Source organism: Oryza brachyantha, chromosome 6, assembly GCF_000231095.2.
Source record: "Oryza brachyantha chromosome 6, ObraRS2, whole genome shotgun sequence".
Taxonomy (NCBI): domain Eukaryota; kingdom Viridiplantae; phylum Streptophyta; class Magnoliopsida; order Poales; family Poaceae; genus Oryza; species Oryza brachyantha.
This window is the reverse complement of record NC_023168.2, coordinates 15,661,572-15,733,660: the sequence shown is the minus strand read 5'-3', so window position 1 is coordinate 15,733,660 and position 72,089 is coordinate 15,661,572. Positions and strand designations below refer to the sequence as shown.

General features: G+C 38.7%; 2 protein-coding genes and 2 long non-coding RNA genes across 8 annotated transcripts; 2 read left to right on the top strand and 2 right to left on the bottom strand.

Moving 5' to 3' along the window:
- Window positions 1–5,023: 5,023 nt before the first annotated feature.
- LOC102704710 (histone deacetylase 1) lies at window positions 5,024–11,284 on the top strand. The gene is made up of 7 exons (XM_006656126.3): window positions 5,024–5,639; window positions 5,731–6,171; window positions 6,644–6,874; window positions 8,129–8,220; window positions 8,320–8,383; window positions 10,293–10,373; window positions 10,760–11,284. The coding sequence occupies exons 1-7, from the start codon at window positions 5,100–5,102 to the stop codon at window positions 10,865–10,867; spliced, it is 1,557 nt and encodes a 518-aa protein (XP_006656189.1). The 5' UTR covers window positions 5,024–5,099; the 3' UTR covers window positions 10,868–11,284.
- Window positions 11,285–19,708: 8,424 nt separating this feature from the next.
- Window positions 19,709–20,968, bottom strand: LOC107304442. The gene is made up of 3 exons (XR_001550534.2): window positions 20,658–20,968; window positions 20,006–20,521; window positions 19,709–19,918 (listed from the first exon to the last, which is right to left on the bottom strand). It is a non-coding gene; the product is annotated as an uncharacterized LOC107304442 (long non-coding RNA).
- Window positions 20,969–28,335: 7,367 nt separating this feature from the next.
- Window positions 28,336–43,199, top strand: LOC102704985. 3 transcript variants are annotated; one of them, XM_006656127.3, is made up of 8 exons: window positions 28,336–28,769; window positions 29,427–29,513; window positions 29,914–29,973; window positions 30,064–30,165; window positions 30,623–30,968; window positions 31,985–32,053; window positions 32,545–32,742; window positions 42,916–43,199. In XM_006656127.3, the coding sequence occupies exons 1-7, from the start codon at window positions 28,536–28,538 to the stop codon at window positions 32,592–32,594; spliced, it is 948 nt and encodes a 315-aa protein (XP_006656190.1). In that variant the 5' UTR covers window positions 28,336–28,535; the 3' UTR covers window positions 32,595–32,742; window positions 42,916–43,199. The 3 variants fall into 3 exon arrangements, with proteins under 3 accessions (XP_006656190.1, XP_015694240.1, XP_015694242.1); XM_015838754.2 differs by lacking the exon at window positions 42,916–43,199 and adding an exon at window positions 33,141–33,225; XM_015838756.2 differs by lacking the exons at window positions 31,985–32,053; window positions 42,916–43,199 and adding an exon at window positions 33,141–33,225 and having other exon boundaries at window positions 28,339–28,769.
- An 8,596-nt stretch (window positions 43,200–51,795) lies between these two features.
- Window positions 51,796–53,597, bottom strand: LOC102702950. 3 transcript variants are annotated; one of them, XR_001550527.2, is made up of 5 exons: window positions 53,518–53,597; window positions 53,065–53,159; window positions 52,759–52,977; window positions 52,589–52,669; window positions 51,796–52,367 (listed from the first exon to the last, which is right to left on the bottom strand). It is a non-coding gene; the product is annotated as an uncharacterized LOC102702950 (long non-coding RNA). The 3 variants fall into 3 exon arrangements; XR_001550526.2 differs by having other exon boundaries at window positions 53,065–53,320; window positions 53,518–53,584; XR_005812079.1 differs by having other exon boundaries at window positions 52,759–52,904; window positions 53,065–53,320; window positions 53,518–53,584.
- Between the last annotated feature and the right edge of the window lie 18,492 nt (window positions 53,598–72,089).

Here is a 72,089-nt window from a genome sequence, read left to right as displayed (position 1 = left end):
AAAGAGAGTTGCTATATTCATCTTATCAACAAGATCAGCGACAGGTAAGGCTTTATGGTCCCTTATCCAGTTATTAAACGAATGTTATATTACTAGTGATGTAATCCCATTTAATTGTTGGATTAAAGCCGCACCCATACCATAGTAGCTTATGATGGGTTTGTAACCATGTCACCAGTAGCGATTTTTGCCATATGCTCATAGAATATTTCATGTCTGTAAGCCCTTGCTGTAGGATATAGCCGGCCAAACCCTTTAAACATTTTCACAAAATTCTTTATAAGGTGATAAAAACATTCTCTTTGCTCTGCATTAGGAAAAACACTCTTCACTACATTCTCTAAGCTCTTGCAAGGATATGAACAATTGGCAAGGAATGGATGAGCACTTATTGCCTTCTTTAACTGTTCCATGAACCAAGTCCAGTTGTTTGTGTTTTTAGAAGCTATAAAACCATATGCCACTAGATACATCCAATTGTGACCATCTATAGCTACAGCTACGACTAAGTGACCATTCCACCATCCGTTTAGTGCTATAGCATCTTCAAATGAGGCCTACAACCTTATAAGAAACCATCTATGAATAGTTTAAGAGCACAAAAAATTGATGGAAATATATTTGACCAATCCACTTCTAGTACCTTAATCTCCACAACACTCCTGGGGCACCTCTTTAGCACCTTGGCCTTCCATCTGAACAATACCTTAAAGCTTTCTTTCTATTTACCATAAACTTTGTCAAGAGCTTTTTCTCTAGCATGCCAAACGGGTATCATATGAAATGGTCACCTTGTGTTCTTTCTGTAACTTGTCCTATAATTCCTTAGCTTTTCCCTTTTTGTTTGTGGCTATTGATTTTCCAAGGGCAATCATCACTTGACTTGCAATAACTCCTATTTCTATGTGTATCTGACTTTGTGATCCCTAATTCAAACTCATTGTTGATGGCATATTGGCACATTGCCAACTTGAGCTTCTCCATTGTTGGGTAGATTATACCAATATCCATTGGTGACTTGTTCTTATTATATGAAATCACCATCTCACTTGGTATGGCATCATTAGTAGGAATGGCGGCACCATCAATATCGACACCATACTCATTAGCAACACCCTCCTGTGGAGGTATAATTAAATGTTGTCTCGCTCCTCTCAAGCCTAAAAGGTCATACATTCGATCTTCACTCATAAGTGTAATTTGAACTTCCTCATCATATGTCTCCACTATCTATAAGCTATCCCAATCAACTCTCGCAATATTTTCTGAAGGTTCTAGTTCAAACCTAAAAGCATTAATGAATATATCTTAATCAACTCTACACCTATTTTCTCACTCACTAAAAACAAATAATTACTACATATCACCTTTGCACTTCAAATACAGGAAGACTGCACTCCATTGCCAGATGACGAGCAGTGGGCAGCAAAGACCTCACTAGGGCAATTGCGCTCATAGGCGGGGGATCTATGTGGATGTCCTCGACCTTTGCGTGGAGCTCATCTACATGAACGTCCTCAGCATTGTGTGCAGCTAGGGCAGAGGACGACAGGTTGATGACCTCTAGACCTTGCTGCATGGCCTGGTCGACGGCGTGTGAAGCGAGGGTGGCAGCGGCCACACCCAGGCCAGCTATGGGCGATCCTGTACTGTTGGCTGCCGAGGCTAGGGCAGGATCTGGCACGACCTTCATGGGTTCTTTGACTTGAACGATCACGGGGAAGGCGAAACGTCAGACATGAGAAGAAACGTCGGATGGGAGGGTTTCCAATGCAACGTATAGAGACTATTCACGTACAAAATACATGTATACACATTAAAAGAGAGAAAATACATGTAGGGGCAGGAAATCAAGTGTCTAATGTTTCGAGGCCCATTTTAACAAAGTTAACGTTAGGAAGCCCATAGTTGCGAAGTGCTGCTTTTGGAGACCCAAATCTCCAATTTTCTCGCAGGTAACATGTGCTCGTACTAAATTAAGCCAAAGAGATATACTATTAGCATTGCCAAGACTAGGAATGAAGAAATATCAAATTTTGAAATTGCTAAAAGAATCACAATTTTTGGTAATAGATAAAGTATAAATTTGGCAAGTAATAAATATGTACTTAGAGCAGCATATCTAATAGTTCCTCTAAACGCAACCTAGTTGGATGAAACTTGAGATTCATTTTTCTTGATTTATGAATCTTGCTAGTCCAAAGTCACCCATGCGAGCTATCATATCATTGTCTAGAAGAACATTGCTGGGTTTAAGATCATAATGAACTATCGGCACTTGCTTGTAACCATGAAGATAATCCACTATAGATACTACATCAATTGCAATGCTTGTGGCAAAGATTTAGGATTGTCTGATAACTTTGCTCATCTATGTGAGTATACAACCATTTGTCAAGGCTGCCATTTGGTAGATACTCAAAAATGGGATCTTTAAAATCTTGTACCCTAGGATCAATTGATGAGCAGCCAGTTAATATCTTCACAAGATTGTGATGCCAATGATATGGTCTCACATTCTGTAAGAAAACTATGAGATGATCCTCTTCTTGGACCTTTATTATCTTGATTGCAACAACACTATATTGATCAAAACATATATATTTCCCTCCTATACTCAACCTGATCTTCCTTCACCAATAAGATTTGAAGTTGAGAACCCATTTGTTCCCGTAGATAGCTGTGTATAAGGAACTCTTAGTAGTTGATTCCCAACACCTCTTTTATATGATTTTCCATTGTTGGGTCTATGTTTCTTACATAAGATGGAGATTAAACTTATGCCAATACAAGAGACAAACATGTTATGGACACCAACATGACTACTGCTAGCTTTGGGAATTTATGCTTTCTTGCTTGTTGGTTTGTACATGATGGCAAACTTAATACTAGAATGACCCCACATAGGCCCATGTTTTCGACAATTGAGAATGCAGTTGCATTACGAAATATACCATCATTAGGAACTTCACTTATCAATTTGTTGAAGGAGAGGTTCAGATTGTGAGACCAATAAAACTGCCAAGACTCACTAGAATGATCCATGAAACATTAATAGTTGCTCGAAAGATCCAGCTCTTGAACCGTGAAGGAAATTTTGTGAAACATAAGTGAATTACAAGCTCTGGCATCTTCCAATTGAGACGAGAATTTCACCGGTAGCTTGTTTTCTAAGAAATCAAGACCTTGCAAATTTTCCAAGAGACCAAGCTCAGAAGGCATCGGCCCTTCTAACATGTTGCTTTGTAGACCTATGGATCTTAGTCCATTGGATGAGAAAATTTCTTTTTCCTATATTTCCACTAAGCTTGTTGTGAGCAATAGCTAATATACCTAAAGGGCATTTTCCAAGGGTTGAAGGTATTTTCCCAGTAAGTGCATTACCGGATAGATAGGGTTTACTCAAACGTGTGAGATTTTCCAAGAGTTGGTGGGATCTCTCCTAATAGTCTATTTTGAGCGAGTGATATCACATTCAGTTCTGGAAGTGTTCCAAAAGAAGCGAATATGGAACTATCGAGGAGATTAGGACCCATGTAAAGTGCCACCAAATTGGAAAGCCTCCAAATTCCATTGGCTATATTTCCTCCTCCTCTCTTAATATTTCCCTCACATATGGCGTTTGATAACTCATCCAATCCAATCCTTTATGTTTCACCAAATGCTCAATTTGATCATTGAAGTTTTATTTTGTCCACATAGGATATATCCTTAGTTTGCATACACTATAAAAGAGAAAAATGATGAACAAATAGCATTGTACATGTACTTCCCATTGTTTCAAGCTGTGCACGTAAGGATGAAGCTCCAGTTGCTATGGAGGCTTGGAGATGCCTTTTCAATGATGATCTTCCTTTTGCTCTATTGGCTCACAAGTGAGAACTCCGCTTCTAGCTTTAGAGTCCGATAAGTTGTAGTTTTCATTTTTTAATGTACATATACCTTCTCTTTTTATTGAAATATTAAACGTGAGGCCTTCTTGTAGTGGTTTAATAGAAAAGTTTTGAAAAAGTAGCAAATACTCATTGGATGTGTGCCTTTGACCGATGACATGGATAATCTGCGGTACAACTTACTGACATGTGAACCCAATAGTATCTCAACTCCTTTAGTGGGAGTTCCTTGTAAGAGGTCTTATTAAACATGTTCACTATCCTAGTAAGGTATTTTTTTTGCTTTCTTATATATGTGAACGAGAGATATAAGGATTATTTATTAAGAGATGCTAATTAGGCTTAGTCGTGTGGCTTTCCAAGTGGAGTTTAAGGTAAAAAAATAGAACTAATATGGATGAATCGAAACATCAAGGATCAAATTGAGTTTTAAGTAAAATTTTATTCTGACAAATTAACTTTAAGAAATCCTTTGGATCCTATGTACAGTAAAATTGACTCTATTCAATGTTCGATGGAAGAAATTTCTCAAAGAAATTATGGAGGGATACCGCAGCATTTCCATGAAAAACACAAGGACTTAAAACATCCATTCCAACCTCTTCTTTTCAGAGGCTAACAAAGGATGAACAAATGAATAAAATCCTTTATAACTTATTGAATCCAAACAGGGCTTGAGTAGGAGAACTGAAATTTTGTTGGAGCCAGGGGTATACATCAGCTGCCATAATATAGGCGGTCAATATATATATACGAGGGGACCAGTGAAAAATACCATAAACTTAATTAATATAAGCCATCTATTTTGATCTAATGATAAAAAGTAGCCCAACTTCACATCACTATATTGCTCTACATGATCCCGATTCGCTGGAGTTTGAGCTTTAAACTTGATTAAAATTTTGGAGTGTAAATTTGAATTTTCCATTATTTTAAAGGGGAAAAGAAATCTCGAACGTCCTTGAAATCCCAGGTTTGGTCGGGAGCCTTCTACAGCCGACGCATCGCCATCGCAACGCATCGGACGGCCCGCCTGGAACATCTCCACGATCTAACGGCTCGCGCGGCCTACTCCCTCCCGAGAGATTCCCCCATCCCCATCTCCTCCTCCTCTCCATTCTCCCCACCATCTCGAACGCCGCCGCCCCCGGAGAGCCGAACCACAAACCCAAGCCTCCCGGAGGAGAAGGCGGCGGCGCCGCGGCGATGGACGCCTCGGCCGGCGGCGGGGGGAACTCCCTGCCGACGACCGGCGCGGACGGGGCGAAGCGCCGGGTGTGCTACTTCTACGACGCGGAGGTGGGGAACTACTACTACGGGCAGGGCCACCCGATGAAGCCCCACCGCATCCGGATGACCCACGCGCTGCTCGCCCACTACGGCCTCCTCGACCAGATGCAGGTGCTCAAGCCCCACCCGGCCCGCGACCGCGACCTCTGCCGCTTCCACGCCGACGACTACGTCTCCTTCCTCCGCTCCGTCACCCCGGAGACCCAGCAGGACCAGATCCGCGCGCTCAAGCGTTTCAACGTCGGCGAGGACTGCCCCGTCTTCGACGGCCTCTACAGCTTCTGCCAGACCTACGCCGGCGGCTCCGTCGGGGGCGCCGTCAAGCTCAACCACGGCCACGACATCGCTATCAACTGGGCCGGCGGTCTCCACCACGCGAAGAAGTGCGAGGCCTCCGGCTTCTGCTACGTCAACGACATCGTCCTCGCCATCCTTGAGCTCCTCAAGTACCACCAGGTGCGTGCGCGCGAGCTAGAGACTGGATTGATTTAGTATTTCTTCTTTGCAAAATTAGGGTTTATACTGTGCTAAATATTTTGTATTACAGCGTGTTCTTTATGTGGATATCGATATCCACCATGGGGATGGTGTGGAAGAGGCATTTTACACGACGGACAGGGTGATGACGGTCTCATTCCATAAGTTTGGGGATTATTTCCCGGGGACGGGGGACATTCGCGATATTGGGCACTCCAAGGGGAAGTATTACTCCCTAAATGTCCCATTGGATGATGGTATTGATGATGAGAGCTACCAGTCCTTGTTCAAGCCCATCATGGGGAAGGTGATGGAGGTTTTTCGCCCTGGCGCGGTTGTTCTCCAGTGTGGCGCAGACTCTTTGTCTGGTGACAGGTTGGGTTGCTTCAACCTATCAATCAGGGGGCATGCGGAATGTGTGAGATTCATGAGGTCCTTCAACGTCCCGCTGTTACTGCTTGGTGGTGGTGGGTATACCATAAGAAATGTTGCACGATGTTGGTGCTATGAGGTATGTATCAGGGGCATTTCCTAGAGAAGCATATTTCTGTTATTTTTATTTGAAGAACGTTCACAAAATTGTTAACTTCAAAGATGTACAAAATGTCATAGTTCTTTTAGCATCTTTTTAGTGCCAGCAGTATGCCTAACATCTGTAGGTATCACCATGACAACTGTTTTGACTATGTGACACATCTACAAATACTCGTGTAAAATTTACCCCCCCCCCCCTTTCTTTTCTCATTTAGGATGCTCTAGCTCTTGTTTTTAAGCACAAGTAAGGCTTTCTATGAAGGTCTATGGAGCATTTGATGATTATTGTACTTTAATCACTGAAATTCAACAGTGCATAAGCAATGGTTGTGTTAGTGTTTTATTAAATACTTAAGAGATTCTAATGCTTTTAGATACATGTTTCTTTATTTTTATCATCTCAAAATTTATTTATCCATGGTCTTATTTTTGTCCTTATGTTTGTGCAGACAGGAGTTGCACTTGGTCATGAGCTCACTGACAAGATGCCTCCAAATGATTATTATGAGTATTTTGGTCCAGATTATACACTTCATGTTGCACCAAGTAACATGGAGAACAAAAACACACGCCAGCAATTGGATGATATAAGATCAAGACTCCTTGATAATCTTTCAAAACTTCGACATGCTCCTAGCATCCAATTTCAAGAGCGACCCCCTGAGGCTGAGCTACCTGAGGTGAGCATTGTGTTCTAACTTATAAGCAAAAAACTAGAAGCATAATGGTTCTTTTTGTTCTGTAAAATTCATCATAATGCAAGGATAAAGGAGTGTTAGGTGTTGTTCTGTTAGTTGCTGTAAATAATAGTATTTGACAATTTATATGAACAGTAAAGTTGACTCCAGATTCACAGTTTTTCCTTGCTGGAAATGGTATGGAACACATGTCCAAATTTATGTGATTAGTACAATTATATTAATAGAGAGGCTAGTAGATTATCTAAATATTCAATTGTATGTGGTATTAAGAAAAACTGAAAGGATGATGGACTGTGATACCTTTCGTTTGGGACAATCAGGAGTGAGACTTTAAAATCAGGTAATATGAGAAGTGGCACTTGAAAGTTATCGCTGACACCAGTATGCCGCAAGGATAATTTTTGTTTGAGATTTGCACCATGTCCTGCTCCATTTGCTTGAACCTGAGGAATGTAACCATGGCATTTCACATGGACAGTAGTAGTTGGAGAGTTGTCTACTGTCTCTTCAAGCTGGTGAATATACACTCTCTCTATTCAGGCATAACCTGGCATCTCTGATAGAAGAGAATTGCAATTATTGCAGATGTCCTTGCTTGTTTCATTCCAGTTTGTTTTGTGCATAGTATTTGGTACCATATAAGGTTAAAAGGTAAGCCAGGAGATGATAAATTGACAGTCACTGGTTATTTCATAAGGAAAGATGCCTCTCGTGGCATCTGAGAATGATTCGAGCCGTATGAAGGGAAACTCCCATGTACAGTTTGTTTTGGGGGGGAAGGAGCCTGATAGGGTCCCCCCACTGACTTGGCCTGGGCCTAAGTGAAAGTGAAAAAGTGAAGTGGTGGGCCTACCCATCCCAACCTGGGATATGCTGTCACATGATTGAATTTTGAAAATATCTTTTTTGAGCTTTACAGTCACAAGCTATATATTATGTCATGGATTATGTTACAGATTATTTTCATGCTTGAAGTAATCTGTTGTGTGTGCTGTATATCGGCACTTCACATTCTATCAATATTCAAATCAAATTTGAATTTTTTTAAAACTGAATGCGTGCAATTTAAGTTGCAAATTCCTTCACAAGGACCAGTTGACGATGCGTCTCAGTTTATAGACTTTAAAATTGATAGTCTTGGGAGATATCCATATCAACTATGAATGTAGTTTCGGAAGTGAGAAACAAGATTCATTACATTTTCCCTTATTTACATATATGTTTCTCGTGCAGCAAGATGAAGACCAAGATGATCCTGATGAAAGACACCATGCTGATTCTGATGTGGAAATGGATGATGTCAAACCTTTGGATGACTCAGGAAGGTATTTCTTTCTGTTCAGTTCTGTAACCATTCAGGTGATTACAGCATTTACTTAAGGTGATTATATGGCATGGTCTGATGTATATCATTTGTCTTTTAGGAGGACCAGTATTCAGAATGTGAGAGTTAAGAGAGAGTCTGCTGAAACAGATGCCATAGATCAGGTATTTTTCTATTATAACCCATTGGTTTAGGTTACATGCTGGTAGCGACGGCTATTTTGGTAAAATTTGTGCTCAAAAGTGTGTAAACAGCTAAACTTCTTTCATGAATGATATATTTTGCTGTTCCTTCCTGAATGGCTGTTACATCTTCATAGAGCATATTGATGTTATATAGTTTTGGGTTGTGAAAGACATCCATTGAGAGTATATTTATTGTAATGTTGAATATTTCAAATTTGCAATCTGGCTGTAGTGACATACTCAAATTTCAAACTGAACATTAAGGATTGGACTAGCTGAATCACTAAAGTGAAGGACAACTATTATGATGAACCTTTGCTACCATATCATTTTTTTGGATAATTTATCACTACTATATTTGTATGTCTGTATCATGTTTTCTTTTACAGTTTTTGGGAGGTAATATTAGTTTTTCAACCATAGTCCATAATTCTAATTAAACTTGTAAGATTAATAAAATTATGTAGGGTTGAGTAATCTCTTGTATGATTCTTGAGATTATGTGATTTATTTGGTTAATTCAGATTTCTCAAATATTATGATGCACATTTGGAGCCTACTGGACTTGTTTCTAATGGTGATTCTTTTTTATAAGTGGAGTGCTCATGCCATCCAAATTTTATTGGGCTTATTTTGATTTGCATAGTCTTCAAAAGTATACTTTCATAATTTGACTAAAGCCAATGTCATATGGAAGCACTTCAAATTGTGAATCCACTGTTACATTTTTTGCACAGTAAACCTATAAATACAATGACTAATTGTTTGTTAGAGCTTACAATTTTTGACTTTTCAAGTAAATGGATGAATTAGGAAGGAGGGAATATAATTTTTCTTCAAATGCAAATCTATTTTATCAATTCACTGTGGTTATGCATATCAAAAGTTTTCCTTGGAATTATGAAACTTCGGTGCTCCCCTGTTTTATCGTTAATCTCTTACTGTTGGGGTAAAAGAACGGGCTCATTGCATTTTATAGAAAATCCCTTGTTCGCCACTAAAAAGTGCTAATTTCTCATATGGTATCAAATGAAAATTTTGATCCCTCTCGTCGATGTGTTCTCTTCCAGTAGCCACACAAACACTGATTGAGTGAATGGGATCATGACATCTTGGCACCAACTGCCTCCCACCTCCACAGAGCAGGGCTTCGTCTCGGTCTTGGTGCCAATATTAATATATCATAAATATATGACAAAATAGGAAAAGTATTACCACGTAGGCTAAGTTTTTCAAAGATCAGGAAGAAAAGAAAAGAGATCACATAATTTTGGGAATCTCATTGAGCCAGTAATATCTGGACAAGCTGTGAGTAAGTGGCCACCTTGGCTCACACACTGGACAGAGAAGAGGGGACATGATTACAATCCAAAGATTCAACCATTCAAATCCCACAATGTTCGCTTCCATGAGCTTGAAGTCCTGTGAAGTCCGTCATGTCAGGCCTAGCCAAAGGGGACCCAGAGTTGGCCAGAACACAGCCCTGCTGCCAACTGCTCTGCACAACTTCATTGCCCTTACCATGGTTGAGTTCTTTGCAACATCATTTGGAGGAAGGAAAACCAGTTTTGAGTCACATCCAGGGTCAGTGGGAGGACAGAGATTGGTAGAGACAAGAAAATTAGAACAGATGATGCCGGCATGTGGGCTCATGGGCATTTTTGCCATTTGCCTACACTACTGACGAGGCTCAAGCCGCTAATGGCAATTTTTAACAGTGGTGCCTGTGGTGGCTTATAAGGAAAGCACATATTTTTGATGGCTAATAAGGAAACTTGTTAACTTTGGGTGGCAAATAAGGTTTTTTTCTCATTTAGAGGGTGTTATTTTTTATAGACACTGTTATTCTCTGTTGGTAATGTTTCATGTTGTTATTTGTATGATGCAGGATGGTAATAGAGTCACTGCAGAGCACACGAAGGGCACAGAACCTGTGGCTGATGGAGTTGGTTCCTCGAAACAAACTGTTGTAAGTGTTCTTTTATGTGAACTTGTAATCTTGCAAAAGGTAGACTTGCACATCTATACCTTCTGTATCGTTGGAACCCACTAGCTATAAAGCTTGACATACAAACATGCCATGTCATAATCCACTAGCAATCATAAAACTCGTGCACGGATGCTACATCTACAGTTTATTAGATTCTAATGATCAATATGCAAGCGTGCCAAATGATCATCCTCTATATCACTTCCACAATATTTCAACATACATTCATCCATCATTTCAACAATACATAGAATCATCCAAATATATTCTGCAGCAAAGCGCAAGGCATCATCTAGTAATGACGATTTTAGACCTCTGTGCCAACAATGGCTTCCTTTTTCATGTTTGCTGTTTGTGAACTGCAGCCTAACGATGCAAGTGCGATGGCCATAGATGAACCAGGCACCCTAAAAGTTGAGGGAGATAACTCAAACAAATTGCAGGATCAACCTTCGGTGCACCAGAAGCCATAGAACTCTACCTTACACTTAGTAACTGATGCCATCTGTCGGCCATTGATTCTATTGGAGAAACCCCAACTCTGAAGCAGAGAGTTCAGAAAAATACCAAAAGTTATATACCAAAATTCGAATGGTATGTACACCTTTCGAACTGTTGGTGTTTTGTGCGCTATATTTATGACAGGCTGACTGTTATGGTATTTCTGATTAGCTTTAGTTTAACCCTGGCTGTTGTCGAGAAATTGTTATAGTCGCAATATATTCTGGATCCACCGAACAATGTGTGACGGCTGCCATACCATTGGTTGTGACTTCAGTAATGTATGTATATGCATGTATAGGGATAGGCAGCAGACATTGCTTTGGTGGGAGCTATAGCTTTGTCTCTCTTCACATCCCTAATACATGGGGCGCTCTCGTAGTTGTTTAGATATTGCTGAAGTCTTCAAATGCTCATTTAGAGAGATTCTAGCGTATTCTACTACCTGTTATTTTGCCCTTGGGGCATTTTTTTCCCTGGTTTTGCGAATCTCTGTTATATATATATTTTTTTGGATAGTCAATCTTAGGGTTTTCTGAAAACGGTACGTAAAATTCTGGCCGTATTGGCTGCCATTTCCCCTTTCTCCCGACCATTTTAGCTGGTAACGGAAATTCGTGGAAATGAAAATGGAAACTGCCATTTCCCCTTTCTCCTGACCATTTTAGCTGGTAACGGAAATTCGTGGAAATGAAAATGGAAACGATAATGTATTTTGTCTGACCGTTTTATTAAAATTTAGTATCGGACCAGAAATTTCTGAAAATTATCAAAAATTTTCAAAGGCCTACAAAATCCTCTAGCATATCCAAGTCTCACAAGCACATCCACGCAAGTGGTATTAGTAGGTTATTAATTTATATGATGTGAGTATGAAGTGATATTGTTATGCACCTATTTTTATATTTAATATGTAATGCTATATATATATATAATTTTTTTATGTATTTCCGTCTACCGACCGATATCGATATATTTTTTGTTCCAGTGGTTCTGTTTCCGGAATTTCGATAATACCGGTTTTGTTTTCGTCTATCCCTTTCTGTTTTCATTTCTAAAAAAAAAATATAAAATTAGAAATGAGAGATCGTTTTTCAACGTTTTTATCCATAGGCAATCTAGCTCCTCGTTACGGCGGTGGCTTCATGATTGTTTGCTGTACCGTGTACTGCCGTGATGCTCTCAGTTGTGGTGCACGCGGTTTTGTATTGACGCCTTGTTTGGATGTGCCTCGCCCACCCACTGGGAATGGGCAGGAAAACAATTATCATATCTAGCACCACCACCACCCAGCATCCATAGAAGCCACCAGCCGTCAACAGCCAGCAGCAGAGTAGAGGCCAAGAGTAGCGGGTGAGGACAGCCAGCAGAAGCGGCGGCGTTAGGGCTGACAACTGCAGCGGTGGCGGTGCGACCGAGGCCGAGCACCCGCAGCGGCAGAGGCGGCCTCAAAGCAGGGGCTGCGGCGGTGGCGATGCGGCCGCGGGCGCGCCCCTGCCACGCCGGAGAGGAGAGGGGAGATGAGGGAATGAGGAGAGGGGGGGAAGAAGTACTGGGATTCAGCTGCACTGCAAGGCAGAGGGCGGAGGCGGCGACGAAGAAACCCCCCCTGCATGCGAGAAAGAAGCTGATGTGTTCTGTGCCAAAGTGGGGTCGCGATTTGGCGTGAAGAGAGAGGATCCATCTGTAATTTGGATGACCATTTATTTTTGTTGATGGAAAAGATGATATGCTGGAGCTATTTAGTTTACTTGTATCATCTATTTGTATTATGGATGATACAATAGATGATATGTTGGTTTGCTCTTAAAGCGTAATTCGGTTTGGGTATTTCGCGGGAAAATGAAGGTTCTATGAAACTCCTATAAAATCTATTTATTTTGTAAGGCCATAAGTTAATTGGAAAACCTATTATATTCACCTTCCGTAACTAATGGCGGACCTCAATAGTCTCCCCCAACCACAATATCACACAAGGAACAATCCTCAACTAGTCACCGATCAGGTTTTTAGTTGTGCCTGTTTTGATGTTATTCTCATTGAATGTGGTGCGAAATAAGTCTAGTGGATTTGGGAATGGCAAGCTCTAGGTGTTCGTCACCGACGTGCTGCCCTAGTTACTTTTGCTATCTTGGCCGCCATGGTTATTAATTGACATATTTTAACCTAGAGAAATAAGATACTAATCATAACATTTAAAATTATTGATCTTACAGATATGCTAAACATGAATATTTACCTAAAAGCATCTAATATAAACATATTTGCGGATATGCTAAACATGAATATACTAGTCACTGTAAAAGCATATAATATAAACATATTTAGCATAAAAGTAAGGGAGACTTTATACCCTGAGAAAGTGTCTGCTCTCTAACTCAATGAAGTGTTATTGTTGACGGTGTCTCTTACACTGCCATTGCCATCTCCCCCTTTGCTTCCATCGTTGTTGCCGCCGTCGGTGGACATACTGGAGCCTTCGCCGAGCGCCGTGAAGTTGGAGTTGTATCGAGGCCACCGTACCGGGTTGGGGCCGCTGGAGTCCGAGCAGTCACGTGCATAGACGCTTCTCAAAAACTTGATCATCCGACTACCTGTGCAGGTACACCGACGGACGAAATTCGGAGGCCTGCTCGTTCCAGATACTTGTGACCGCAAATGTGTGTGGAAGCGAGGAAGAACAAAAGCATACGTAGCACAAGTACATACTATGTTTCTAAATCTAGAGGGAGAGTGGTTTGTGCTAGGAGGAGTTAGTGGATCATTAGCTCTTCGGCCATTAAATCCTTAATGATCGAATTCACACATGATTAAGTCTTCTAGCCGTTATGCGGAATCAACTCCTCTCCTCTTCATTCAAACCGAGTGTACACATGCACACGACTCGGGTCAGCTCCGACCCTGGGACACCATCCTCCGAACCCTTAGGTCCCCGAGGCCTCGGGATGTCCTTGGGACTCTGGGTCCCTGAGATATCGTCCTCGGGACTCTAGGTCACATTGACCTCAAGTTCCCAGGTCCTGGGATGGCCTCAGGTCCCCAGGTCCCTGGGCCCTTGGGACTTTGGTGAGTTCCTAGTTGTTGGTACCGGCCCCTCCTTCCCATCCTATTCGCCCTAAAGCGAGCCTTGAAGGTATGTTTCGATCAAGATGTCTTGGTATTCGAGTGTCATGCCTCCGCGGCATGTTCGACCAAGATGCCTTGGCATTCGAGCGTCATGCTCCGGTATTCGAGTGCCATGCTTCCGTGGCATGTTCGACCAAGATGCCATGGGTGTTTGAGTCAGACACTTAAGAGCCGTTAGCACCACCTCAGCGGTCCGGACCAAGTCAAAGTATAGAAGCTTGCTCTTCACGACTCCGAGGAATATTCTTGTCAAGATGCTTGGGGACCAGCACTCAAGTGCACTCGAGTACTGAAGACAGCTGGCATGGTGGTCCTCAAGAAACCACGCATTTTACCCTGGTACCCTTAGACTCTATTAGTAACTGTCCATGGGTATTTGGGTCATTGTACAAGGGGTATTTCGGGGCTATAAAAGCCCGTACCCCTACCCTGTAAAGGGGAGAGGTGAATGAGATATACAAGACCGAGGCATTTCGAACATTCTCTACTTGAACTTCATGAGTGCATGTGCGACTAACTTCTTCATAGTTGCATATACATTTTCATGTTCGTGACGCAAAGTCACAACACTAGTCGTCTCAAGCCCCTGGGTCCCCGAGCCCTCGGGACTTCCATAGTAGGTTGTTGGTGTGCATGTGAGGCTCTATGTACCATTCTCATCCACTCAACAATTTCTTCCATAGTAGTGTTATCATTAATTTTGAGCCAATAGAATTTATCTAGAATAAAATGATTTTTAACCAATTTATTCTAATACATGAGATGGATGAGAAGGCAATGTCACGCACCCTTGTTGCTGGTGCGCGCTTGGGCTTGGATTTAGTAGTGAGGGCTCTCTGGATCTGGCGATGGTGACCCACTCTGCTTGCTATCAATGTCTCTTCTATGGTAGGTGGATGCTTGAGGAAGGGGTTTAGGAGGCAAAAGTGAGTATAGGGGGTAAGTAGTTTGGGAGGAGGCAGGAGGGAGAGAAGAAAGCCAAGGAAAAAGATGGTTGAGAGAATGAGGGGAAAATAATGGTGGGGGTGATGGGAACAAGAAGAATGGATTAAATGTCTCGTCCGGGTGACATGCCATGCAATAATGTTTCTGATAAGAAAAACACGTCAATTAGGATGAGGAATACGACTTACACTCCATTAAGTATTCCGTCCCAGACTGAAATCCATGTACTAGTATTTCCAATACGAAATCTAGAGGGAGTATATTATTAATCAACAGTTCCACACTTTTATATTTACAAATTTATCTTATTACAGAAACCGGTCAATAAATATAACTACACATTGATATATATAACAGCATAATTCTTAGCGGGTGATTTTAAATAGTTACCCTTACAACGAATCAACTACAGAAGGGTGTATTATCGATCGCCTGCTGCTTGTGCTCCCTTCTCCGCTAACTAAGCCACAAGCATTCTTCATTTGTCGCCGCCATCGGTGCCCTCCAGCACCTGTCATGCATGACTCGTTCTAGCCGCCGGAGTGAGGTCGTCCGCGGGTGTTAGTATGGCCCGGGGCGCATGTACCTATGCAAGCGGGGTTATTTCTAGATAGAGAACCATGGCTTGCTGTACGATGATACGGTAGTCGGACCACCGGTGACAAAAGGTTGATTTAGGGCGGCAATGTTCAAAAACGAAAATGTAAGCCATATAGACTAGGAGAGAAGCCAGACCAAGTAGTACAGTCAAAAAAAAAAAAGGAAGAAGAGAGAATGGAATCAATCAACTACGTACTGATATGTCCAGGTGATGGTTGTCCAACCGAGCTGGCAACCCGTGGCCTTCCAGCTGGGTAATGGGCGAACAGGGTGGTGACTGCCGGTACTGCGTTTGGTTCTTGTACGAGATGGATTGGGTTGGCTCTATCCTAGATTCTAGATCGTAGGATGGGTTGGTTATATTTTTCTGTTTGGTTGGATGGATGGATTGGACCCTGTTTTTTGTTTGGTGGGAGGGATAAGATGGGATGGGTTGGACCTGTTTATTGTTTGGTTGAAGAAATGAGATGGGATAAAGATTATCTCTCATATCCAAAATAAAATATTAAATACAAAGATTAATATATAAATAATCTAAAGTAATTAGATGTATATTTATACGAGCAATACATTTTAAATAAATTTAATAAATAAAATGGACATCCTCTCTATGCGTCATGGTCATTCTGGGATGGATCCGTCCCACCATTTTGGTGGGATGGATTAGACCTGGATCTAAGAGGAATATTCCTCTCCTAGGTCCAACCCATTCCACCCATTCACCAACCAAACAGCCAACCCATCCCATTACTGGAACCAAACACATCTTAGAATGACATCAAAAACACCAGACAAATGTTATTCGCTCAAGAAACAATGAAAAGTACAAATTAATGATGGAACTAGGGTTCAAAAGATTAAGATAGTAAATACGGTTTTTGTTCATACAAATACACAGCCAAAATCTTTTACATTATGAGACGGGCATATTAGGAGATAGTAAATATGGTAAAATATGCAGCGGAATTGTGGGCTATGCATGTGCCAAGTTTAGAATATGCGCACAAACATAGCTTCAAATAATTAAAATGGGTTTGATTGTAAATTTCTGATTTGGTTGGCAACTCAAGATGACAAAGGACCAGATCGCAAATGATTGATAGTTTACTTGATGAAACGCCTCAACCATCTGGGCATTTTTGTTCTCCCTGCAGTAGTTATCGGCGATGGGCCGGTAGGTTAATTTTGGCCATTCGGTTATTGTTAGGTGATGAATAAAATCCATTTTATAATTTACACATCTAAAATATAGTTTACATGCTCCAAGAAGGCATAGATACCACAATTCCTAATGATAAGTATATCATAAAACTTTCTGCCATTGTTTAAATTCATCCAATAAAAAATAATATATATATTAATTATCATTTATAAGAGTTTAGGAAAAACTAAAAAAATATTATATCATAAAACAGAAGCAGTACTACTACGTCCAAAAAAACAGACTCCTGAGTTTTGTTTATAGACCGTTTGACCATCCGTCTTATTTGAAAAATTTATTAAAAAGTTAAAAAAATAGTAACATGGAAAGTACTATTCATATTTTATCATATAATAACAATAAAAATATTAATCATAAAATAATTTCAAATAGAACGAAGAATAAAAATTCAATCCAACAACACAGGAATTGGTTTATTTGGGACGGAGGGTGTATATGATAAGCGATGCTGATGCAGAGGCAGAGCAGCAGCAGCAGCCCCAGTGCGCGAGTGACGCGGCGGGCGGACGGGGAGGAACCGCGCCGCAGCGCCGAGAGTGGTCGGCGGCATCAGTTGACGGGAGATTGGCCGCGCCGCGCGCAGTGCAGGGAGACTAGCTAGCTACTCCATATATTTGATGCATTGGATGCGTGCGCACAGCAAGTGGATTCATTTGACTGTAGACTGTCTACACCGGGTCTTGCACGGGTCGCCAGTGCCGGCCGGCCTACACGATCTCTATCGTTCAATCATGGACTAGTCGGGCACGGCATTGGCCTTCACTTGGGCTAGTTAATTGACACGCAGACTAAAACACTGTGGGGTTCTCTGCTGGTAGCTACTTTAGTTAAAAATATTTGTCGTTTACGGACGAGATTCCATTAAACTTTTAAAATTTTAACCATTAATTATTTCTTAAATGCTTATTTTAAATTCAACGTAAATGACACGCATAGATTCTATTTGAAAATTACTATCATTATATCATAGATTTATTAGGTTTTATAAATTTATTTTAATACAAAATTGATTGTCGAAATTCTACAAGTTTGACCAAATTTGTTCTAAACGACAAATAATTTTATAAGTGTATATATATAAAGTTGCTGTGTAATTTTTAAAATTAATACCTATTTGAATATAACTACTTGACTTATTTACTAAACCTAAAAGAACAGACATGCTCCTGGAACCAGATCGGCCAAATTAACGTAGATCAGACCGAACCGAGATAGTATGTAATTTGTGCCGATATAATCCCAGAGGACATGACGATTTATAAGCTTAATAAACAGGCTGACGAATTACTCAAGGTAACGTAGGCCAAAACTACAGCAAAAGAAATATGCTAGCATTCAACCTAATCTATGAGCGTAGGATCAGAAAGCATGATTGACTAAACCAAGACAAAACTGAGCTGACTAAACTCACATCAACAAACTTAATCAAACACAAGAATAAACCGAGATCGAGGACGAACCGGTACTTCAAACTACAACATAGATCGAAATAATAGCAAACCTCATGTAAACCGTCGAATAAACTAGATAGAATATCAGATTAAACCGAGAAAGTCCTATCTAACCGATCCGACGGGTTGACAATTACAAACTCGCATTGCGAAGTTTAACTAACCTCGCGTCAAGAGCTCACTCTTTTCTAAACAGGTGGCGATGCATCAAAATTTATATTGATCTGATGATTGTAGATGATTTTACAAGCTACAGGGTTGTATATTTATACCCCTAAAACCAACTACAAACGGTTACAGATTCATATTTATTACCTAATTTACTGCACACAGGTTCTATCTTAACTAATCACTTTCCAACTTTTTCACATCTCAATGAGACTCCTTTGTAACCGACTCATTTTCATATCGGCTTATCCGATTCAGCATTTATCCGATTAGTCCGATTGCTCCGTTCTAGTCCGATTCGGTTAAATCTTCCCGATTTTGTCTCTAACGGCTATAAATCCAAATTTTGCCATTAACAATATGGCCCCTCATTTGTACTGGCTCTATGTAATACCCAACGTACATAAGTACTACTCGCTCCGTTTCATAACGTAAGATGTTTGACTTTTTTGCTTACAGTATTTAACCATTTGTCTTATTCAAAAATTTATGGAAATATCATTTATTTTATTTGTGACTTACTTTATTATCAAAAGAACTTTAAGCACGACTTGTCATTTTTTATATTTGTAATAAATTTTTGAATAAGACAAATGGTTAAATGTTGCAACAAAAAAGTCAAACATCTTATATTATGAAATGGAGGTAGTCGCAAATACGCAATCTAAATAAGGGTTCGTCTTGCATATCATAAAAAAACGGTCTAGAAATCATTTATTCTTTTTTTTTTTGCAGTAGTAGTTTGTGCTGGTCATTCATAAGACCCGATATAAATAGGGGTTCACATCCCCTAAAATAGGCGAGAAGTTAGTTGTGTTGATTTTTTTTCTTTTTTGCAATTAGCTATTTATGCTGTTTTTTTTAAAAGACTCGATACAAATAGGGACTTGTCTCGCATCAAAAAAATTGGGCAAAAAATTCATTTGTTTATTTGTTTACATGTACCTATTTTTGACTGTTGGTGAAATGGGACCAAAGGTTACTCCATTCCTGGGAGAAGTCGCATTGTGGCCTACCCTGTTAGCTCAAGGGTCACGGGGCTCAGGTGTGTTAAGTTTTCAAGGGCCCGGCGCCTCCCCGGTTCCTTGTGCTTCTCTAGAGGAGGAGAGCATGGAGACCTACAAGATCTATCTCAGCAAGCTTGAACACGTAAACCCCGACATCGGTATCAACTCCAAGGCCATGTCCATTATGAACACAAGATCTATATCTCCAAGGTGGCATAGTGAGCCCTTGAGCTTACAATAGGGGGAAAGATCCTAAGGCTTGACCAGGTCGGGTCCCCGGGACCCTAGCTCCACTCCGGTTCCTCATGCCTCTGTGGAGGAGAGCATCAAGACCTATAAGACCTACATCTTTAAGATAGTAAAGCAGGTGCACCGTAACATTGATATTTCCTCCACGGGAGATGATGATGTTGGGGCTCCAGTGCATCAACATGCATGTAGGAGGTGGTGGCCCCTGCAAGTGCCTGTATGGCCACGAACGCCGTTGATGGCTGAATGGGTGGCCTAGATGGAAAAAGGCAAAGTTTGTCGTTATCATCAAAGGCATATGAAATGGACCCCATACAGTGGTATTTCTGATAAAGAAAACACCTTAAGTAGGATGAGAAGTATGGCGCTCCATTAAGTATTCTGTCCCAGGCTGAAATATGTGTACTAGTATTTTCGATAAAAAAAACTGGAGGCAGTATATAATTAATCAACAGTTCTAGACTTTTATATTTACAAAATCATCTTATTATAGAAACCAGTCAACAACTATAACTAGACATTGATACATCATAATTCTCAGCGACGATTTCAGGTAGTTACCCTTACAATGAGAATCAACTACAGAAGGGCATATTAACGATCGCCTGCTGCTTGTGCGCCCTTCTCCGCTAACTAAGACACGAGCATTCTTCATTCGCCGCCACCACCGGTGCCCTCCGGGACCTGTCATGCATGAGTCGTGCTAGCCGCCGGAGTGAGGTCGTCCCCTGGTGTAAGTACTACCACCTGGGGCGCATGTACCTCTGCAAACGGGGTTGCCTCTAGATAGAGCAGCATAAACATATGGCCTGTTATACGGTGATGCGGTAGTCGGACCACCGGTACCAAATGGTCGATCTGCGGCGGTGACGTTCAAGAACGAAAACGTAAGCTATATAGATTAGGAGAGAAGCCAGAACAAAGTAGTACAGGCAAAAAAAACAAAAAACAAAAACAAACCAAAGCAAAGAGAATGGAATCAATCAACAACTACCTTTTCCCGTGCCGCCGGTTTTGCCCGAGCTCCCAGACGCCGGCACGACGAGGATGCCATCGCCGATCATCACGAGAGCCAGCAGGACTATCGCGCGTAATCGGGCCAGCGGCCGTCGGCCGGTGATCATCGCCGGCGACCTGTCTGTACGACGCGCCTGTCGTGCGATGATCAGAGAGATAACTTATATATCTTCGGTGCTGTGCTGTTAAGTGTTACTGGTGGTTTTAATTAATCACAAGCTAGCCATACGTGTAGGGGAGCAGCGCACTGTACTCACGGCTCACCCACTATGATTCCCGGAGGCTCGATAGTCTTTCTCTCGGAGGTCTTGGTCTGCCGAAGCTCTTACGGTGTTGCCACATATCAGTCAGTCAGGTACTGGATCTTGAAAAGGACACCAAAAAAAAAAAAAAGAACCCTGAAATGGAGGAGCCGAACGCGGCCTATGTCGAGTCTTGCACGGGTCGTCGAAGACCATGGGACGTGTATACTACGTCGGCACTGCCGGCACGGTGCTGTAACGCAGTTAGAACATGTTTGCAAGCCACTAATCGTCTAATCCCTCATCTTTGGAAGGCCTTTATTACTTTTTTTTTCCCCATCCGGTTATACAGAGTTTCACTTTCAGGACCCACACCCAAAACTGTATATTTTGGCAACGAAACGAGCATGGAAAGTGATCGAACTTATGGCTCATCTTTTCGCTTTTTCAGGCAAAAAAAATCAAACAGAGTATCTATAAATAAAAAAATGTGAATAAAACATTTATATATGTGTCTATAGCAATTTAAAAGTTAATATTGAAAAATAAACTACGATAAAACACTCTTAAAACTAACACTAAATTTAAGATCAAAATTTTAAATTTTGAATTATAAACATAAGTAAAAGCCAAAAGATGATACATGAGTCAATTCGAAGTATATAAGTTGAATCTGTGATCAGATCTAGAGCTAGCTTCAAATTAATCAGTAAGGTCATTCCCACTACGAGTTTTATTCTCACTGAATACAATACCACGTTAGTATTTTTGATATATGGGAAATAATTAATGAAGAGATATAAATTATGTTTCATCTATATGAATCTTCTTTTACACTGCCTAACTAATTATCTCTTACATCTATTATCTATGAAACAACAAAATGAAATAATATATTATATAAGCTATTTAAATCATGAATTAAATGTTTTACTACTTACGTAGCACATTTAGAAGCATAAAAACAAAATCTTCTACCGACCATGGCCTAACTACACATGATGTGTTTGGCCGTGTTATTGATGGATCAACTGACCGCTGACTTGAAGACGATAAGTTCCAATGCAATTGGAGTAAAAAATATATTTTGATCCTGTGCTGGATTGGATGCGTGCGTGCGTGCGTGCAACAAGTGGATTTCATCTGACTGCAGACTACGTACACCGGGTCTTGCACGGGTGGCCCGTGCCGGCCGGCCTACAGGATCGCGTTGAAACATGGACTGTTCGGGCACGGCATTTGCCTTAACTTGGGCACACGCAGACCGGATAAACACTATATTGTTTTCTGCTTGGAGTACTCCTTTCGGTCAAAAAATATTTTATAGTTTACGATGAAATTTGATCAAACTTAAAAACTTAGTTTAAATTCAACCCAAATGATATATATAGATTCTCCTTAAAAAATACTATCGTAATATCATAGGCTTATCAGGTTTTATAAATTTATTTTTAATAAAAAATATTTGTCGGAATTTGAGAAGTTCGACCAAAATCTACGAGAGCAGAATATATATGGACCAACATCTGGACCGTGTTGGTTTATATTGCTATTTAAGATTTTATCAAAGGTTTCATCGGATAATATCGTTTCCTACTGTATACTTGACGACGTATACTATCACGGGGAAATATATCGTTTTACTCCTCCCATCCAATATTTTTTTGATGATTATACCTCTCTACGTTTCTACTACTGTGTACTAGAAATAGATTTTAACTCTCTGATACAATTAGATTAATGGTTCAGATTCCATTTCTACTACCAGTGAGAGCACCATAGCGGGATTGTTTTTATTAGGATAATTTCGTTCTTACCCTTATTTTCAAGTTTAATATTGATTTTACCCCTCCTTTTAGGGTTTTCGTTTTTGCCCTTTTTTTTAGCTGAATGAACTGGTTGCCTCCAATTTTGGATGAAAGTTATATTGACGGTTAGTTATCAAATATATTTAGTTTAAAAAATAAAAGATTTAATTTCTAAAATAATAAATGTAAAAGTTACCCCGTTGAGAGATGAATAGAGTTAAAATAATATATTTATCTGACTCTCTCAATCGCCACGTAAGTGCAGTAGGAAGGAGAGAGAAAAACCGTTGTCATGTACGGCAACAGTTTAGAGTCGACTCTTAGCATTTATTAAAGGAAACTTTCTTGCATGAATGTGGATAAAAAGGAAACTAACATAATATTTTATTGCATTAATAAAGAAACCATACCTGACTCTACCCTTATACGTATAATTATAAAATAGAATTTTATTACTGACATAGATCCGATAAGAGTCAATAATAGGCTCTACCTTTGAACATGTCCTAAGCAAATTTGGTGACATGTAGGAAAGAGAGGAAATGAGAGAGGAAAGATGTTGTCATGCATGACAACAGTTTAGAGTTGACTCTTAACATTTATTAAAGGAAACTTTTTTGTATGCAGGTGGATAAAAAGAAAACTTGTGTAATAAAAATATTTTATTGTATTAATGAAGAAACCATATCGACTCTAACTTTGTATATATCATTATAAATAGGTTCTGAGCTAACGTGGATCAAATAAAAATAGATAATGAGCTCTACCTTTACACATACTTTTAGCCGCTAATTGCACATCACCAGAAGCACTCCCCAAATTTGTTGCTTCCTTTACAGCACTGAACGCACACACTGACATACAATAAAGTGTAGATCTTTTATCGCAAAAACAAATGTGTAGGTTTGTCCACCAAGCATGGACCGGTGGGTAATTAATGCGAGTCAACTTATAGCTGCTTACTGAGTTACCGTCTCCGTTAAAAAGACTTCATATTTAACTCATCTATTTTGTCTCACAAATAGTTTATTTTTAATGAATTATTTTTTTGGAGTTTGATAAAGTCGAATACAATTATTATGTGAATTTAATTAGTGAACAAACGCATTGAGGTTTTAAAAATCAAAGAACATTCTAATTATATAATCTTGTATATGTATAAGTGAGAAGTGTTAAAAATTAAGTTTTTTTGCGACTGGACGAGTAGCTCGTTCTCTGGTTCCGTGAACTGAATGCTGCAAAGTAACTCAATCCGTTCCTATCCACACGTATATATACTGTTTATTATTGGGTCTAACCAATTAACGAAGACGGCATTTTGCAATTGAACTGCAATTTACAAATTTGGGATAGACTGTGGAAGTAACAAATATTTTGCAGTGGAGGTAGACCAGCAGTACGGTAGTGCCCAGCCATCGAGTTCATTTATCTTTTCATCAAAGAATGTTGTGTCCAACGAGGAATACCACTCCATGATAATATCGATGCTTAATATGTGGTTAATTGACTCCTGTGGTGGTCTCCTTTTCCTGGCTAACCAGAAAATTTCCTAGTGTTTCCATCTGCTATGCAATTGGCAAGACAACCAAAGATGAATTGATTGATAGAACCGATTATCTATCTAAAACACAAGCAGAATTTGCGCGGTGCGTTGGATTGGGTCACTGAAAATTCAGAAAAAGAAGGGCATGTGTCTTCTGCTTAGAGCAACTCCAATAAATATTGAGCCCCATAAATATTACACAAAGAAGGTAATAAGGTGGGTTCCCATAAAGTTATACGTATATGAGGAGAAATAAGATGGGACCAAGATAATAAAAGATTAATTTCTCATCAACCATATCCTCTCAACTGAGAAAAAGGCTAGATGAGACCCACAATAGTATAATTTATTTTCTTCGTGCTAGCAATAATCTTAGAGCGAGTATGATTATTAGAGCGAGTACGATTAACAGGTAATGTAAGTGAGCTCTAAAAATTGCCACGTCATGTTTATACTTACGTGGAGAAGAGAGGAGAGAAGAAAAACGAGTTATAAATTTACAGCTAGCTGTAGCACAAGCTTCAAGGCACTACGTTTGTATGAGAGGTGGACCATACATTGATTATGTATCATATGTTTATATAAGTATTGTATAACTTGGCTCTTTTATTGAGCTTGCTCTTATAGCCTGGTTATTATTGTTGAGTTATGATCCAAATCCCTAGTATGAGAGGTCGATTTCGACGGAGCGGAGCGGAGGCCCGTCGCCGGGAGGCTTGGGCTGGAGCGAACTGAAAAGATCCTTATATGGTTTGAAGCAGTCTCCTCGTCAATGGTATAAAAGATTTGATTCATTTATGTTGTCACGTGGCTTTAAGAGGTCTGAATATGTTAGTTGTGTGTACATTAAATTTGTTAATGGATCACCTATATACTTACTTTTATATGTTGATGATATGCTAATTGCTGCCAAGAGCAAGGGAGAAATCACTACATTAAAGAAGCAGTTGAGTAGTGAGTTTGATACGAAGGATCTTGGTGTTGCTAAGAAAATTCTAGGTATGAAAATTACTAGAGACCGAAATTCTGGTTTGTTGTTTCTTAGTCAGCAGAGTTACATAAAAAGGTTCTTCAGCGCTTCGATATGCATGATGCAAAGCCTGTTAGTACTCCTATCACACCTCACTTTAAATTATAAGCTTTATAATGTGCTGGTACTGATGAGGATATAGAATACATGTCAAAGGTTCCATATTCTAGTGTTGTTGGTTCTTTGATGTATGCCATGGTTTGCTCTCGCCTTGATTTATCTCATGCTATGAGTTTGGTTAGTAGATATATGGCTAATCCTGACAAAGAACACTGGAAAGCTGTTCAGTGGATTTTCAGGTATCTCCGAGGAACAACAGATGCTTGCTTGAAGTTTGGCAGAACTGATAAGGGATTTATGGGCTATGTGGATTCTGACTTTGCTGCTGATTTGGATAAGAGAAGATCTCTCATAGGTTATGTGTTTACTGTTGGCAGTTGTGCAGTGAGTTGGAAGGCAACATTGTAGCCTGTTGTTGCCCAGTCTAACACTGAAGCAGAATACATGGTTATTGCTAAAGCATGTAAGGAAGCAGTTTGGTTGAAAGGGTTGTTTGCTGAACTCTGTGGAGTTGATTCTTGCATCAGTCTATTTTGTGATAGTCAAAATGTCATATACCTCACAAAAGATTAGATGTTTCATGACAGAACAAAGCACATTAACATCAAATACCATTATGTTCGCGATGTAGTCGCACAACGTAAACTAAAGGTATGTAAGATTAGCACTCATGATAATCTTGCTAATATGATGACTAAGTCAGTTCCTGTTGCTAAGTTTGAGCTTTGCTCAAGCTTAGTTGGTATAACTGTATAGCCTAAGAGGCTATTTGGCGCCGAAAGTGTTTTTTCTTTGTTATTTTGTTTTATGCTACAAGAAGGAATTTGTCTCAAGGTAGAGTTTGTTGAGTTATAATCCAAATCCCTAGTATGAGAGGCCGATTTCGATGGAGCGGAGCGGAGGCCTGTCGGCTGGAGCTGACTTCGACTTCGACGGACCCTATAGATTTTAGGGTATCTCCTTATATATACCTCTTGTAAGCCGCCGTGTGGCGTTGTAACCTCATCTCGAAACAGTGAACATATTTTGCTGGCTGGCGCCCGTGGTTTTTTCTCTCCTACTTTAGGAGGGTTTTTCACGTTAAATCATATGCCTTCTGTGATTGATCTATTGTGTTCATCGTTTATTTGCTTGTCGTTATTTTAACAATTGTTGCTTACTACTCTTAAGATGCTTGCTAGGTAGCAAGGGTGCATTCAATGCCTATTGCTTGATTTTTTTTTATCATATTGCGGATGTCCTTACGCGCATCCGTAGCCGCTAGTAATACCCATCTTTTGAGTTCTTTTACCAAAAGTCATTATTTTTTTTCATACAAAGAATGTTGTGTCCAAACGGAATTCCACGCATGATTCATCTTTGTTTCCAGCTGCTATATGTGTTATCTGCCGTTGGTAAGAGATTAAAGACGAATAGATTGATATAATAATCCATCTTACAGGACGGCGGAATCAACAACGACCTTTTTTCACTAAAAAACACATCATCTTACAGAAATCATTGAACAAAATATGAACACATTTATCTAAAACAGACCATCTTACAGAAACCAGTGAACGGAATTTGAACAAAAAACGCGAAGCCGCCAGCCGGAGTCCGGACCCGTCGATCCTCGACAACATGTTCTTCTTCAACACCGGTGTACGCACGAGCATTCGTCGCCATCACGGAGCCACCAGCAGCTGTGCGCTTGTCCTCCGAGATCTGTCACTACCGTCAATGCTATGGTGGTAGTATATGCTTACGGTTGCAGGGATGATGGGGAGGAAGCCCTTTGGGCCTTCCACCAATATAAATATGGCCTGTAGGACGATACGGTCGATGGACCGCCGGTACCGAATGGTAAATCTGCAGTCGATGGCCAGACATTAAAAACGTAAACCACAGCCAGATCGAGTACAAGAGGAAACGAAGGGTCAATCTTTTGGGTTTTTAAAACAAAAAGGTAAAATAAAATATGTACAAATGAAAAATAATTTACGAATAAAATTTTTTTATATGGGTTCATAGCAATGTAAAAGCCAATTAAATTTCACTGAAAAAAACTCCAAATCAACTCTAAATTTAAGCTTAAAAACTCTAAATTTAAGCTTAAAAATTCAAATCTAAGTTTATAAGCATAAGCAAAAGCCAGAAGGTGGTAGTGAAAATCAATCAACCTATGGCAGCGCACGGGCCAGCTGAGATAGGGTATACTCAAGCTGCGTTCGGTAAGTTAACTTACCTCCCTCGTTTTCCGTGCGCACGTTTTCCGAATAAACGTTGTATTTTTTGCAAAAAAAATTTATAGAAAAATTATTTTAAAAAATCATATTAATCTATTTTATAATTTTTTAATAATTAATTAATCATGTACTAATTTATTATGTTTTCGCGCCGAGTAAATTAACTTATCTCCTGCCTTAAACACGGTCTCACTATGGAGGCTACTTCCCGACCTGCCGCTGCTGCCCGAGATCCCAGCGGCGGCGCTGGCCCTGGCCGGCACGACAACGAGCACGAGGACCAGCAGGATGAACTGGATCATGGAGGGTAGCCGAGGGAGCGGCCGTTGGGCGCTGATCGCAGCTGGCATACCGTACCTGCCTGAAGGACGTCGTGCGTCTCGCTGTGTGAAGCGGGGGTCAGGCAATGTGCGCACTTATAGGTGGCTAGCTCCGATCTGAGAGTGGGTGTAACGCGCCCGTTACCCCGCGAATAAATCTATGTATGAGAGACTTTTTATATATAAATTTCTTATAATTTTTTGCGTACGGGTAAAGTTTCATATTTATACATAGAAAATATATGTATAAAAAATACATACAAAGAAATAAATTTATAACATCTAAATTATTTAATAAAAGGGATTTGCTACACAGTTGCCTGCAATTTTTTTTGTTTTATCAGCTGTTTTTCTGGCCGTTCGATCATCCTCTAGATTTATGCAGATTGGGCCCACACCCACTCCATCGGTTTCTTTTTCTCTTCGCCAGCACACGCGCGCAGGGTACTGTTCAAAATTCACAAACCACGTTCTCATCTGGTGGGAGGAGAGGGGAAAGGGATTTCACCACTGTGGTCGCCGGACTCGCCAGAGCAACACCGCGATGCTCTCTCCTTCTTCTCTGGTGGGCAGAGCCCCTATTCTCGAGTTCACCATTGACAGAGAGGAACCCCATGCATAGGATCTATGGTTGCAGATCATATTTGTTCTGTGGAGTCAGGGATGATTGTTGAAAGCAGAGAAGTTGAGAAGGTGGTGGTCATCGGCGAAGCATCTGCAGACCAAATCGTGGGCGATGTTGGCGCAACCATGGGTGGTGTGATGGCTGGTGGTGTGCTCAAAAACTCCCAGCCAGCTTGCTGTGTGGATCTCGGGCGATCTGTACCTTTGAGCAATAATGGAGCTGCAATGATTCATAGGGTGAGCTAGCCAACCTTTTCTGCCCTTTTTTATTTGTTTTGAATATGGATTTAGAGTGGGGTGGGGGGGATGGGGTGGAATGTTTCATACTTGGTTGTCCCATTTTTGTTGTTGTTTGTCCAGATCTACAAGTACATTGTTGTGCTGCTATGGTTCAGTTAAAGTTAGTTTGCCCAGAGAGGAGTTTAGGTTGCTGGAGCTAGAGGCAAGGAGCAGGAGAAGGGCAAGGGCGCTGTTTCTATTGTTGATTCAAGTGGTTTTTCTAGTTAGATCCATTGAGTTTTAGGTGAAATGGAGCATGCAGTTTTTTCAGCAGCAAAACATGGTTGGTCTAAAGGGAAATGGAGGATATCACCAACTACTTAGTTTTGTTTGGTCTAAAGGAAAGTTCTATGATTTTTAGACCTTCTGTAGTTTTGCAGTTAATTAGATCGCTATTCTCAAATTGCATTTTTGTTGAATCAGTGATATATTAATCCTATGTATCATTATTTAAAGGTTAAATGGGCTGTCAGATCTATTTTATGCCTAATGTTCAGTATTTTTAGCATATATTCTCCTTAGGGGGATTTTGTTAGTTAATGTCTTCTGTATTTTACTGAGATATTGTGTGAATTGAAAGTTCAGCCTCACTGATCTTTTCTTTTGATTTCATAGGAAAAAACCACTACTCACACCGAAGAGGAACTAAATTATGTTTTATCTATCGGGTCGGATACATATGACATCAATTTACTAAAGAAGGTATATAAGCCCCCCATGGAATTGTTGTGCTAATATTTATCTTATTTTTTTTCATTTTTGGTTTTTAATGAGGTAATAGTGGGTGACATGACCTCTCCCGGACTCTTTGCTATGATAGTTATATGCTTATTTATTTTTCATATTGGCAGTCACATTACGTCTATCTATTTTCCTATTAATTACATCCAGCTGCTTTTTTTTGTTGTTTTCAATAGCTGCAATACTATAATCTGTTGTTATTATAAATATAAAATTGTTTTTGTAGCTATTCTCTTTTTTTTATGCATTATGTATCCATGATCAACCATGGAAAATATGGATTTATGTGGTTAACTTTTGTCACATTCTGTAAAATGTTAAACTTCTATTTTACTCCTTTTTTCTTTACTCTTTTATGCAGAAGTATAAATCCCTGAAAAGGAAGCACCTCAAATGCAACAAATTTATTCCCAACGCAAAGGTTATGTTCTTCAGCTTAGGTTCTTTCTACATGTTTATGTTACATCAGAAATTCAGAAAACCTTTTTCGGGTCTTTTTTGCTTGCATCAGAAATTCAGGTGTGCCGCTACTGAAGCAGCGTGTCATGGCGGACCTGGTTTATATTTCAAAGCAATTGTTGATCAGAATGCATCATCTCCCTCGTTTGATGCTGTAAACATCTATTAGTTCTTTGCTTTATAATATTGTTAAAACTGACCTCCAAAACACCTTTTATATCATTGTTTTTTTTAAGCTAGGAGCTCAGCAGTGAGTTTTGTTTTTGACCTCATCTATGTGTTAGCCATGGTTTTTTAGTAACAATGCACACTGATGTCTTAATCATGCTTCTTTTTATTAGTACACGGAGGTTCAAGCATCTGTTAGAATTTTGTTGTCTTTTCTTGCAAGGGAGATTTTTAATCCAATTGGATTACTGCTAAAAGTCCCATGAGCTATATGTATATAAGATAATAAGAAACATTAAAGAAGTGCAGTAACACAATTTTTCGCCCCTAATTATTACCTAGATTCCTAGGACATGTTGTAACTGCTTTTTTGGACTATAGAAAACATGTTATGTTATTTCTATTTTTATTTGTTAAACCTGAACTACATTTGTTTTTTCTAGATAAAGGATGGGATAGCTTCTGCTCTCGACCATTTCCACGAAGAACATTCAAGAAGATTTACAGCAAGCCTTCAGGATTTATCTCATGTTTTATCCAATCTATTTCCAAGCAAAAGAAGAACATCTCCTGTAAACTTTTCAAGAGATCAAGTTGATTCAAAGGCAGGTGAACTTGCACATAAGGGTAGCACACACTGCTGTACATCTAACAATGGCACTGAAATTCTTTCAAAATCAAAATCAGTGACACAATCTGATGAAGAGACCGTAAAACTGCCCAGTTCTGGATCACAAGGCTTGTCACCCATAATGGATGAAGTTACACAAAAGCTAACATCATCTACAGGTTTGTATACTCTGTTTGAATCTGAATATATATGCTTTGTCATCATTTCGCCATTTTTAACCTGTTCTGTCACCCCTTGCCATTCTGGTTCTGGAATGGAAGCCTCTTCCTGTGGCATTTTTTATTGTAGCAATCTTGATTCTGAAATGAAACTTCTATTCACAGATGTGAGTTCAGTGACCATAAACTAAAATGATTGTCATGTTCAATTTTAGTTTATACTAATAGCAGTAACAGAAACTCTTGTGAAATTTTTTCGGCTTCTACTGGGAGCAGGAGCATAAACTACATGCCATTTTTTTTTCTTTTTTAATGACTAACATCTTCATGTTTAAGAGAAGAAGCTAGAGATCAATCTATTGCACGCTTTAAGGGTTTTTTTTGGAGATTTTTATCGGGCTTATTAGTTCTATTTGAGCATCCATGGTCAGGGAGTAAGAGTTCTATCAGTTTTGTCAGATATGAAGGGAGTTTTGCTAGTTTTATGAGCAAGTAACGCTTAGTACGTTCTAACTTCTAAATATTCAAACAGTAGGTATAAGTTCTGAACAAGATTGATTTTGTTTCTACTAGCCCCATATATACCATATCATAGAGTAAGGTAATGGTGATGGCACCCACCAACTATATTGTTTCAAAATAGTCCTATATAATAGTTCTATTTTTTACCTCTAAAAACAAGTTCCAAACAATACTAGCATACGTATAATTCATCATATTTCTCGGTAGCAAACAAGGATATTGAGCTACTTGTTTCAAAATATTATACCACATGTACCTTTTTTCAAGAATCCATAATGTATAAGTCCTGCAATCCATAAATTTGTCTATGAAATTCATGGTTTTGTCAGCTAGGTTCCTAATTTCAATATGTATTTTGGTTAGTTCTGTAGGAGTACAGTTTAACCTGTACTTAAGTACTTGTTAGAGGCCTCTAAGAGTTCAATACATTAGTTCATTGATACTGGATAGTGGTGTTTTGTTTGTTTAATACATGGGTATTTGCTCTAATGCAGGATATATATGCACACATGGGTATTTGTTTGTGTTTGTATCTCTCATGAATGAAAAACCATCACATCAAGGTGACTTGTACTGGTCAAAGGCTTTGGTGTTGGCCCTGTTATAGCACTTTTGACATTGTCATCCTGCGCTGAGTTTTTTAGGCAATCAAGTCCAAGGGCTCATTTTGCATTTTTACCCATAGCTTGGATTTGACCTACAGTATCTTTTCAACAGTCATGCACACTGCCTGCTAGGAGGTTTTTAAGATTCAGTTCAATCTTAGAAGATTTTATTCTGAGCATCTAGCATGTGGTAATATATAGTTAACTTTAAGTATGCGCTTTTTGTATCTAGATAGATGAAAGATTATATCCGACATGTTTTATGATTAATCAAATATGCATATATTTAACTTTAAGTTCAGAACTAGAGTCAGTATTATGTTAAGATCTTTTTTACTCATTGACATTAAAGTTTGGAAGTTCAGAATATACTAGACATAGGTGTGTTGGTTATTTATGTTATTTATGCTATAATCATAATATATATAAATTTTGTATTTGATGAACAGGTACATACATGCAGCACACACACTTACAAAATCAGAAGCTCATATCATAATGGTTTTTTATTTGGATCAAGGATCTAAAGATCAAATCAAAAAGAACACCTCTTTGTTCAGACAAAATCTCATCTATAGATTAGATCAACAAACTCAAGAAGCATATCCCCATGGATTAAAAGCAATCAGAAAGGGCATGATACCTAGGTGTGTGACATTCTTCGTCATTGAGTCATCCTCCTCCTCCTCTTGGGTCATCTTTTAATCTTGCATCAATTTGAGAGTTTCCTGCTTGGATTTTCTCCTCTTCTCTCCTAATCGATCCTTTTCTTTTCTCCTCTCCTGATCGATCTTCTTCTTTTCTCCTTTTTCCCTTTCTTGGCTGCCAAGTTGAAGCCTTTTGGGGGGGGGAGGCAGCTGGATGAGTAGACGCACATGGGTTGTTGTGGGGCATATTTTTTGTCTTATTTTTGTTGTTGGGCTTTTATTAACTATTCCACGGATGTTTCTAGTGTCAAAACCAGCCCATTTGGCTATTCTTGAGTTTTTCAATCTAATCTTCATCATTGGGCTTTAGTAATGTTTTTTTTGGCTTTTGCATCTAGAGGTGCAACTACGTACGACGGAGAAGGACAGAACGCGTACGCGCGTATCACTTCGGATGAACGACGCATGTCTTCATCGCACGGTCATAAAAACGGCTGAAGCTCCAAAATTCTTCAGCCGGCAATTCCATAGACAGTCCCTAATAAAAACCATCTACACAAAAATATTATCTTTCAAGGTATATCTTAAAAAGTATACGCTATGAAATATACGATGTCTGTATGTAGAAAGTTTATATATATATAAATTTTGCATATATGGAGTGCACGCGTGGACTAAGGGACGCGTAAACGGTCATCCGTTTGCCTTTTCCACCTTTAGGGCCAAATAAGTCTAGTCAAAGGTCTTCGTAAAGCGCACTAAGGAGGCATTTTGAAGTGGGGAAGCGATGGCATGGTCTATTTAATGGAGGCAATTAAGGTCGTCTTTGAATGGAAGAGCGTAGGGTAAGATCTCCTTTCTCATTGTTTGGAGAAAAAATTTACTTCAATCTCTCTCTCTCTCCCATCCCAGGGAAAACAAAAGAAATGGTTATAGGCATGCCAGTGTAGTAAGTACACAAATAATAAAAAATAGCTTATATTAAGGGGTGCACGTATTAGTCTCGCTATAAATTATACACATACTCGCAATCATATATTTGTTATTTTTACTATGGAGTGTAGAAGTCATATTTTAACTTGCATGTTTATATACTGATATATCATATATTAATCTATCTTTATAAATTTTTTTCATATTTTTATATGACTATTTAGATAGCATGCAATAGACAAGAAACCGACGAGTGATATGCCCTCGAGAGTTTAGAATCGATGCTCACACTTATATAGGGCAACCATGAGGGTGGCTAGCTTCGATCTAAGAATGGGTGTAACGAGCGAGGTTTGCGTGCCCGTTAACCTAAGAATAAATCTATGCATGAGTAACTTTTTATATGTAACTTTCTTATAAATTTGTGAGTATGTGTAAAGTTTTATATTTATACATAAAAAATTCATGTATAAAAAATATATACAGAGAAATAAATTTGCAACATATAAAGTATTTAATAAAAAGTATTTACACAACAATATTATCTTTCAAGATGTATTAAAAAGTATACACTATGTAATACATGATGTCTGTGTAAGTTTATATACACAGACTTTGCGTACATGAAGTGCTTGCGTGGACAAACGGACGCGTAAACTTTCATTCGTTTGCCTTTTCGAGCTTTAGGGCCAAATAAGTCTACTCAAAGGTCTTGATAAAGCGCACTCAGAATTAAGGTGACATTTTGAAGCGGGGAAGCGATGGCATGGTCTATTTAATGGAGGCAAGGTCGGCGTTGAATGGAAGACCGTAGGGTAAAATCTCCTTTCTCATTGCTCGGAGAAAGAAAGAGTAAAGTATATGACCGGTTCTTAAACTTGTGACGTGGTACCATTTAGGTCTATAAATTTAGAAAGTACATGTTTAGGTATATGAACTCGTTTTAATGTCTAAAATCATGAACCTGGATGATACATTAAAACGAGTTTATGGACCTGGATGGTACATTAAAACAAGTTCATGGATCTAAACGTGCATTTTCTAAGTTTATGGACCTAAGTGATACCACGCCACAAGTTTAAGGACCGGCCATAAGTTTAAGGACCGGTCACGTACTTTACTCGAGAAAAAAGTTAGGTCCCGTTTAGTTGGAAAAAATTTTAGGGAGAGATTATATCGATGCGTACGGTCATACATTACGTATTAAACGTAGTCTAATTACGAAACAAATTTCAGATTTCAAGTGGAAACCGTGAGACGAATCTTTTAAGTCTAATTAATCCATCATTAGCACATGTTAGCACTACTACTGAAGCCGTTTTTGCAAATGGGATGGAGCTATTTTCGCATGCGGTTACCACCCAACAGCATGAGTCAAATCGTCTGCGTAAATGCAAATCTTTGCATACGGCCAGGGCACCTACATGCGGGGCTTGGGTGCTTAAGCCGACCACGTGTAAAGAGAAAAAATCGCGAAAAAATAAAATTCCAAAAATAAAAAATAATAAAAAATACCTAGCGTCGTCGCCCGCTCGAGCTCGTCGCAGCTGCCGCTTTCGCTCCCGTCGTCTATGTCGCCGTCGCGACCGCCCGAGGCCGCCGCTGTCGCCGCTGCTCGAGCCTCCGCCGCTGCCACCACCTGAGACCACCGCTGCCACTGCTGCCCCCAGATCCACCGCCAAGCACCGAGCTCCATCGTACGGCGACGGATCTGGCCCTCCGTGGACAGTGCCACCGGATCCGCCGCCCCCAGATACGCTGCCGCCGTCCGTCGCCGTGGCCGCCATCGAGCGTCGACCTCCACCGTAGTGCGGCAGATCTGGGCCTCTCGAGGACGGCGCCGCCCGATGCGCCATCGCCGTGTGCCTGCCACCCACCGTCGAGCGCCGAGCTCCTCCCTAGTACCGCTCCGCCAGTCTCTCCCACGGTGGCCACTTCATTTCCTGAAGGCCGGGGGCAATCGGCGTCGTCGCTGGTGCGGAAGAAGGAGCAGCGGCAGCGCATGCAGCGGCGGGGGCATGCGGAGGAGGCGGTGCTGCCGGTGGCCACCCGCGCCCGTCCCGACGATGAGGAGGCAGCGACGCTCGGCCTGCAGCGCGGACACCGCCATGGCCGCTCGCACTGTTTGACGAGAGAGAGTCGAGAGGGAGAGCTAGGCGAGGAGTTGTGATTTTTCTGGTGCGGCGTTGCGGCGGTTCGTGAGGAGGTGAGGGAGAGAAAAATAAATTGGGTGCTCCAAAAATTTTGAAATGGTGAGCAGATAAAGAGAGAGTAGGACTAAAAAATTACAGATATTTTTATATGCGGACCACCTAATCGTCCACATAATCGTCCACATGTAAAAATAGATTTTGCATGCCGCTATTTAAAAATACCGCATGCAAAAATATTAATTTAGTAATAAATGAACTTTAAGTCAAATTTTAAGATGCTAAATGAATCCATGTGAAAAAGTTGTCAAAAGTAAAGTTGTAGAACTCATTGAGCTCTACCATTTTTCTTTTTGTCATTTCGCCATCCGAGTTTGATTGTACTATATAAAGTTTAAATTTTAAAATCTAAGAAATTTAAATAATTTTAGTAAATGGTTTGAAATGAAAAAATTATCGAAACCAAAGCTGTATAACTTATCAAGATCTACAACTTTTGTATTGGTCATTTTTCTATATGACTTTGTTTGAAGAGTTTGAATATGAATTTCAAATTATGCAACTTCAAACAATATTTTTAAATACTAAATGATTTTAACTAAAAAAGTCATCAATAACAAAATTGTATAACTCATTAAGATCTATAACTTCTATTTTGGTCAGTTCTTCCTTCGACCAAATGATTTGCATGATTGCATGTAAATCACTTGGTTAGATGAACAAACGGCAAAAATAGAAATTATAGATCTCGATGAGTTATACAACTTTATCATTGATGACTTTTTCAGATGATCTCATTTACTACTTCAAAATATTGTTGCAGACACCACTAGTTATGGTCCGCATAGAAAAATAAGGGGGCCTCGTACAGAAAAATCACTTTAATAGTAGTGTGGTTATTTTAGCACTTATGACTAATCATGTAGTAAACTAGCCTCAAAAGATTCGTCTCACGATTTTCCCCATAACTGTGTAATTAATTTTAATATTTATGTATATTTAATACTTTATTTATGTGTCTAAAGATTCGATGTGTGGTTTTTAAGAAAAGTTTTTGGAAACTAAGCAAGATCTTACTTCAATCTGTTCTCTCTCTCCGAAGGAAAACAAAAGAAATGGTTACAGGCATGCCAGTGTGGTTAGGAAGCCAAATTCTCTATTTTTTTCGTGCCCATGCTTTCCAAACTGTTAAAGGGTAAGTTTTTTTTATGATTTTTTAATAAAAAAGTTGCTTTACAAATTATATTAATCCATTTTTTTAAATTTTTATACATAATAATTAATTAATCACATACTAGTCTATTACTATATTTTCTAGATCAGTGTACGTTTTCTAGATCAGTGTACTAAGTACACAAATAATAAAATAGAGCAAAATGCATCTTTATTACAGTTCCTTAGGAATTACGAAAGATACAAAATCTCTTGTCAATTGCGCCCACACATCTTGCTAGATAGGATGATATGACTGGCAGATTGATTTCCGGGGTCCAAGAAAACCCAGGTTAATTACTCCCATGAGTTTAATTCATGACCAGGGTTGTAAAATAGCAATAATCACCACGAATATGGTGATAATTGCGTGAACCGCCGGGGTGCGGCTTCGGCAAGACCTGGTAGGGTTTTGAAAATTTCGTGGGGTTTCAAAATGTTCTAAAACTTTGATAAAAAAAATCCCAAAATATAGTGATAGTTCTTGTTTTTTAGAAGCCTGTGGTGAAGAAAAGTTCAAAAATAACACATGTTGCTTCAAATCATGGTTGGAAAGCTTGTAAAATTTTTAAGCATGTCATATATCGAAATGGTAGAGGTCGAAAAGATCTATAACTTTGTAGTTGATAAAATTATCATTAAAAAATCATTTAGAGGTATAAATATTCATTACAAAACCTCTAATATATTTTCGTAAAATATTAGATCTATGTTATAAAAGGCCTCCATTGGAGATAAAGCTCTATATCAAAGTTGTAGACCTCAACAAAATTTATAACATGTTGACTATTTTTTCACTTAAAATTATTTATAGTGTCAAATTATATTACTAGTATCGTAGCAGTGAAAACCATCATTCCAAAAAATATTTATTTTTGCAATTAGGCCCCCCCCCATGGGTTTCATTGTTATAACAACTAGTAATGCTTATTAGACATACTAAATAATTGTAAATAAAAGAGTATTGAATTACAAAGTTGTATATCTTGTTGAAATCTACAATTTTGATGTAGAGCTCATCTCCATCGGATTTTTCATTGCTCGAATGCTCTTTAAATGTCACAAGGGCAAATGAAGTTGAATGTGTTTGAGTTTACTTTACAAGAGGTAAAAATGGATATCGAATCCTTAGAAACAGTAATTAGGACAAGACCGTATCCACAGGGAGGAAAATAATGGGTGTCGAATCCTTAGAAACAAGAATCAAGATAATGACGTACCTGAGATAATTGAGAGATTTAACTTTTGTGCTAAAGTCAATACGAGCAAAAAGCTCAAAATTTATTGGAAGTTTCTCTAAATAATTACCTTTTTAATATTAGTACGTAAATTTGAGAAAAGAATGTTTTAAGTTTTAACCTTCTTGCCTATGTGTAGGGGTATTTTGTTAAAATTATGTGCCAGCAGAAGCATTGCATTTTATATAATTGAAATCATTTATATTATTGTTGAATTGATCTTAACTGTAATATTATTAATTCATCTTTGGACTTTAGTGCTTGCTTGTTTGCTAGTTGACCAATATATCTTACTTGTCGCTCTAGGTATATTTCAGAGCTCTCGATAAAATAAAATTTTGGACATTTTTTTAACATTGCATTGCGTACACTTTCATGTCTTATATTTTCTCTTTTGAAAATCCTTATGAAATCATTGTCAAAGGGGAGAATTATACAAAACGCAGAAGGGGGGAAACAAAAATTTGTTTCTATTTTTAAAAATAGTCAAATTCATGCTTTTATTGCAAATATGAGGAACAAATTCTTTTTAAAAAGATCTGAGTTTTTTTGTCACTTCACTGATTTTTGAGCCATTTGTGTTTTTTGACATATTTATTTCTTTTTCTTTTTGAACATCAATTTGCATTTTGGAGATGTTGCCTATGTGTTCATCAAGTGAGAGATTATAAGGTCATAGTCATGATTAATATTTGTGATAAACAATTGGCTTATAAATTGATTTATTAATACAAATTAGTCTGGAAATATTTATGGTGTTGGTGTGAGTGACTAATGTGGGTCATGTTGTGATGTCTCTGTCTAAAATAGTTGGTTTGTCTTTATGTGCGGAGGTGACTTGAGGTCAACCGTGGTCGATGGCTAGAACCAAAACTATGTTTAGGTGGTCGGGATGCCGTGTGACATGTTTGTACTAGAGTCAGGATCTTTGGAGGTCAACATCGATCAAAGATGAGATTTGAACTAGGCTAAGTAAGTTGCTGAGGTCCAGGCAATCAAGATAACGAGCAAGAATTAGAGAAAATATAAAGAAGTATGGATAGAAAGTCGAGAAGAAAAATGAAAATCCAAGAAATTTGGAAGGAGATTATTTAATATAGTAAGGCCGTGTTCGGCCACCCCAACAAGATATCTAACCTCTCTCTTTTTCCGTACGCACGTTTCCCGAATTGCTAAACGATGTATTTTTTGCGAAAAATTTCTATAGAAAAATTGTTTTAAAAAATCATATGAATATATTTTATATTTTTAATAATTAATAATTAATTAATCATGTATTAATCTATTACTACGTTTTCCGTGCCGGATAACTAACCCCCTTCCCCTCCTACCGAACGGGGCCTAAATTAAATATGGTTTCGGAAAAGAGCATGAATCCTACTAGGACAAGAAGTCCTACTCATAGTAGGACAATGAGTTCTACTTCTAGTTAGTGATGGAATTTTTTATATAAATAGATGAGATGTCGGGACTCTAGAGTAATATCCTCTATATAACTTTTGTAAGCGAGAAAATTAGGGTTTGATATGAGTGCTTTGTTTGTACTTTGTAACTACAACTCGAGAAAAATGTTGATCTACTTCTATCATCTTTGGATTGTGTTGTTGGTGGTGAGGCGACAACTTTATTTTTTTTGGTTCTTGTGTTTTGTTCGTACAGCATGCACTAGGTTCTCCAACTTAGTGACATGTGCCATATGTCGACCATTTGATTTAGGAGTGAAAACAGTACGACAATTTCTGACTTACGGATACCATTTTCTAAGAAAATGTTTAAATACACTAGTTTTATAAAAAAGAACTTTAGTGCCTCTAGCTAGGTATCACCTACATGAAGATAGTAAGTTTTTATATTAGAAAATATCATGCCTCCATTTATCTTCATAAAGATAATAAAAAACTCTTCTATAAAAAATATAAAAATGATATCATTTTTAATGTTTTTCTTTATAGTTATAGAATCTAGTTTCAGAATTACTGTCAGTATCATTGAAGTTGCAACTTCATATTTAAATTCATAAATATGAAATATTTTCATAGTACCAAGACCGTTTTCATATAAAAGATATTGTTTCCGTCTGTTTTCATCCTAGTTTCATTTCATTGGAGAAACTCCAGCTTTGAAGCAGAGTTGATATAATACCAAAATTATAATTTTCTCCTCTCTCGCTCTCCCTCTCCCCAACCCTTATAGGTGAGGATGATTAGGACCACTTCGGCGATTGTTTGTATGAAATCGATCGGTGTTTGTTAGGGCATTTGCAGCCCTCAGTAGGTCTAGCGGTTATCGGTCACACCTAGCGACGGTGGATTGGTGCTAGTGTTTTCATATGGTTGTGTGAGTTGTTAGTACACGGTGGTGGTGTGTTTTTTCCTAGATGTTCTTCTAGGATTATAACGGTATAATTTAACCTACCTGGTTCAAGTGGTTTCAAAAATGTGAATCTAGAATAAAAGTTACCAACTATGGTATCTACCTTATTTTAAAATTTAAATTAAAACGGTTTTAAAAAACAAAATTTCAATCCCCGCGAGGCGGGGACCTACTGGCGCTAAGGTATGCTCGATCTGATCCGCATGGAGCCAGTCAGCCTCACCGGTATCTGCAGTCAGTCTCAGGGGCAGCTGCGCGGGTATTTTCGATGAGCAATTCTATAATCTTGTAGAAGATACCACGAGTTACCAAAATTTTAGTATAAAGCTTTAGTACCTCTTGGTACCCAGTTACTATAAGGTGTCAAATTTTACGTAAAAATTTTAGTATCTCTTAGTACTTACTCAAATACTTTAAAATTGCTTATTTTTGATATGGGCTGGGTACCGCCGTAGAAAATTGTTATTGCCATCATCAAAATACCGTTCTAGTTTAATGACACGTATAGTTCTGACTTTGTTAAAATACTATTGTAGCACGTTAAAATATTATTTTCATTCATTTGATACAAAGAAAAAAATATTTGCTCTTTATTCCCTAGCAAGTTTACCAAGTTAGCCCCGAGAGGGCAGGTAATAAGCTAGTTTACAATCTGTGGGCAACTGGAGAAATATTTTTGGAAACAAAAAGAATAATGGAGCATATAATATCAAATAAAGTAGTATGTGAAGTCATACATGTATTACAAACAAAAATGCATATGAAGAATAAAACAAAATTATAGATGCATGAATACACACTCGAGCATAATTTCAAGGCTCCAATAATAATGGAGTAGTTCACGTGGTTAACATTCCAACAACAATAGCACCCCCACAATTATCAAGTTTATGTTAGGGTTTTGGTTTCCTCCACACTTAATTTTGCAAGGTCAATCAAGATATTTTAAGAAAATGGGGAGGGGCACAAATGTCATTTCACGATCTAAAACTATGACAGATCGATTTTTTTTAGAAAAAAATGAGCTAAATGTCGTTAAAGCGGGTTGCATCACTTTTAAGCGTAGCATTTTAGAAGCCAAAAACTACAGGTGGCGTTACAACGAAAACATGTTTCTGAGAATGACACAGGATAGCAATTTTCTCGGCGGCCGGAGACTCGGTTCCGGGCGAATGGTCTGTAGTACGTAAAAGACAGGAGTTAACAAAGCAAACTAGCTACATGGTTATATCGAACTATGCATGCAATAATACACCTCTATTTTTTCCTTCTGCTTTATGTTTTTAACCCAAAATTTCAAATTTCAATCTTTAATCCAAAGTTAATTTTGGGATTTTTTTACATAAGTTTATTTTTCCAGTCTTAACTTTTAGGTCACTGAGAATATATTTATAAAATCTTTATTCAGAAATTGTTTTTATGTGACGAGCTAGTTATATAGCTCCAACAATAGCACGGTTAGATCTAGCTTAGACAAAGACTATTACTACTTCAAGACAGTTATTTTCAGTTTACTCGTTAAATTATATTAAAACATATTGTTTGCTCCATGCTTCTAGAAATATGTTTTCTCAAAAACTTTCTTGTGCAACGTCATTTATGCCGATTGTTTCAGACTATTTGTTATGTTTGTTTCTTACCATGTGTATGGTGTATTCATATAACCATGTGGATAATACGCAACACCAATCTATTTCTCAAACGGAAATAGTGTAAATAGATCAAATTCATTTTATCACTCTTTATTATTGTCACACCTTCCAAATTGCTGACATAATATCGTATTTAACGAGAATAAAACTCTCACTAGGAATAACCATAAATTCAATTCTTTTAACGGAAGTTATATTTTAACGTCTTCAACATAAACTGAATAGTGCAATAAATGATAACCTCACTATGTGTTATGTAAGATAATGAAAAACTGTTATAGAACATGTTTATATAATTATGTCTCATGGTTTAGGGTTTAGGCTAGTGTTGTTGACATGATATACAATATTGTATTTGCGAATGAAAAATATTTTTTGAATAAAATTTTTTATATACATGTTGTTAGTGATACAAAAAACAACACTTAAAAATAAACAACCATTAAAAACTCTAAAATTTACTTTAAATTTAAATTTGAAAATTTAAATTTTGGTTTATTAGCACATGAATACTAGATTTTGTTCTTTTATAACGGATCAACTTAGCTGATATCGTATCTCTTGTTTTCTATAGTATTAGATACTTATTTGGCTTGTTTTTAATCTTATCCCAAGGCCGTTTACAGCGCTGCGGAGTCCTGCACGTACGGGTCAACGGGGCCGGCCGGCCGGCAGGCTTGCAACCAAATGGAACGAGTCTTCCACGGTAATCGTGCTATTAGTTAGCCGCTAATCCTAAATCATCGGAAGAACTCCACCATTTTTGTAGCTTCCTTTACAGCACCGAACGCACACACTGACATACAATCAAGTGTACTAGATCTTTTGTCGCAAAAACAAATACGTAGATTTGGTCACCAAGCATGGGCTGGTGGGTAATTAAAGCGAGTCAACTTATAGCTGCTTACTATTTCCATTCTGAAAAAACTTTATATTTAGCTCATTACTTTTCTCTTAAATAATTTATTCTTTATGAATTATTATATTAGAGTTCGATAAAGTCAAATACAAATATAATGAGAATTTTAAAAGTAGGGGACAAATACACTGAGCTTTCAAAAATCAAATAATTAACACTCTAGTATCTATCGTGAGACTAATCTTGCATATGAGCTAGTGAAAAATGTCAAAAATGAAGGTTTTTTTTAGGACGGGACGAACAGCTAGTTCTATACTTCCGTGAACTGAATGCTTCAAAGTAACTAAATCACGTACATATCCACATGGATATATTACCGATGAGATTTGGTCCGATCTAACAAAAAAGGCCTCAAGATACCGATACTTGACGATACCAAATCGTTTCTGATCATTGGATCTAATAATGTCCATCCTGCTCAGCTAGATTGAATGGTGAAAAATAATTTGGTAACGTGAGGTACTGGTACCTCGACATATTTTTTCTTGGACAGAAGCAAATCTCATTACCGTTTACTCTTGGGTCTAAACACTTAACGAAGACGGCATTTTGCAATTGGATCGCAATTTACAAGTTTGGCATAGACTGTACAAGTAGCAAATATATTTTGGAGTGGTGGTAGACCAGCAGTACGGTAGTACCCAGCCAGCCATGGAGTTCATTTGTCTTTTCAACAAAGAATGCTGTGTCCAACCAGGAATATACCATCCCATGGTAATATCAATGCTTAACGTGGAAAAGAATAAATTAAAATTTATGTGGTCGACTCGTGTGGTAGTCTCTTTGTCCTGGCTAACGAGAAAATTTGCTAGCGTCCGTTTTCATCTGCTGTGTTATCTGCAATTGGCAAGACATGTAAAACCAAAGATGATATGATCGATAGAACAGATCGCCTTACAGAAATAATTCGACAAAATGAGCACACCTGTTTAACAGAAGCGCAATTTGCAGCGCGGGCATATAAGATACTTGTCACTGAAATTCAGAAAAAGAAGGGCATGCGAAGCCGCCAGATTTGCAGAGTCCGGACCCTTCTTCACAAATTAACCTATTGTTCTATAAAATGCCGATGCACAAACGTTCGTTGTCGTCATCAATTGTCCTTTGGGGATCATTCACTTTCATGGGGTGGGCAATAGAAAGAATCTTTACCAGGGTAAGAGTAAACCCATCGAATCATTCATCTTGAAAATAGATGAAAAAAAGTGTTTCAATAGATCATCTATCCTATTATTAAAAAATAGAGCATCATACATAGAAACTTCAAATATATATGTTCTCTCTACTCCATCTATATCTTAACATCCAATCACAAGAAGAGAGAGAGTAATATTAACATAAGAATAGATAGCCGTAAAATATTAATAAAATATATATAAATGATGTAATATTGATGTTCGGTTAGAATGATGCATGATATAAATAAATAATCTATTTTGGAGGTGATCATCTAAATGATAATATAGATAATAAAATTTGAATGAGCTGTGGATAATGCTCAGGGACGCCCTTGGACATTGTAACGATCGTCCCATAGAGAATCTCTGATGCCGATGTAAGGACGCACTCTGTAAACATCGTTCCTTTTACTTAAATAAGGACCATTGCCATTCAAACCCTTATATGCCATGTAGGGTGGTATGGTCGATGGACCGTTGGTGCCGCCCGGTTGATCTGTGGTTGATGTACGTCAGGCATGAAAACATAAACTTGTATGTATATATATATATATATAGGCAGATCAAGTACGAGAACGAAGAGATGAAATCAACACTGATCAGCGCAGGGGCCGTTGGTTGGGGTACGTATACTCACTTCTGCCGCTGCTTCCCGAGCTGCCGCTGCTACCCGCGCTGCCGGCGGCGGCAGCTGCTGGCGCGACGAGGAGCCCGCCGGCGACAACGATGACCAGCACGACGAGCTGGATTATCGTGCGTAGCCGAGAGAGGGGCCGCCGGCCGGTGATCGCTGGCATGCTGAATGGCGTCGAGCGTCTCACTGTATCTCGATCGATCGGTCGAGGGCGCCGGGGGGTCAGCCAATGTAGTACCCGTCGTCTGTGCTGCTATCGCTTGCGGTTTACAAACTTTCTGCACTTGAGCTGTTGATCGAGCAGCATATATCGAGCGCACTTATGTAGGGCCACAGGGGTGGTGGCCGGCTTAATTTAGGGCCAAACAAGTCTAGTCAAAGGCCTTGACAAATTTTAGCCTATAAACATAAATAAAAATAAAAAGATCGAGCTGTAAAACTAATCCAAATCAGTCTACCGATGTAAGAAAAACCCTGACGATAAGATCGAATTCGTCGGCATGTTCGTAATGATTGGGCAAAGGCATTAACTACAGTAAATTAACCATCTATATTTTCCTCTGTGACAGCCACTCTTGGGGCACGAGCAGTGTATAAGGACTATTGACTATATAATCTATATGGATGGGACCCACCACATGCAGCATTAGCATTAGTTATGGCAAACCCTACCATGTTTATGGATAGAATAGAAAATAAAGTGGATCACAGATGAGAAGAGAATACGAGAGTATTTGTTCTTAACCATTAATGCTAATATGATCTCCTCACAAAATATATAAAGACAACCCTAAGGATTCTTTATTATATAATGACCGCTTTTGTAGTAAATTGTGAATATCCTTAGTCCTTTCAGGGTCTCTTAATTATTTATTCTTGCGTTGATGCCTAAAATCTTTGAGAAACCTTGAAATCATGAATTAACTCAGTCTATTGCTATTTTAATAACGGGATCGCACAAGGGTTTCAACATTATACAGCCTAGTTTGTGCTATACTCCACATTGTGTATGCCCAAATCAAATTCTTATTTTAAATCCTTTCTTGCAAATTATGTTCGGCAAGTAGTAGTAACCCTAGATTAACTTAGAACCCTAATTCAGTCCAAAATTTCCCGCAATCAAGAAACCCCTAGATTCAAATTTTTGCCCAAAATCCATTCATTCACGAAATCCTAGATGAAATCCCTCGAGTCAAATCAAATCTATTCTTGATTCAATTTAGAATCCAAAGCATCGGATTGCGTTAGGGCACTCACAGTGGTACAAACTACCGTACTTTCTGTACTCTAGGAGACCGTGTAAAAAAACTATCTTCTACAGTGTAACTTTTGTATCTTGATATCACATGACCCACTCGTCTCTCTGACAGACAGTCTTATTTTACGTGAAGACACTATGTCTTAATGTAGAACTAGTTTTTTTTATTATTTTTGTCTCTCTCTTCAATAGAAAAACATGTCACATCAGCAAATTGATTACGTGACATAGCAATAAATACATAAAAACTATTGTGTAACATGTGAGATGCATTTCTTTTGGGTTGTTGCCCACCTCCGGGCTGCCGAACTCCCTTCCTACCTATGCCGGCTACGTCACGGTGCCGCACGCTCTCTTCCCTGGATTGGTCACTCGATCACGCCCTGTGGCTTCATAGGCCGGCGACGCCGACGATCGCATCTTGGGGTCGTGTCACCGCATCGGGCTGGTGACACCCTTTCGCATCCGCGTGTGCGCGCTGCGCGACGAGCCGTCAACGTAGCGGGATCGGGTCGGTACTCAACGTGCCAAATTACCTTTTCAAGGGTCACATGTGACACTCGTGGTTGAGTCGTAACTAGTTGGTTCAGTGAAACCTACAATGGTAGAGGAAATTGTATTCGTTGGGTTAAGGAAGCATCCCGGACTTCTTGGTGTAGTATATTAGGGATCAGGATCAGGTGCAGTCACTATTATATATGACTGCAACTTTGGCAGTTGCCACTGATCTCACCATCCAACAACTAATGAACTATCCTGATCATTGCTCACATTTTCCCTCCCTTTAGATGTCTAAACCTGAACTATTCCGGTTCAAGAGTTTCATAAAAATACTTGGATAGTATTTTCTCCTTTAATCGAACATTCTGGAGTTCAAGAGAAATCAAATGTAATTTAGAAAGAAAATATGCACATAATTTATTTGAATAATAGGTTGATAATAGAATTGATAGATAAGCTAGATGGTGATTTTCCTCTGAATTTGGGTATTTGGGTGTGTAATGCATCCTCACAGCATTGACATATATATGGTAGTAATAAATTAAACCCAATTACAAAAGTTTCCTCGGCCTAGAATTTAATCATATCTACTTTCAAAATCAATGGAAAAGCACGACTTGTAAAGAAGACCGTTAGGATATGAGTCGAACAAAGCTTGAGTGATGGAAAAATGTGAGGTCCTAAAACTAACTCTCTCTCTCTATATATATATAATTTATGAATAAACCGCTTATGACTTGGAAAACATGCTTGTTAACTCATTCATCCATTAAAATAAATAAACTCAAGATTTTACAGTACAATATGTAGTAGCTCTTTTGGTGTTGCTCAACTATCTTCCTGGTACTCTCTAATGCTGAATGATAGGTGAAATTGGCGCTAAATATTTTCTCCTTCAGTTTTTTTACCTCCAAAACGCAGCTGCTAGAGGTCACGGGAGAAAAAAGGTGAGCAAAGATCCTGTTCGTTCCTTTGTTTTTGGATGGTGAGATCTGTGAACTGCCAAAGTTACAGTCCCTATTGTGACTTCACCTGATGTTGATCCGTATATTAGGATCTAACCTGTGGTCGGGCTGAGTGGCATGATGTGACCCCGACTTGGCTTGGGAAAGACCTTGTCGTGAAAACCGCCCAAGTTAAGTCATTGGCTGTGTCTGATCCATGTATTGGTGCCTAGAGTAATTCGTGTCCTGTGGGTAAAGTGCACTTTATCTGGAGAGGTTAACAAACTACTACTACATGGAACACTCCTGATGAACTGGTCATCAACAGATGCATCGCGATTCTTCGTGTAGTTTTTTTATGTTTTACCCTGCTGTGTGAAAATGTGTGGTTATTGTGTTGAGGTGAGTTCGCTGGCTAGGACAGCAGGACTCGAGAAATCGGTGAAAGTAAAGGACAGTATAACTCATGGAGTACATATAACTTTATATGATATAAAGTTGTTGCGCTCGTGGAGCTAGTCTTAAGGCTAATTCAGGGATAGCTGTGTAAGCTTTGAGAAATAAAATAAAGATTAACTCACAGTTCCGAGCAGATACCCCGTCTCAGTAAGAGCATCTCCAACAATGTACCAATCTGGTTCCCAAAACGATTTTTTTTAGATCTGTGTAAAAAACATACGTCCAACAGAGGCCCAATGTCGTTTCTAAAATAATTGTAGTCCCAATCCCAGCCCAAAAGTGGCTCAAATCTGGGGACGCAATCGGCGTTCCCAATCTGTACGTCGCGCGAAATTTTTCTCTCCGGAAGAGTCCGTCCCACGTTTTTTTTCTGCGCACACACTGAAGCCGCGCCATTCTCTGCACGACGCATCTCCTCCACCGGCGTCGCGGCGCATCTTCTCCGCCCCAGCTCGCCGTCGGCCCCGCCCATCCACCCTAGCCCCTCTGACTGAGGTCCCGCCGGCGCATCCCCCTCCGCCCCAGGTTGTTGCCAGGCCATCCTCCGACAGAGTTCGTCTCCGGGTCTTCCTCCTCCGGCCCAGGTTGCTGCCAGCGACGGCTCCGTCCCCTAGGTTGCCCGGGATTTACTCCTCCGCCCTAGATTGCTGCTAGCGCTCCCAAGTCCGCCAGGTATATTTGTGCCTAATCTGCCGTAGTTACATGCTTTGGTTTGGGTTTGGTTTGTGCCTAATCTGCCGCGCGTAGTTACAGGCTTACAAGGCCAATCTGCTAGTGCCTAATCTGTCCTATATAGTATGATCCTCCTCACACAGTTTTGGTTTGGGTTAAATTGTTCCTGGTATCCCGATACCGGTAAAATAAAAAGGAATTGTTCCTGCTGAAGCCGTGCTTTTTAAATGTTTTGATTTGGGATTGTTTCGTGGAATGTTGGAATTGAAAAAAAATGTAGAAATGATGGGTACGATTAAGGCTAGTAGAAGTATAGGCTGGCCGGTTAAGCTGTGTGTTGGCTGTATAGTCTTGTCTTGTATTTTATCCTTTCTTGTTCGTTCACATATATACCTGGGTTATGACCTCTGAATGCTCGTGAAAAATGATGGCTTGATTAGGGAGATTCAACTGTTTGATGAGTTAGTGAAATTGAGTAAATAACTATATATGGTTTTGAACTATATGTATCTATGTTATTAGAATATAGGTAAATACGCACAGAATGAACTTGTACTATCTGGTTATTTCTAAATTCTAAAATGGACATACATTCAAATTTTCAAACATTCTAAAAGCATGTAGCCATACAAATAAAATACAACTTTACAAGGAAACTTCAGATTTAGAATTTCCTTTCACTGGGTAACAACTTGAAGAATTTCTGGTTAGGTTTCGAGCTCAGCACAGTGCTGGTAATAAACCCATAAACCTTTGGAACAGCAGATAGGATTGAATTTTCCACCCTATTGGGCATCTTTGTTACTCTTCTAGCTCTGATAAAGACAACATAAGTCAAACAAGTACAATGCAGGGCACACAATAGTGATTATCTTAAACAATACAATAAATGAATGCCATCACCAGGGGATAACATTCCAAGTAAAACATCTGCATTTACATTTTCAGTAACAATATTGATGCTTAATTTCTTTAGTGAATGCAAATAGCAGACAATCATGCCATTTTGTTTGAAGATTAGCATGCTCACATGCATATTACTGCCATTGGTTGTGGGAAACTTTGTTTATGCAATAGAAGTAGTTCCCCCTTGCCTTTTGTAGCACTATTGGAAATGGGAGAAGAAGGTTACTACACTAATTTGCTGAATGAGGGCAATTGTTCAGATGATTGGGATGGTCAGAGTACACGACATGAGGAGGATCATACACCCATTGTGGAGAAAACTCCTTCAGCTAGACCTAATCAAAAAAGAACAAAGAATTTTACCGAGAATTTTACCCATTGTGCTTCTTGTTTCAGCATGGTTGAATACAAGTAAGGATCCAGTGCTCGGTATAAATCAAACCCGTTCTGCATTTTGGAGGAGAATTTATGACTACTTCCATAAGAACAAGCAATTTACATCAGTTCGTAGCCTAAGTTCAATTGCTCATCGTTGGAGAACTATTTAAGAAAATATGAACAAGTTTTGTGGGTGTGTTAGTCAAATTGAGGGAAGAAGACAAAGTGGGTGTACCATTGAGGACAAGGTAATTCATAATAATGTAGGCTCTTTTATCTAAATTTTATATGTTTTCTATAATTTTCTGACTTTAGTTGTTCAGATTACACAGGCGATGGCTTTGTTTGCTGCTACAGATGGGAAAAGGCAATTTCAATTCTCTCATTGCTGGTCTTTGTTGCGTTCGCAACCCAAGTGGCATGATCATATGAAGCATATGGATGATGAAAAGGCTAATGCAAACAAAAAACAGAAGTCTAACGCAAATACATGTCCAGTTAGAACTAGAACTAATAACGATATGACTTCCCATGATGTAGGAGAAATAGAAACTACAGAGAATGAAGTAAGTAAGAGACCAATGGGGAAAAAAAGGGCAAAGGAGCAACTGAGGAGAGGAGGGGGTGAAGGATGCTTAGAGGCTATTGAACATTTGTGGGAGAAAAAAAAAAGAGTTAGATGTGGAAAAAGAGCAAAAGAAGGAAGAGATGTATAACCAGTCTTACAAACTAGACATAGATAGGCTTGAACTAGAGAAAAAAGGGTTGCAAGTGAACTAGTTAGGGCTCAAGCTGAACAGGCGAGGGTTGCGTAGGAGGCTGATGAAGTACAATTGAAGAGAATGTTAGAAGAAGAGAGGATAATGACAGTAGATTTTACTTCAATGCCTCTACTTCAACAACAGTATTACAAGAGCCTTCAAAATGAGATAACTGCTCGTCGCATGAAAAACTCCGATTGACCTTGTAAGTGATTATTATTTGTTCGAATTATTTATTATGCTATTTGGTTACTTATCATTCTATTTTGTTTGATTAGGGATGCTTTATAAAAATATCAATGAGAGGAGGCGACAGAGCATTGTTTGGTGTTAGTAGTATTTATTTTGTTATATCCTCCTATCCAGGACAGTGCTGGGTGGTCATGAATTTCATTCGGTTAAGTAGTGTTATTTTACTTCTAAGCTGGACATTTTTTTTCATTTAGAAACGGTTCTATCATATTTCTGCTTTTAATCAAATATGGCTTCTGTTTGGTACTTCCGGTTGAGCATCCAGTCAGGAGAGAGAGAGTATCGCGAGGCTAATTCCCAGCAGTATATGGTCTTGATATTGAATGTTGCTAATCGCAGGTATTTTTATCCTAATAACCTACTAACAACACTAGTGATTCCAACATTTCTGGCACTTTTTCTCAGATTCATGCATGTTAAATAAGATGCATGTACGCAAGAATTTGCTTGTATACGCTGTCAGCCCATTGTTGGTTGGGAACTGATTATGCTCAGAGTTCTGATTATTATATGACACGTACTACTATGGTTGGCATCAACTACAAAGTTAAGTATAACTTCTGCATTATTGTATAGCTTATATAGCTTTCACAAAATCATATTATCTTTGTTTGATTAATATATAGAAACAGTCAAGTTATGAAACCATAACTTTAGGAAATACTGGTGCATCAAGACACGTTGAATCCAATATAGATTACAATAGTTCCTTAGAAGATAGCTGAAATAAAAATAATTTTAACAGAGTCACACTGAATTTATATAATACAATGTGATTCATGAATAATCATCTGGATGATGTTGCCACAAGTGCTCTACTAGGTCTTCTCGTAGCTGATGGTGCGTTTCATTGTCCCTTATTTTTTTGTGTGTCTTAATAAATTCCTCGAGATCCAGTGTTTCATCATGTGAAAATCTAACATTTTCTCCTCCCTCATCGAACCGTTCTCTAGGATCCACTTCTCCCTCATCTTCTATTATCATATTATGCATGATGACACACGCTTTCATAATATATCCCAGTGTCTCTTCATCCCATGATCGAGCCGACCCACGAACAATGGCAAAACGAGCTTGTAGAATCCCAAAGGCTCGTTCCACGTCCTTTCTTACCGCTTCTTGTGCTTTTGCAAAATATTTTCTCTTATTACCCTGTGGTTCTGGTATGGTTTTGGCAAATGTCGCCCAAGATGGGTATATGCCATCTGCAAGATAGTATCCCATCGTATAATTATGACCATTTATGTTATAGTTTACTTTAGGAGCCTCACCTTTAGCTAGCTTTGCAAACAATGGAGATCGATGTAACACATTTATATCATTATGAGACCCAGGTAAACAAAAAAAGCATGCCAAATCCAGAGATCCTTTGCAGCAACAGCTTCTAAAATTATTGTAGGCTCGTGCAAGTGGCCGGAGTACATACCTTGAAATGCTGAAGGGCAATTCTTCCACTTCCAATGCATGCAATCTATAGAACCTAACATTCCAGGGAACCCTCTTTTCTCTGCAAGTGCAAGTAATCGAGCCGTATCGTTTGTATTAGGTGATCTTAAGTACTCATGTTCAAAAACTGCAACAATTGATTTAACAAACCTTCTCAAACTCTCAAGAGCGGTACTTTCACCAAGGCCACAATAATCATCTACAGCATCTGCAGCTACACCGTAAGACAATTGACGAAGCGCTACAGTGACCTTCTGCAAACAACTTAATCCAAGTACGCCAGCTGCATTTCTCTTCTGCACAAAATAGTCATCATGTTGCTCTACTGTATTCATTATGCGTACAAAAAGAGAACGACTCATTCTAAACCTGCATGAACAAAACAAAATATAATAGGGACGAATATATTATCATTCGCAACCATGATTAAATAAATTAAATAGACTTGGTACAAACCTGCGTCTAAAATAAATCGGCCCGTAAGTCGGATTATCGGAGAAGTAATCGTGGTATAATCTCAAGTGTCGTGCTTCTCGGCTACGGTCAATCGTCTAGCAATAAACCCACCATGTTTTGGTAAATTAATAGAGTGTTCATATGAATACAAGATTTGTGTTGTCGCCAATAAAAATTCATCATCATCGTCAGATGAGGATTCATCTAATAGCTGTTGAAATAAGGAACGGGGATAACTCATTGCAGATTGGTTGAGCTGCAAAACTTTTCATTATTAGACTACAAATATGCCGTAAAATATATAATATTTGAGAGTACGAAGAATTAATTTTCATAAATTTCAGATCAATCCCAACTGTGTTTCTACACAAAAAAAATCATCGGACCATTAATTATAGAAGGGGAGGAGAAAGAAGAGAGCAATGTGGCACGGAGAAAAAGAAAAAAAAATACCGTCCACGGGCAATCCACGGCACGTACACGGCAGGCGGCGGCGTCGTACGCAGCGCCGGCGACGTCGTATGTTGGCGGGCGGCGACTTAAAGAAAAGGAAGAGAACGATCCTATCTCAACTAATTTGGTTGATTTGATCAACTAACTATTTTTAGGACTTTATTTTTGGGCTTCTATTGGAGTAGTGGGAATTTTTTAGGCCATTATTTTTTAGAAGGCCTCCAATACATAATTTTTAGAACTTAATTTTAAGCCCTGTATTGGAGATGCTCTAAGAAGCCCGCCAGGGATAATAGATTTTCCCATCCATGCCTTTTAATGACCTGTCTGTAATAATAAATATTTTATAGTTAATTTTTACATATGAAGTCAGATAAATACATATTTTCTTTGAAAGTTGTTGGCCTTGATGAGCTCTAAAACATTTTTTTTTCATTTGAGATATTTTACAGGTCGAAATATTCACTATAATTGCTCCTATATGTTTTTACAAAATCTCATAACTATGTTTCAAATGATCTGAAATGAATATGTTATCTATATGAAAATTATAATGTTCAATTGGATCCATAACTTTGTAATTGATTATTTTTCATTTAACATCATTTATAAACATTACATGTTTAGGATATGAAGTCAAAATAATAGCATCTCGCTTTCAAACAACAAGTATGAGATAATATAGGGAATACTTAGGCCTATAAAAAAATCTCAAATGAAAAAAAAATATCAACTACAAAGTTTTAGATATCGTCAATCCCAACAATTTTTTTTCATATAATATTAATCTTTATCCAGCTTCATATGAAAAACTTATATGCAAATATGTATTTTTTTATATATGCGTTATTGCAGGGCAACCATTAAAAGTCCTCATAGGGTAATCAATTTTTCTATACTAGCCTCTTAGTGATGCGCCTGCAATTGTGACATTACCTTTCTAGACGATACTGTTATTGGCATGCCTACAATAATAAGTTTTCACACGTAGGTTAGGGCTCCCCTCGTGACTGACCATATCGCAGACCACTATCTATCGGTCCATATGAAATTTAGTGTGGGACCATCCATGAAAATCATTTTTATAGTACTGAAAAGTGTCATTTTTTTCAACTGACACCCCGTAGAAATCACCAATATAGTCTTAATAGATGCGTAAACTTATAATAGTGATATGTGTAGGTTGTTGAGGTGAACCGGCACCTATAAATATTATAGGTGCCAATTTATTATGTGGACAATCACCTATATGTATTCTTGGAGGGCTCATCCCATAAAGTGGTGGTAGGGATGGCCACAGGTTGACCCGTGAGTGATTCATGGCCTTTGGCCGGCTCTAGCTCAAATTGATAAATTAAGTTTCATTTCGGAGAACTATGATTTATTTTTGAGGTTAAAGATAAAAAGTTTATTTATTGAATTAAAGTCGGCCACTGATTATGCATAGGCCAACCCATGCCCATCCCTAGGTGGTGGTGGTGGTGGTGTTTCCTCGTTGCAACCGATATCTATAGTTATTTATCGGTGTCGGTTTATAAGAATTAGTTAGCGCCTGTGAGCCATTGTTAATACACTCAAGTAAGAGGTAGCGGGAAAATGTAGGGTTATCATGCGTCGCTGACGCAGGGGCCATCGGCGGAGAGAGATTTGATTTTTTTTGACACTTCTATAAGATTGATGTTCAATTATTTAACATGCTGGCACATTATTATTGGTTCGTATGGTCCTAAATACCATACTCACAAATATCGACGTATATAATCTATCAACGAAAAAAGTGTCAAATCATCAAATTTATTATCTGCGGTGATCGCTGGCATGCTGCACAACGTGTGTGTCACGTATTGTCATGGGGATTAGACAACATATAATATACCGTGTGCTACTCATCATGCCATGCTTAAAACTGCGTCGAACCCACCTAGCTAGGCAATATCTAGGATTCACGCGGTTCTGTCTCGATCTTATCTTACCCGCAAGACTTGGGCCAGTGGGTTGGTCGGTCGGGCGGGTCATACCCGACCACTTACACCGCCACTACTGCCAAGTCTTGCACCGGTCGACGGCAGCGCTGGCCGGCAGGTGTGCACGAACTCGCAGACCAAGGGTTGGGTTTTTGAAAGAAAACCGAACGGTATATTTATAAATAAAATATGCGTTATAAATTAAACGTTCATATATGTTTTTTAATTTAAAAGCTATGACTGAAAACTGAAATAGGGTTAAAAATCCTAAAATTAACTCTAAATTTAAGGTTAAAATTTTAAATTATGATTATTAACATAAATAAAAGCGAAAAAGATGAAACTAAAAACTGGTACAAGTGTGCAGGGGTGTTTCGATCATGGAATTAGCTGCGGTAATCCCAGATGAGAGAACTCTCCTCGCTGAGCTTCCCTTTGACGACTGAACGCGCAAGGACTGAAATACAACAAAGTATGGTGATTAACCGTACATTAATTAAAGTGTGAAAAAATTCCTGAGTTTTGCTCAATGTCATAGTTGCCACTAAATTTTAACTGGCAAGGGGGATGCCGGGGAGGGCTAGACACCTCTCATCCCTGCCAGCAACACCCCTCGCTCACCTCTTCCGTGAGCTTAGCTCTAATAAAAGTAGCGATCAGCAGCTAAAATGCCTATACGTTTTTATTTTTTAGATAATGGATAAGATCTAGCCTTTCATTTAACAAAAGCTAAAAAAATGCATATATATTCTTATGGATAATTGGTTATTGCTTAGTGGTTGCATAGTGTAGGTCGTCTTGGTATGGGTTATTGCCAATGTCTTCTTTGTTCCATTTTAACTCTATTATATCGTATTTAATTTCCTTTTAAGATGTTACACTACTTAGTTAGATCTTCAACTTTCTGATATATTAGATGTCACATGTTTTTCATGATAAAGCAACTATTAATCTGAAAAGGCTCTCTCCATTGGATCTTCAATTAAATTAGCATATTAGATGTCACGTGTTTTTTTAATAAAATGGATTTTAAACTAAAACCATCTCTTGGGTCTTCAATACTAGATGTCATGTGTAGCTTTACTCCTGCTTTGATGTTTGTATTTCAATGGAGAATATATTAATAATGAATCGGCCGATCTAATTAATATGACGTGCCCTCTCTTGGAGAGCCCTGTGTCCCCCTTATATACTGAGGGACAGTATTACAGATAGAGACCTAATCTAGTAAGATCAAGACCTACCCGACCCATATAATGTAGAGTTTAGTAATCCTAGCATACAATCCGCGGATATTACCATGACGCTAGTATTACATATGTCTACATCATTGATTTACTATCTCAATACCATGGTTGGATCCAATCAACATATGTGATGATTATGTAATCATATTTATACCACATATGATTTGATCAGATCATTTCAAGATAGCAATATATAACATAACGAATAATAAAGTATCATAGTTATTGATCAATAATAAGTTGTCTATTTCAAGAAATAAAATAATACATTATTTTTAATATCATAACCATAACAATTATTATTATGATTGTCTCTAGAGAATATCACTAACACTTGCATGCGCTCAGAGTGCCACCTGGACCTTCCTACCAAACAACTATTTCCACTCTGGCTTCCACTAACACCACTGCCATCTCAATCCAATAACCACTTTGCTACTACCTCTTCCCAAATCCTACTCCACCAAGCCGTTGTCTTCTGTCACAATAGTTCACCATCAACGCCACCAACCCACATATCCAAACTCACCATGCCACACACATCAACACAATCCACATCCCTAACCTTAGTCTACTATGAAGCTAGGTCCGGCACCCCGTCGAGCATGTGGAGTACACTCAAAACCAATCCACAATGTTTTGCTACCATATCATCGCCTCTGTCTAAGCCACTCACCACCAACGCCATCGACACCTCTCCCTGCCAAAACCCTTCATCATGTTGCCAACCCGGAACAGTAGTACCACCCACCCTATTCTCTCCCCCCCCCCTTCGACAACCAAAAAGGGTGCAACCTGAGTAGCTCCTCCCTTGTGAACGTCTTGGCTAAGCCTTGACAACTTCTGCCTTCCGACGGACTATCATGTAGACTTCCTGTTGCTCTACTAGCATGCATGGAGCGGTATCATGTATCCATCTCTCTCCAATAGGGCAAGGCATTCCTGTCTTTGCAGCTTGCATGTCCACATCTCCTAGTAGATTGCGTAGTATGTAATGTTAGAGTTTATATCGAATAAGTGGGCGTGGTTTATTATAATTTAGGACTTGGAGTTATAAAACGTTTACGGTAGGAATAGATTCGAAATCTATCCTAGCCTCTTTCTTAAATAGAAAGGTCTGTCTTTAATAACTGCATGCTGACTAAATAATTATAGTATAGGTATGTGTATGACTGGCCGACAACAATACTTGTCGATTGTCTCGAATACCTAGATATACTGTAATTATGTTAGATCAGGAGGAGCGTCTGTAATCAGTTCTCGGGGATTAGGCTATGGCTGAACCTTGTTAATAAATATCGTGCCTCGGTATCGTCCTCAGTTATGGATTTTCTATCGATGGTTTCACATTCGGTTTTTGATGGTGATTTTTGGGACCGGTTTTATCGCATGTAATGTGTCAACTATTAGCTTTGAAATTCCTTGATTTGGTTGTCTTAGTTACCAAAATTGATTGTTTTGAATACCGTTTAATATAACAGCATCATTCAAGTGCTTCTAGCTAGGTTCGATGCAATGGCAATCACAGTTGTTAATTTCTGCTTTTTTTAGTTTGTGATGAGAACAGGAAGAAGTGCCAGTGGGCTCTGCTATGGGCTCTTGTCGGAGACGTGATTACGGATGAATTCCCTCGGGGACAAAACTATCCTTTCTAAATCTAAATTTCTTCATGCAGTCATTAGATGCATGTGTCCCTGATCATGTCAGGCCGAGAGGAACAAAGGGAGACAGAGGGACAACGTGAAAGGAAGGGATCGTGACCGGTGAGATCATTACTGCCTGGATATGAGCTCCAGCCGGACTGTGAGAAAGATGGGATTAGTTCCCTCCTAAGACGAATATACCCTCCCTAACAATGCTTAGACTATTAAGTTTTCTTTTAGTCCAGGTCTGACATCTGTTTTAAAATGTGTGTAGATAAATAGATTGATACAACAAACTCAACTTACATAAATCGTTGAACAAAACATAAATCGTAACACCCCAGCCCGCTTGAAACCGATTACTAGCGTGGGTTTGGCTCATGTAGCCTAGAAGGGAGAGTATATGGGTGGTTTAGTACCACCTTGAAAGTTTAGGTGGATAAGAGTATGCTTATAAGCATTGGTGCTCCAGTCATGGTATTATCGGGTTAACACTTTTACACGAAATGATGATGAAAGTGTAAGCAAGATAGCATGTGAACTTTTGGGGTTTTAATATAAAAACTATAAAATTTATCACTTAACACAAATACAATTTGCACGGCGGCGTGTCGAATAGTTGTCACTAGAAACCAAACGGTCACCGCCGGCCGGAGTCCGGACCTCCCTCCTGCATCCATAGCTTGCTCTGCATATTCGTCGTCGTCACCAGCTATATTATTTCATGGGGAGCTTGTCACCGTTGGCAGTGAGTAGGCGGACTACCGGTGTAACTAGGATTATGAGGGCAATTCATGACCCCGCTTTCCCTTGACCCGTACGCGACGGACGATCCGTACACGAAATTCCTTGACCTCGTGGTGTAAGGCGACACGGTAGATGGACCACCGGTACCGCGCGCTTGATCTATGGTGATAGTCGATCAGTCACAGAAAAAATGAGGGTTAGATCATGTAAAAGAGGACAGAAATGGAGTCACGCACGCAATTTAGCAGGGTATCTAAGGGCGGAGACAGAGAGAGGGAGAGAGAGAGAGAGATCAAGAGGGTCTCACTGTGGCCGCTGCTTCCCACGCTGCCGCTGCTGCCAGCCGCCGGCGACGAGGAGGAACAGCACCAGGACGAACCGCTGGATTATCGTGCGTAACCGACGCGGCCGGTGATCGCTGGCATCGTGCCTGTACGTACAACGTGATTTATGTGAGATATATAACTCCATGCTGCTGATCTGCTTCTCTTTTATATATCTTGTGGGATTTTGATTAAATGAGGTGCTGGTTTAGCTGCTTCTTTGCATCAGTGACCACGGCCAACAAGTGTACGTAGCCAGTGCTCAGTCAAGTCAAAGATGACAACTACTATACCTCTTTATAGATGGCACCCTTCCAGAAGGACTATATACAACTTTGACCGATCAAACACACTTCAATATTATGATATCACTTCAAGTGTTTATAATTTTTCTTGAAAGAAAACACAAGTGATCATAGTTTTGAATAGCTATATAAATAAACAGGGTAGTACTAATATCAATAATGTTGTTTTTGTGGGTAGGAGGACAGGGCGGCATCGACAATTCAAAACGGGCATTTTTTACAAAATATATATAGTACGTTATTTAACAATGCCATGCTTCTCACTGAGTCCCACTTAGCCACGCACACACCAACACAAACCAAGTAATACAACTATGGTGGACCTAGTAGATATACGTGCATAAGCAATTCAAAAAGCGCTATTGCACACCAAGTAATTTGTTTACTTTATATTAAGTGTACAGAACAATTTCATCACTATGATAATTAAGTCTCGTCTATTAGTAGAGTAAATTTTGTTATTTTACACTCTTGCTATAATTATGATCACAAGTAGAATTTTCATCCACAACCATGTAACGGAGGATCCAAAATGTTGAGTAATTTTTTTACTATCCTTCTGTTCCCAACAAAAAATCTCTGGTGTGGTTGGTGTGTGGGACTAATGATTTCCACGGAAGAAAATTGCCTAGCTACTGCTGCTGCTTGTGAATCTCTTTGGGATCGATAGATGCAGCACAACAGGAGACAGCAGGAAGCAGACAGGCACAGCACGTCCCTCCGGTGCCGGTGCACACGTAGCTGCTGCTGGTGCCACGATGCGTAATTGCCGGTGGCAGGATAGCATGAGAACGATGGCAATCGCCAATTCCATATCGATAGAATAGAGAGAACCAGGAAAAGGAAAGTGCAACATTAAAAGGAAATAATGATAAAATTATGTATCGATTAATTGTGTTTGTCTTTCCAATCAGTCTCAACCTATATATATAGGTGTCTGGTCTTTAGCTTGGTCCCATATTAATTATAGTAAGAATTATACATTATTGATGTACGCAAAGGAAATTAAATAGGAAAAATAAAATGTGCCATGCGAGTAGGGATGAAAACGGTCGGAACCGGTTGGAAATGGTATCATATTTTAATAATATTTTCGGAAACAGTATTAGTACGGTCGGGAAATTTCCATATTTATGAAAATTTATGAATTGCACTACTTAGTGTCAAATTCAATAAAGGTCAGACAGAAACTAAATTTTAGAAATGGTAATGGTCGGTAAGATTTCATTTTTATATTATTATTTTTAGAAATGGTATCGATACGGTCGGCATATTTTCATAGCATTTTTATCCCTACATGCGAGGGCCTCTTTCTGCTTCAACATCACCATGTGTACTTGTTCTTGAGCTTCATATTTAATAAAAAATATTAGAGGAGATTCACCTTTCAAAGTCCGAACTCTGCATCCCATACAGTAGATGTGACCATATATTTTTTTGCATAAATATTAATCTCAAATAAACTCAGAAATACGATGGTCAACCACGTACGAACTGAATTTAATTAAATATAAGACACAAATATTCAACTAGACTTTGTCTAAATCAAATAACAAAATTAAAATCATCGGCTATCAATTTAATATTCAGCTAGGCTTTGTCTAAATCAAATAACCAAATTAAAATCATCGGCTATCAATTTTTGATATCAACACCTTCGTAGCGACAGCAATATGTTTACTTAAGTCAAACTAAAAAAAATATTCTCCTATGACTTGTAGAATTTTTTCTATACCCATACTCGCGTGGGTAAAATTTACCCAATAGTAACTCTAACCAATAACTACCCACAAGTGCAATAAAAATAACCGTGCATGATCAATACCATTATACCATTATGACTTGTAGATTTAACACTAAAGCATAAGCATAACCAGAAATTTCGCCACATAACCAAATAGTGAATAAACTAGCATGCTGTGCATCAATACATCATTATAGCATTATACATAACAGCACAGCTAATCTTGTACTTCATTTTAGCTATAACCAATGAGTACAACAAAAGTAGGTGGTAATAGTTTAATTCATAAATAATGAGCCAAGGATAGAATTTATATTTATTTATTTTTAGTGGGTGTCCATTGAGTCATGGGTATAGATGATAAACAATTTTATAGTCCTTGAGTAGATACCGAGAGGTATCTAAATTTTAGTTTAAAATTTAATACCTTCTAATACCTAAGGTACCATGAGGTACCAAAATTTTATACCTTCTCAAGAACTGTAAAATTGCTCATAGATAATATCTACTTGTACCCCGACCCAATAACCCATCGGGTATAAAAATATCTCATTAGAGTTTTTATCGAATAAGTGGGCGTGGTTTGTTATAATTTAGGACTTGGAGTTCTAAAATGTTTATGATAGGAGCAGATTCAAAATCTATCCCAGCCTCTTAAATAGAAAGGTCGGTCTATAATAACTGCATGCCGACTAAATAATTTTAGCATAGGTATAGATACGACTGGCCAACAACAATACTTATCGATGGTCGCGAATACCCGCATACACTGTACTTATGTTAGATCGGGGAGGAGCGTATGCAATCAATTCTCGGATATTAGGCTATGGCTGAACCTCGTTAAAAAATATCGTGCCCCCACTATTGCCTTCAATTATGGATTTTCTATCAATGGTTTCACATTCGGTTTTCGATGGTGATTTTTTGGACTGGTTTTATAGCATGTAATGTATCAACTATTTTCTTTAAAATTCCTTGATTTGGTTGTTTTAGTTACCAAAATTGATTGTTTTGAATGCTTTTTTATATAACAGCATCATTCAAGTGCTTCTAGCTAGGTTCGATGCAATGGCAATCACAGATGTTAATTTCTTCTTTTTTGTTTGTGATGAGAACAGGAAGAAGTGCCAGTGGGCTCTGCTATGGGCTCTCTGTCGGGGACGTGATTACGGATGAGCTCCCTCAGGGACAAAACCATCCTTTCTAAATGAAAATTCTTCATGCAGTCATTAGATGTGTTCCTGATCATGTGAGGCCGAGAGGAAATAAGGGAGATAAGAGGGACAACGTGAAAGGAAGGGATGGTGACCGGTGAGATCATTACTGCCTGCAGGATAGGAGCTCCAGCCGGACTGTGAGAAAGACGGGATTAGTTCCCTCCTAGTTCGAATATACCCTCCCTAACAATGTTTAGACTTTATATTAAGTATTCTTTTAATCCAGGTCTGCCATCTATCTTAAAATGTTTGTAGATAAATAGATTGATAGAACAAACTCAACTTACATTCAGCAAAACCTAAACTGTAACACCCTAGCCGCTTGAAGGCTATTAGTAGCGTGGGATTGGCCCATGTGTTTCATCTGTTTCGAAATGTGCATACATAAATAGATTGATAGAACAAACTCAACTTACAGAAATCGTTCAACAAAACATAAACACAGTGCTACTGAACATGCTTGCAATTTAACTTGAGATACTATAGTTATATGGTATATTGAGATAACGAAATTTTAGACTAAAATTTAATACCTCTAGGTATTTTCTTAATAATAACTACAAAATTTATCTCTTAGCATAAACAGTTGTCACTGGAAATTAAGAAACCAGAGGTCACCGCGCACGCTATTTTTTTTTTCTTCTTAAGTGCATGTGAAGGCAGAGATCACAGAGCCCGGACCTCCTCCATCCATATCTTGCTCTGCATTCGTCGTCGTCACCAGCTATATATCATGGCCGGTAACTTGTGGCATTATTTCCTCTGCCTGGGTAAGGACGAGAATAATCTGTGCAAGAATGAATTGTGCAAGCTTGACGTTCTATACTTCGAAAATACCCATATTTCCTGTACGACGACACGGTAGGTGGACCACCGGTACCGCGCGCTTGATCTGTGGTGATAATCGATCGGTCACAGAAAAAACCGAGGTTAGATCATGGAAAAGAGAACAGAACATGGAGTCACGCACGCAATTAAGCAGGGGATCTAAGGGCGGAGGCAGAGAGAGGGAGAGAGAGAGAGAGATCAAGAGGGTCTCACTGCCGCCGCTGCTTCCCGCGCTGCCGCTGCTGCCAGCCGCCGGCTCGACGAGGACCCCGCCGGCTCCGATGAGGAACAGCACCAGGACCAACCACTGGACTATCATGCGTAACCGAGGCGTCCGCCGGCAGCCGGTGATCACTGGCATCGTGCCTGTACGACGTGATGTATGTGCCTGTACGACGTGCTGCTGATCTGCTTCTCTTTTATATATCTTGTGGGAGTTTGATTAAATGAGGTGCTGGTTTAGCTGCTTCTTTGCATCAGTGACCACGGCCAACAAGTGTACGTAGTCAGTGCTCAGTCAAGTCAAAGATGACAACTACTATACCTCTTTATAGATGGCACAGGCACCTTTCCAGAAGAACTATATACAACTTTGATCGATCAAACACACTTCAACATTATGATCTCACCTCAACTGTTTATAATTTTTCTTTAAAAGAAAACACAAGTGATCAGGGTTTCGAATAGCTATATAAATAAATGGGGTAGTACTAATATCAATAATATTGTTTTTGTCAGTAGGACGACAAGCGGCATCGACGATTCAAAACGGGCTATTTTTGCAAAATATATATAGCACGTTATTTAACAATGCCATGTTACTCACTCAGTCCCACTTAGCCACGCACCCACCAACACAAACAAAGTAATACAATTATGGTGGACCTACTAGATATACGTGCATAAACAGTTCAATTAAAAAAGCACTATTGCACACCAAGTAATTTGTTTACTTATATTAAGTGTACAGAACAATTTCATCACTATGATAATCAATTCTCGTTTATTAGTCGAGTAATTTTTGTTATTTTACACTCTTGCTATAATTATGATCACAAGTAGAATTTTCATACACAACCATGTAACGGAGGATCCAAAATGTTGAGTAATTTTTTTTCTATCCTTCTGTTGCCAACAAAAAATCTCCGGTGTGATTGGGGTGTGGGACTAATGATTTCCACCGAAGAAAATTGCCTAGCTACTGCTGCTGCTTGTGAATCTCTTTGGGATCGATAGATGCAGCACAACATGAGAGAGCAGGAAGCAGACAGGCACAACACGTCCCTTCGGCGCCGGTGCACACGTAGCTGCTCCTGCTGCTGCCACCATGCGTAATTGCCGAAGGCAGGATAGCATGAGAACGATGACAATCGCCAATTCCAGATCGATAGACCAGACAAAACCAGCGAAAGGAAAGTGCAACATTTGGAGGAAATATGATAAAATTATGTATCGATTGATTGTGATTGTTTTTTCAATCTGTCTCGATCCATATATATAGGATGCCTGGTATTTGGCTTGGTTCCTTTTTAATTATATTAAGAATTATACATTATTAATCTACGCAAAAGAAATTAAATAGGAAAAGTAGGGATGAAAACGGTCGAAACCGGTCGGAAATGGTATCATTTTAATAATATTTTCAGAAACGATATTAGTACGGTTGAGAAATTTCCATATTTATGAAGATTTATGAATTGCACTACTTTGTGTGAAATTCAATAAAGTTCACACTAAATTTTAAAAATGGTAATGGTCGGTAAGATTTTATTTTTATATTATTATTTTCAGAAACGGTATCCCTACGGTTGGTATATTTCCGTACCGTTTTTATCCCTACATGCGAGGGCCTCCTTCTACTTCAAGATCACCATGTGTGGTACTTGTTCTTCAGCTCCATATTTAATAAAAAGTATTGGGAGAGATTCACCTTTCAAACTCCGAACTCTGCTTCCTATCTAGTATATGTGACCATATCTCTTTTTGCATAAATATTAATCTCAAATAAACTCAGAAATACCACGGTTAACCACGTATGAACTGAATTTAATTAAATACAAGACAAAAATATTCGACTAGACTTTGTCCAAATCAAATAACAAAATTAAAATCATCGGCTATCAATTTAATATTCAGCTAGATTTTGTCTAAATCAAATAACCAAATTAGAATCATCGGTCGTCAATTTTTGATATCAACACCTTCGTAGCGACAGCAATATGTTTAGTTAAGTCAAACTAAAAAAAATTCTCCTATGATAGTAATATGTTTACTCAAGAGAATAATTTTATTTACAAAGAATATGACGATGGTAATACATTTACTTAAGGAAAAGACCAAGAAGTGATTTTTTTAGGAGGAACTCGAGTGGAGGACAGTAATATGTTTATACGAGGAAAATACCGTGGAGCAATTGTTTTACAAAGAACATGATTACATGAGCGGAGTGGATTGAGAAAAAGTTAGTAATTTGTTTACTCATGAATGGGACAGAAGAGTGTGTCAGAGATAAGATAGGATGAGACGAGACAACTAGTAAATTATTTACTAAAGGGAAGGTTCAGGCATGCTAGGAAGAAAAAAAAACTAGAAAACCAGCTAGGAGTATTTGGCGGCATGCTAAGTAGTAGCTATTCTGCCGTGCCTATATATGACTCAAAAGTAAGTGTTTACTGAAAAGAAGTTATGTAATGTGTTTACTAAAAGACGGAAAAGGGAATATCTACATATGAGATTAATTTTTATGTCTATATTAATACTTTGTCATTTATTTATTTTTTACTAAGAGTATTGAGTAATTTATTTACTAATACAATAGGGAAAAGAAAGAGACCATGTATGCGGAAGGTAAGCAGAGGGAACAAAAAATCAATGAAGGACACAGAGCGTGCTGTATTAAAAACGCGTGTATGACATTGTTCTTTTTTCCCACAATGGAATTTCTTTTTGAGATTACTTCCGGATTTAGGTGTTTTTCTAGGGAGTCCTGGTAAAGCTCCTAGAGGGCGTATTTTTTTAAACAAGGTCCTCGATAACGGGACATGAATACTCTTTTTTTTATCTTATTGAAATTTCATTTTACACAATTAATTTTATTGTATTTACATTACAGGCTTTACCACATGTGCGATGACTGTTTTAAACTAGGTTGTACCCCGCGGCGGAAACCGTGAACGGGCGGAGGACGGTGGCAGTGTGAGTTGGCATGAAGCAAGAAAGGGATTAGGATTTGGCAATAAACCAACCTAGCGTATTCTTCCCATGAATGCCCAAAACAGCTGCAGGCTTATTAAACGGAACAAAAAAAATGAACCATGCAACAGTGTAAGGCTAGTGGCAAGGAAAGAGATCCTTCTTTTGCTTCTTATTTTCTAATGTAGAATTTTCTAGCCTGCAAGAGAGCGAACGTGATAGTTACTTTTCATATTAGTTTATATATATAATAGATTGTAGCAAGTATATCCTCAAACCAAAGGCTGACATAGCTTCGATGACTTGTCAAAAAAAACCCTGATTTTTTTCCTTCCCTGGTCTGATCAAAAAACCACTTTCTTATCTTTTTGCGATTCCAAAAAATAACCTTTTTTTGTCCTAAATAAACTCATTGCCCAATCCAAATTAAGAAATCCAATCCGATCCATATTCCAAAAAAATCAACGTCCTTTTTTATCAAAAAATTACTTTTTTTATCTTTGTTCAATCCAGATGAAAAAAACCATGTTCTTTTTTATCCAAAAAATCAAGTTTTTTATCGAAAAAATCACGTTTTTCACTCTAAAAAAACTCCTTGTCGAATCCAGATAAAAAAACAATCAGATCTAGATTCCAAAAAAATTCACACGTTCTTCAAGTTTTTTTCCAATCCTTCCAGAAAAAAGTCTATGTTCTTTTTTATCCAAAAAATCACATACTTTTTTAATAAAAAAAATCAAGTTTTTCAAGTTCTTTTCTTCTTGCCCGATTCACATTAAAAAAATCCAATCCTTCCAAAAAAAAATCCGTATACTTTTTTATCCAAAAAATCATGTTCTTTTGTAATAAAAAAAAGGGTCAAGTTTTTTTTCTCCCTGTCTGATCCGCATTAAAAAAAAATCTAATCCTCCAAAAAAATTCCACATTCTGTGTTTATTCAAGAAAATCATGTTTTTTTCCTCCTTGTTCGATCCACGTTAAAAAAAAATCTAATCCTTTCAAAAAATGATTTTACAGTGAAGCAGTACCAATCTGGTCACGCGGCATAAACCTTGGTTCTACAATGAGCCTGAAGGAGCAAGCTTTACACACGACCAGTATAAAAGAATACGTACAGATGACCAGTATAACAGTACTTGGTTACGTGGAGCGTTAACATCCCTCCGGACTACCTCACCGAAAACTATAGTTTTTATAGATTATATGTATATTATATTATAGATGTCTCCAAATAGTTAAATTGATACGAAGTAAACATGATTGATTGTCCACCAACATAGCACCATTTCCGTCGATATGCTTTACCATAAGTAATCGTTTTCACCCCTATTTGGGTCCATGATAGAGCGTATCCGGACGGTCGTCAAACTTGTTATTGCAAGTCGCAGCAAGTGGAACTGCAGACTAATAATTAATGATGAGTCCAACGGACAGCACCGGAAGGAATGCGTCCAGTCCACAAGCGCACATTTTTTAATTGACTGCTGTCTAGTTAACCACTTTCCACACCAGTCCAACAAGCGCACATTTTTTAATCCGATTGGAAACAACGACTTAGGCATACACTTTGCTAGTGACAGTCTTCGTTGAGCATTACGTTTGCTGCTTGTTTATTGAGCACTACCCCTTACGTTTGCTAGTGACTCAAGATTCGCCACTGTTGTTGAGCCTGAGTAACTGAATGTGTTTGATCGATTGTTTTTTCATAAAATTCAGCACGATTTTAATGGTACAAACTGCAAACACATCGTCGTCTAGGGGAAATGCGTTACTGTTACCAGTTATTAAAAGTCACATACTCACAACACCATGGATGATAGAACCCAATCATGACGGTGCATTTAGGCAGATAGCTTAGTTGATTTTGTCCATCTTTTCAGCATGCAGTTCCGAACGAGGGACCAGAGAAGACCCCAACTGAACTACAAAGTGTTGAAACTAAGTTCAATCTTGTAAATGTTGGACCATAATAATCCACAACCACAAGTTGGTTAGGCCCCGTTCAGCGTGGGGCATAAGTTAACTTATAACTAGCACAAAAAAATATAGTAATAAATTAGTATATGATTAATTAATTATTAAAAAATATAAAATAGATTAATATGATTTTTTAAAAACAACTTTCCTACATAATTTTTTTACAAAGAATGCATGTTTAGCAGTTCGGGGAGCGTGCACGCAGAAAATGAGAAAGGCTTGATTAACTTATGATCATAGCCGAACGTGGCCTTATTCACTCCTGTAAGGCACGCACATTGGAGAGACATCTGTGCTGATGTGGATAGTCTTTAATGAAGAGGGAGAAGGGAGCTGTCGCCTCCTGAGACGACAGCGAAGGCCCGTGGTCCAAGAAGTAGCAGACGGCCATCTCCAGTTGTACGTATCTTCTCCGGTTAACAAATGTACACTTTATCATCATTTATATGATAAATTAAATAGCTTGCGGACAGCTAAATAGATGGCTCATTATACACACTGTCATTTTAGTTGTCTATATCTGACATGTTAGATCAAATAGACAGCAGCTAGTACATGCCCAAGGTCTTCTGCCGTATGTGCAGAACAGTCCAACAATAACCACTTGGCGTCCTCATGCACATTGTAATCCTCGTTGGGAAACTGATGCCGCCTGTTGGCTCTCACAATTTGATCCCTTACGAGAGATATATAAAAAGAGAAATCAAAGAATTCTAATTGTTTTATGACAATATATGTATTAGGTAGAGTGTTGAGCTATATCCTAGGGTCGTTCTTAAATATAGCGGTTAGCAACTTAACTTGTAGTAACTGTACAACGACTAAACAATTGTTGCTTGGGTGAGGATACGGCTAGCCAACATCAATCTTGGTCAACGGTCACCAATACCCTAAAACACTATAAATTTATTAGAATGGAAAGGAGCGTCCATAATCAATGCTCTAGGGATTAGACTACGGTTGAACCTCGTTAACAAATATTGTGCATTGTTGCCAATTTTGGATCTTCTATCAGTGTTTTTGCATTCGGTTTTAAAAGGTGATTTTGGGACTGATTTTACAACATGCAATCTGTCAACTATTTGCTTTGAATTTCTTTGATTAGTTGTTTTACTTACCAAAATTGATTGTTTTGAATGTTTTTTTTATATGTAGCAGCATCATTCAAGTGCTTCTGGATGCAAACATGATGAATTTTTTGCTTTTTAGTTTATGATGAGAACAGGAAGAACTGCCAGTAGGCTCTGCTATGGGCTTTTATTAATTATTACATGATGAGAACAGGAAGAACATAGTAATAGATTAGTACATGATAAATTAATTATTAATTATTAAAAAATATAAAATAAATTAATATGGTTTTTTCAAAAAACTTTTCTATAGAAAATTTTTGTAAAAAATATATCATTTAGCAGTTCGAAAAACATGCCCACGGAAAACGAGAGAGATAAGTTAACTTGAGAGGGGTAACGAACGCGGCCTAAATGGATATTTCTTCGTGCAGTCAAATGTGTTCCTGATCATGTCATGCCGAGAGGAACTCAAGGTGGCAACGCGATGTCCCTGATCCAATTAAGCAATATTTTAAAATAGAAATATCTTTGAGTAATAATTATTTTTCTCTCTCCTAACTCTATATTATTTCACCAATGATGAGTATGGCATATGTCCCCTACAAACTAGTAGTTTCTTTTCAATGATGAATTTATGTTTTCTTGGTGTATTAGGTGAAGAGAATACTTTGTTTATTCATGAGAAAATAATTTCTAAGTTTTTTCCTCTCTTTCCTTATTAATTATGTTGTCTTATTACTATTTTATTTATGTGACAAGTTATTTAATGAGGATAGAAACCACTATTAATATATTATTGGGCTTTCCTAAGATAAGATAAGATAAGATAAGATAGGAGGAAGGGACAACATGAAAGGAATGGATCGTGACCGGTGAGATCATTATGTCTTGCAGGATATGAGCTCCAGCTTAGAGATGGCAACGGAGACCCGCGACCTGAGATCCGATGGGTATTTACTCCATTAGGATATAGGTATGAGCTAAATATATTACCCGTTGGTAAGTAATTGGGCAAATACTTTCACCCGATAGGTACGCGGGTATAGAAACGTTCTCATGATCCCCATACCCGTTTACCCATATATATATAATCTTGAGTTACAAGGTATACTCAGATAATAACATCTTACACTACAAAATGTATTACTTAACATAAATACAATTTGCACGGAGTGTCGAATAGTTGTCACTGGAAAAAAAAATTTTATCCTTGAGTAGGTACTATGAGGTACCACTGTTTTCAGTGTAAAATTTAGTACCTCTTGGTAACTTAGATACTAGAAGATATCAAATTTTACATAGAAATCCCTCGTAATACCTACTTAAGTATGGGAAAAATGCTCATAAAACAAATGTCACTGCACGCGCTTTTTTTTTTCTTCTTCTTCTTAGGTCCATGTGAAGGCAGAGATCCCAGGGCCCGGAGTCCGGACCTCCTCCTCCATTCATAGCTTGCTCTGCATATTCGTCGGCGTCACCAGCTATATATATCATGGGGAACTTGTCACTGTTAGTAGTGATTCATGTGTTTATTTCCTTCGCTGGTGTAAGGGTTAGCATTCACAACCAAAGAAAAAGCCTTGAGGTTGTGCGTAACCCCAATATTTCCCTTTCGTCGACACGATAGGTGGAGGACCAGTACCGCCCGGTCGATCTGTGGTGATAGTCGATGAGTTACAGAAAAACTGAGGTTAGATCAAGAAAAAAGACGTAGAAAAATGGAGTCGCGCGCGCAATGAAGCAGGGGATCGATCTAAGGGCAGAGAGAGATCAAGAGGTCTCACTGTGGCCACTGTACCCGTACGTGGCGTACGGCGATATGATAGGTGGACTACCGGTGCCGGGCGCTTGACCTGTGGTGGTGGTGGTTTTAGTCGATCAGTCCCAAAAACCGCAAGGTTAGATCAAGTATAGAAGAGGGCAGAGGGAAATGGAGTCACGCGCGCAATTATATTGAGCCGAGAGAGATCAAGAAGTCTCACTGTGGCCGCTGTCTCCCGCGCTGCCGCTGCTGCCAGCCGCTGGCCCGACGAGGACCCCGCCGGCGGAGGAACAGCACGAGGACGAACCACTGGACTATCATGCGTAACCGAGGCGTCCGCACTACTAGAAAAAACCCCCTTTAGCAATCTGAGGCGAGGATCGAACCTCAGACCTTCTGTTTGTGGAGGGACGCTCTACCCATTAGACCATGATCTTGATTTGTAGTCAATCTGAGCGTGCGAATGATCTAAAATATCTCGATTAGGTTCGTGAGCTCATCACATATTTTGATATTATTCTAGTTAAGATTATTGACCTATACCCTGAGT

Excerpts from the sequence above, each read along its gene's own strand:
- LOC102704985 (XM_006656127.3), top strand. The coding sequence starts at position 28,536 with ATGGTTGCAGATCATATTTGTTCTGTGGAGTCAGGGATGATTGTTGAA. Across the intron at positions 28,770-29,426 it reads GAGCTGCAATGATTCATAGG|GAAAAAACCACTACTCACAC; the intron begins GTGAGCTAGCCA and ends TTGATTTCATAG. Across the intron at positions 29,974-30,063 it reads AATTTATTCCCAACGCAAAG|AAATTCAGGTGTGCCGCTAC; the intron begins GTTATGTTCTTC and ends TGCTTGCATCAG.
- LOC102704710 (XM_006656126.3), top strand. The coding sequence starts at position 5,100 with ATGGACGCCTCGGCCGGCGGCGGGGGGAACTCCCTGCCGACGACCGGC. Across the intron at positions 5,640-5,730 it reads AGCTCCTCAAGTACCACCAG|CGTGTTCTTTATGTGGATAT; the intron begins GTGCGTGCGCGC and ends TTTGTATTACAG. Across the intron at positions 8,384-10,292 it reads AAACAGATGCCATAGATCAG|GATGGTAATAGAGTCACTGC; the intron begins GTATTTTTCTAT and ends TGTATGATGCAG.